Source organism: Podarcis liolepis (genome assembly GCF_965112155.1).
Source record: "Podarcis liolepis genome assembly, chromosome: Z".
Classification (NCBI taxonomy): domain Eukaryota; kingdom Metazoa; phylum Chordata; class Lepidosauria; order Squamata; family Lacertidae; genus Podarcis; species Podarcis liolepis.
Genome location: NC_139570.1, coordinates 833,559 through 904,496, shown reverse-complemented (window position 1 = coordinate 904,496; position 70,938 = coordinate 833,559). Strand labels below are relative to the sequence as shown.

The 70,938-nt window shown below is 45.1% G+C and overlaps 2 protein-coding genes and 1 long non-coding RNA gene across 8 annotated transcripts in view; 2 read left to right on the top strand and 1 right to left on the bottom strand.

The window, feature by feature from the left end:
* The window catches only part of LOC310698697, an 11,238-nt gene extending 10,836 nt beyond the window's left edge, over positions 1–402 (bottom strand). Inside the window, exon 1 of the long non-coding RNA XR_014521707.1 lies at positions 239–402. This is a non-coding gene — a long non-coding RNA (uncharacterized lncRNA). The remainder of the gene's footprint in view (positions 1–238) is intronic.
* Positions 403–23,335: 22,933 nt separating this feature from the next.
* Positions 23,336–32,852, top strand: CCDC160 (coiled-coil domain containing 160). Of its 5 annotated transcripts, none has more exons than XM_083486497.1 (2): positions 23,336–23,622; positions 31,821–32,852. In XM_083486497.1, exons 1-2 carry the CDS (start codon positions 23,537–23,539, stop codon positions 32,812–32,814), a joined length of 1,080 nt encoding a protein of 359 aa, XP_083342623.1. In that variant the 5' UTR covers positions 23,336–23,536; the 3' UTR covers positions 32,815–32,852. The 5 variants fall into 5 exon arrangements, with proteins under 5 accessions (XP_083342623.1, XP_083342625.1, XP_083342624.1 ...); XM_083486499.1 differs by having other exon boundaries at positions 23,344–23,608; positions 31,826–32,852; XM_083486498.1 differs by having other exon boundaries at positions 23,344–23,608.
* Positions 32,853–36,509: 3,657 nt separating this feature from the next.
* PHF6 (PHD finger protein 6) lies at positions 36,510–58,842 on the top strand. 2 transcript variants are annotated; one of them, XM_083486553.1, is made up of 12 exons: positions 36,712–36,862; positions 37,244–37,303; positions 46,898–47,071; positions 47,472–47,573; positions 49,833–49,966; positions 50,154–50,197; positions 51,929–52,089; positions 52,227–52,370; positions 52,919–53,023; positions 53,517–53,650; positions 56,624–56,750; positions 57,060–58,842. In XM_083486553.1, the coding sequence occupies exons 3-11, from the start codon at positions 46,934–46,936 to the stop codon at positions 56,748–56,750; spliced, it is 1,089 nt and encodes a 362-aa protein (XP_083342679.1). In that variant the 5' UTR covers positions 36,712–36,862; positions 37,244–37,303; positions 46,898–46,933; the 3' UTR covers positions 57,060–58,842. The 2 variants fall into 2 exon arrangements, with proteins under 2 accessions (XP_083342678.1, XP_083342679.1); XM_083486552.1 differs by lacking the exon at positions 37,244–37,303 and having other exon boundaries at positions 36,510–36,862.
* The last annotated feature ends 12,096 nt before the right edge of the window (positions 58,843–70,938 follow it).

Genomic DNA, 70,938 nt, shown 5'->3' with positions numbered 1-70,938 from the left:
ATGCATATGCATATACTTTTGCAAAAGTTTCCCGCCGCCGATCCCTGCCTGCCTTCCTTCCGCAGGGCTTTGCAACTCCCGCCCCTGACCCAAAGCCGGAGCGAGAGAAAGGAGGGCGCCTCCGCGGCCAGGGGCCCCTTTGTCTCCATGCCTGGGCTGCAGACGCGGGCGGCAGCGTCGGTGCGCCAGCCCAGCTCTCCTCCTCCCTCCCCCCGCCTTCCCAAAAAAGTTTGCGCACCCTTTGCGCTGTTACCCCACAGGCGAGATGCTCGGGGCGGCGGAACGACGAAGACACCGGGTGCGCGGCTGCCTCCCCTGCGTGCGCGGTGCGTGCGCGGTGGCTGCAACCTGGGATCCTCGCGTCCCGGGCGCACCGCTTCCTTCGCCTCCAGCGCGTGGTGCTGCGAGCCTACCAGGGAACTACAAGCCCCGGCATACCTCGCGGGCAAAGCACATGCGCGGCAGGGCAGACGCTCTTCTTGCTCCCCCTCCCCCCCGAGAAAGAGGGGAAACCTCCCTTCCCACCCACCCTCCGACCCCCGCCATGTGCACGAGCAACAATGCGCCTTTTAAGAGATGCAAGGAAATAACGTTTTTAAATGAATATTTTTTGTTGGGGCGGGTGGGAACCTGCAGAAGGAAGCGATGCGCCCCTCGGACGCGTGCACGCGCAAAACCAATTTAACACCCCTCACTCTCCTCCCATCTAGCCGGGCTCCTCTTTTTTTATTTTTAGGGAAGGATCCCAGGACAAAGGGAAGGATTTTGCAAAGGATGGAAGGGGCGCTGGGAGGATCTCGCGCCCTCACCCTGCGCAAAGAAAGGCAGCGCCTGCATTGTTGCTGCGCTTGCTGGAGATCCGGAGACGGCAGCCATGAGCGTCATGCGAGTTTTGCAAAAGTGGTATCTGCCGCCGCCCCCCCCCCCCCGGACCTTGGGCGGCTGCATTCGTAAGAACGGACTTTGCAAAGAAAAGCACGATCCCGCGCCCCCCAAAGTCAGCAGATCCACGCGCAAAATGTGTGCACGCGCTCACTCCCACTCCTACAGGTGGCTTTTCACACGAAAGAGGCGGCCTTTGCAAAAGGCTGGATTTTGCAGCCGCTTTTGCACAGATTTGCAGGGAGGAAGCTGCAAAGTACGTGGAAGCGCCAGAGATCAAAGGAAGGAAGGCGCTTTAAAATCAAAGGTGCGCGCGCGCTTTGCACCACCGCCCCGCTTGTTCTGCTGGAACGACCAAGAGAGGAAGATAAACACGTTACCTTTGAGTCCTGGTGCAAAAGGCTGCTATTAAAAAAAAGGAGATTTACGAAAGTGGCGCGAAGACAATGTCATGTGACCACCACCCGAGGCGTCCCCTTTTGCCAGACAGCCAAATGAAGAAGAGGGGGAGGAGCACATCCGCTCCCCACGCAATTAGCATAATTAATTGTGTCCTGCAGTTGAGCCCACTTGGCCAATAGGAGCCCAAGGAAATCCAGCCCCGTCCGCGCATCTGGGAGGAAAAACAACTTTTTTATTTGGCGGCACATCGTTCTGTGCAATGATATAAGCATTCTGCAAAGTTTTCAGCAGTTTCATTCACAACCTTGTGGCCGAAGAGAGATTTGAAACCACGTCTCCCTCGTGTATTATTATTATTATTATTATTATTATTATTATTATTATTATTATTATTATTATTATTATTACATTTTTAAAAACTTAGTTTTTGATGCTCCTTCCCAAGGTAAAAATGTAAAGCCATCTTCATTTAAAATTCTCTAACTGGATATTTTAATAAGGCTGTAATCATAAACTTACTAAGTTGTGCCAAACATTTTGTCATCTTTATGATTACAGTACAGACTTATTAAAATCTCCAGTTAGAGGATTCTAAATGAAGATAGCTTTACATTTACTGCTTAATATGTAAATGAAAATAAATGTATATACAGCATTTAAAACCAAGAATACAAAGAAATACGTCCGAAAGAACAGAACGGAACATTCCCATCAACGGAACATTCAGTTTAATATCAATAGACAATAAAACAGAAGCGTGTAGTGAACCCTGTAAGCCCGGGGATGCCTGTTTAAATAGATGGGTCTGTAGGAGTTGTTTAAAGCTTTTCAGTTTCTGCCTCGTGAACAGAGTGTGTTCCAGAAGGAGGGTGTTCCAGACTGGATGAGACCCCAGCAAAAGCTGTGCAGTGCCTCTGAATAAACACACTTGGGATTGAACTGTTAGTGCTTTTCGTTCCTTAGACGTCCCTCTCCTTTTATGCCAATATAATTTTAAAGTAGGGATTGATTGATTGATTGATTGATTGATTGATGATGATGATTACCATTTTGCAAACACCTCTCCTTGTCAGAAGGGATTGATACACATAGTGGACTGATCCACTCTGCAGCCCCAAGTCGGTCTGCATTTATTTTCTATTTCGATGTATTTATTTGGGAAGCTTTGCATATCAGATAATCAAACAGCTCTCTAAGTGGTGCACATGATAAAACTGTAGATGAGGCACAGCTAAAATCCACAGAATCAATTGCTAAAAAGCAAATATACATTAAATAATGGTCATTTAAATAGAGCTAAAATTAGTAAAACTAAATTAGTAAAACTAAATTATTATTATTATTATTATTATTATTATTATTATTATTATTATTATTATTATTAATTAGATTTATTTACTGCCCTTCATCACAACATCTCACGATATAGATAGATAAATTATATGTCCGGACAGGCTTACTGAAATAAGAAGCTTAAGCAACAGAGGGAGGGGTCTTATGCCAAGTGTCAATAGGCAGAGGGAGAATGTACATCCTCATAGCAACTTTGGGCTGCGAGAGAGTAGCTGGCGCAGGGCTCACCCAGTGAAGCTTATGTATGAGTGGGGATTTGAACCCAGATCTCCCCACCCCATGTCCAACACTTGAACCACTACCCCACAGGGACACAGGGGCTGTGCACATAACGAGGACGGCAGTAGTAGACTCTCTTACAAATTGGTTAGCCATTAAAGTGCTACAAGACTATTTGTTGTTCTTAATAAAGGAGCAATTCAATGTCACCTCCACCTCAATTGCCTGAGTCCTCAGCACCTTTCGCCACATTTCATGGAGTTTCACAAAGATCTACAGTAACCATATTCAGAATGTACACCACTGGTGTCCAGATCGATTTTTATGCTAGACACAGATTATTCTCCTTCACATGTTTTATGTTTTGTTTCATTTTTAATATACTGCATAGCACTCAGAAAATATTTGCATTTGCAGTCTGTAAATTATAATAAATACATTTGTTTTGGGTTTTTAAAATTCTCTTATTCACACTGAAATAAAAAAATTACAACATATTAAAAAAAAGGAGGATTAGATTATTTCAGGGAATGGAGATCTCTACAGAACAAAAGGTAGCCTCTCCCTCCACATTCTCTACCCTTCTCCCCCCCCCCCCAAGAACGATGTGTTCAAAACAGCTACAGCCCGAAAAAAGCACGTGATCCCCTCCTGTTCTTCTTTTTTAACCAACCCTGTGGTCAAGCTGAGGCTAAAAGCTAAGAGCTTGTGACCCCCCAGTCTCTCTCCCCTCCCTCCTCCCAGGCCACTACTGCCCTGAGCTCCAAAACGAAAGGGAAAACTTAGTGATGGTTGTCTTTTAAAAAAATTGTTAGGTGAACAATGTTTAGCTTTTGCTCTCTCCCTCTTCTGCAGTGCAATCCTATATACATGTACTCAAAAATACCGGTAACTCTCACCAAGTTCAGTGTGAATTCCTCCCAAGCTAGGGCATGGAGGAGCACAGCCTTAGACAACCGCGCACCAGAGGGAAGAAAGGGGCCTTGTTTAACCAAAATGTGGAGTCTGTGGAGTCTTTGGGGTATTGCTGGTGTTCCCCTCCAGTTTCCAGTGCTAAACTGTGTGAACATTTTCTTTCCAATCTACGTCTTTGCTTCTAATTACCCACAGTGCTTTCAATAAATGCATTTCAGGGGTTCAAATTATTTTTCTCATCTCACTGTATCAGGAACTACCTGAGAAACAGTAAATACCTAGGAAAGTGGAAGCAAGGAGGTCACAACTACCTATTCTCTTTAGATCAAAAGTTTTTTTAAAGATCCCATTCACCCTTTTTCCTGAGAGAGACTTCTAACCCTGATTCAGATCACAGGATCTGAAGAAGGAATGCCAGCTCAGTCAACAACATGAGAAGCATATTTATACAGAAATTTGTGTGCATAATTTGCAGCTGATCTTAAATGTGCATTGGCAGGCATTGAGAGAGGATTAGATGCAAGCAGTACATATATACATGGTGTATACAGTATTCTACGATTAACAAACCTCCCATTTGATTCTGAAATAAAATTAAGTGCCTCTCCTAACCTCAACTATTGGCAACTTAGATTCAAACAACAGCAAAGGGGGGGAGTCAGTCCCCATGGAAACCAGCAAGCTTTGTTTGTTACACAAGAAGAAATTAGCTTTTGTACAACTGTTATTTACTACAGTTTATTTACAGTTCACTACTGTTATTTACTACAGTTAATTTCTCTTTTTACAGTCTAGAGGGCCAACTTAATTTATATTTTAAGGGAGAGCCTTCTGCAGTTCTATTATAGTTGTTGTTTTGGCCAGAGTGCATATCTGAGATTAAGAAAACAGTCATCAAATGCAGCAGATTCCACAGATGAGGTGGGAAGAGGCTATTTTGTCACTGGATACATTTGCAAAAACGATCTGAGTCCTGAAACAATTTGAGCAGACATGTTCCTTTGTGTTGCTCAGAGTGTGGTGTTAGATTTCTCACAGCTAGATGAAATGTTTACTTGCTGCTTTATACACACACCCAAAGATCTATGTGTCCTTATTAAGTGAAGTAAATCATTTAGGGAGCCCACAGCCCCAAAATGGAGAAGAATTTTAAACACTGAAATTGAAAACTGTATTTTTTAAGTTATTTTTATTCATGGCAATTTGTCAATTTTTGAGAAAATCAGCATTGTGGAGAGCAAATGGAAACAAGCAGTGTATTTGCTACAGTGGGTGTTTTAAGAATGTGCAGTAGCAAACAGCAAACTACATTAGAAGTTAGGTGTAGTTATTTACCTGATTAAATAGTTAATTCGGTTTTTAAAAAGATAACACCCGCTAAAATATTTCTCAGAAAGATGTACATCCCAGGAAAAAAAATATTTGTCCCCTGTACAAACTATCTGAAGATATTTTAGAACAATGCTCTGCACGTTTCAAGAGATAAATTTTCTGGCTGCATTTAAATATATATTAAAACAGTTTATGCAATACAACTTAGGAATCAATTAAGCATTTGTTTATGTCAATTTAATAAAGACAGCATGTGTATTTCTGTAACTTTATCTGCTTCCCAGACCCTTTTGGCTTCTAGTTCAGCATATCATCCTTTGGGTTTGCAAATGAAATGGAACCTCAGTTTAAAAAGGTGTTTAATATAAATATAAGTTAACTTTTTTGTTTTTACCCAGTTAACAAGTTAGCAGAGAAAACCAAGTAATTTTACTAATCTATGCTAATTTTACTAATCTAATCTATGCGAAGGGTTTTTCAGAATGCATAATTTGCACTCTTTGTAACCTTTCAAAGAACCCGTAATGATATTAACACATTAAATTTTAAGAAGTTAAGGGATATATACACAATACACATACAGATTTTAAGCACCTTTTCCCTACTTATTTTCTAGTTATTCTGAGTCTCCCTTTTCAAGTTTTTAATGTGCTTTTTCCTGCTGGATTCACACTCTTTTAAGTATTGTCTTGAGTCTTCTTTTCCAGTCTCAGAATGAGAAGAATATATTGACAGTTTTTGTGCTGGGGAGAACTAGTCTCGGTGAAATCTTATTCATATTAAGGGAACAAAAGCATATAAAAAGCAGCAAAAATAAAGGCAACCTCGCCTCACTATCACAATATTGCAGGGAGGAAAGTTTTTCATATAAAAACCTATAAAGATTCCCTATTCAAAGAGGGAAGCAGAAATAACCCCCAAAGCTCTAGAACCCCGTGGGAATCTTTGCTGCCATTAAAAATAATGAGGTTCAGAATACTGTATGAAGGCAATGGATGAGCAGCTACTAGAGGGTATTCAGGATTGTGTAATGTAATTCTTAAAAAAAAAGTGAGATGTCATTTTCTTGAAGCCTTTCACATTTGATGGGGGGGGGGAGACCTTCTGGCAGCCACCTTATGTATTGCTGACTCCAGTAAAATAGCTGGTGAAATCACTTCCCCACCCCCTACCAATTAAATTAATTTATCACAGATTGCATAAACAGCATCTTCAATGTCAATAGCAGAATAGTATTCTAATGTCTTGATGACCTATACATTGTGTAAAGTTCAAAAATGCAAAATGTTAGCCATTATTTCCATAGGTTTAAATATTTATCAACACATTGTTTTTGTTAAGACTATATTTGCAACATGTAGAGTTTATTCTCCTTGTGTTTGCAACAGAGTCCTATCATTTTAATGTTTTCACTTCTGAGTCATTTTTCTTTTTTGTTTACTTATACCTCATTGTGGGAGTTTACTATAGATCCCCAAGCCAAACGGAGGACATAGATGATGCCTTCCTGGAACAGATGGCCAAGCATGCAAAAGGAAGGGAGATAGTAGTAATGGGGGACTTCAATTACCCAGATATTTGTTGGATGTCAAACTCAGCCAAGAGCATAAGGTCAAACAGATTCCTCACTGGCCTTGCAGACAACTTCATTGTCCAGAAAGTGGGAGAAGCAACAAGAGGAACAGCCATTTTAGATCCGGTCCTAACCAATGTTGATGACCTGGTTAGTGGGGTAGAAGTGGAAGGATCATTAGGCGCGAGTGATCATGCTCTTCTGAAGTTTACTATACAGCGGAAAGGAGCAGCCAAGCATACTAGGACTCAATTTCTTGACTTTAAGAAAGCCGACTTCATAAAACTTAGGGAAGTGCTGGGTGAGATCCCATGGACAGTAATACTAAAAGGAAAGGGAGTTCATGATGGCTGGGAGTTTGTTAAGAGGGAGATAGTAGAAGCACAACTTCAGGCAATACCAATGAGACAGAAACATGGAAGGTGCCTAAAGAAGCCAGGGTGGCTATCTAAAGAACTTTTAACTGAGTTAAGATTAAAAAAGGATGTGTACAAAAACTGGAAAAGGGGGGAAACCGCCAAAGAGGAATTCAAACAAATAGCCAGCACATGTAGACACAAAGTCAGAAAAGCTAAAGCACAGAATGAACTCAGGCTTGCTAGAGAGATTAAAAGCAACAAAAAAGGCATTTATGGGTATGTCCGTAGCAAAAGGAAGAACAAAGAAACAGTGGGGTCACTCAGAGGAGAAGATGGTGAAATGCAAACAGGGGACACAGAAACGGCTGAACTCCTCAATGCCTTCTTTGCCTCAGTCTTCTCCGATAAAGAAAACAATGCCCGACCTGAAGAATTTGGAGCAAATGATTCAGCAGAGGAAACACAGCCCAGAATAACTAAGGAGATAGTACAAGAATACTTGGCTAGTTTAGATGTATTCAAGTCTCCAGGGCCAGATGAACTGCATCCAAGAGTATTAAAAGGATTGGATTGGATTGATCTTTATTACGGCCATTGGCCCGTCACACGACAGTTTCCCATACCAACATAATGTACTTGAACCTCCAAATTTAAAACCGTCAAAACTTACAAAAAACAGACAAGAACCAAAGCAGAACGAAAACAAAAGACCAACATCATACATTACAATAAATTTGTAACATAACCATCACCCTCTGCTCACAAATCAATAGAAGACATCAATGGTGATTCACCTAGTTACATCCTGAAACATAGATCATGGTTTAATGGGATTTTCCGAGCCACACAGGAGTCCGTTTCTCTTCTTTAGGGATAGGACACTGATCAAGAATCTGGCAACCGTGAGTGATCTTAGGGGGTCATCATCATTTAATAGATATCTCAGTTTGGCTTCATTCGTATCATCTGCAATTCCCTTTAGATATTGGGCAAGAAACTTGCTCCTGGCCGATGAGTGAAAAGCACAGTCAAAAATTATGTGATGCAACGATTCCGGTGCCCCACAATTACAATCACATAAGAGCGATATCTGTCCATTGGAGAATCTATTTCTCAGCACATTCGATGGGAAGGTGTTGAATCTTGCCTTTACAAAGGCATATCTATGAGCCGAAGAAGTTAAGGAATTCAAATAGTTTGGGAGCCTTAAGAGGGGTAATAAACCAAGGTTTAGAGGTGAGCAGGTACCATTGCCCAAGACCATTTTCTGCTGCAAGTCCATCTCCTCTAGTTTACAGGTTACTGTTCTTTTAGCTGGAACTATGTCCTGCTCTAGTAATTTGGATGGGGAGATTCCCATTGCCGTAATTTTCAGCTGTAAATTTTTTATCCATGGGCTCTGGAAATCACCTCTCCACATACATTGTATCAAGTACAAGTTTGGGAGATTGTGCCATAGAGATAACCAGTGACAAAGTATGTGCTTCCACAGAGAGTTTTCCAAGGATACAGTATTAAGTTCCATGCGTAACGCTGTATTACTTACACAGTTGGGCAGTTTCAATATCCCTCTTAAAAACTGATTTTGAATAACCTCTAGGTGAGATAGATTGACAAAAGTCCCCCAAATTGAGATGGCATAGGCAATTGTCGGGATCACCTTGGCCTTGAAGACTTTCAACGCCGATGGGATATGAAGGGCCCCATCGGTGAAGAAGAATCGCAATATCGCCAAGGAGATAGCTTTGGCTCTATTTGTAACATAGGCTACATGGGCCTTCCATCTAAGGTTATGTTGTAACCAAACTCCCAAGTATTGGAATCTATAGACTTGTTCGATGACTCTCCCATCAATTCTGCAATTATGGAGTTTCCGGCTCTTTGAGAAAATTAGGATCTTAGATTTTCCATAATTAATTGTAAGGGAATTTGCGTTACAGTATGATCCAAAAAAATTTAAGGCCCTCCTGAGACCTACTCTAGAAAAGGAAAGGATGACTGCGTCATCCGCATATAGTAACAAGGGGCAGCGATAAAGTGCTAGGCGGGGTGCATGAATCCTTTCTTGAGCCTCTATTAGGGGAGTCCTCATATCGCTTATGAACAAGTTGAACAGGAATGGAGCCAATATACAACCCTGTTGGACACCTCTGTTAATGGGAATTGGATTGGTGAGATCGCCCTCCGGGGTGAGTCTCACTCTAGCCGCTGAGTTCTCATGGAGTTTGATTATTAGCCAGAGAAGCCTTCTGTCGATGCCCCAGCGGGAGAGTTTTTCCCAGAGGATGCTCCTGGGGATACTATCGAATGCTGCCTTTAGGTCAATGAATGCCACACAGAGTTGGCCACCCTTTTGGGGTGGAATATTTCCAGGCAAGATGCTGTAAAATTAGAATATGATTAATTGTTGACTGTTTTGGGCGGAATCCAGCTTGTTCGGGCCTCAGTCTTCTCCGATAAAGAAAACAATGCCCGACCTGAAGAATTTGGAGCAAATGATTCAGCAGAGGAAACACAGCCCAGAACAACTAAGGAGATAGTACAAGAATACTTGGCTAGTTTAGATGTATTCAAGTCTCCAGGGCCAGATGAACTGCATCCAAGAGTATTAAAAGAACTGGCAGATGTGATCTCAGAACCACTGGCAGTCATCTTTAAGAATTCCTGGAGAACAAGCGAAGTCCCGGCAGACTGGAGGAGGGCAAATGTTGTCCCTATTTTCAAAAAGGGGAAAAGAGAGGACCCAAATAATTATCGCCCAGTCAGTCTGACATCAATACCAGGGAAGATTCTGGAGCAGATCATTAAGCAAACAGTCTGTGAGCACCTAGAAAGGAATGCTGTGATCACCAATAGTCAGCATGGATTTTTGAAATATAAGTCATGTCAGACTAACCTGATCTCATTTTTTGACAGAATTACAAGCCTGGTAGATGAAGGGAACGCAGTGGATGTCGCCTACCTTGATTTCAGCAAGGCATTTGACAAGGTGCCCCATGATATTCTTGTAAAGAAGCTGGTAAAATGTGGTCTTGACTATGCTACCACTCAGTGGATTTGTAACTGGCTGACTGACCGAACCCAAAGGGTGCTCATCAATGGTTCCTCTTCATCCTGGAGAAGCGTGACTAGTGGGGTGCCACAGGGTTCTGTCTTGGGCCCGGTCTTATTCAACATCTTTATCAACGACTTGGATGATGGACTCAAGGGCATCCTGATCATTTGCAGATGACACCAAACTGGGAGGGGTGGCAAACACCCCAGAGGACAGGATCACACTTCAAAACGACCTTGACAGATTAGAGAACTGGGCCAAAACAAACAAGATGAATTTTAACAGGGAGAAATGTAAAGTATTGCACTTGGGCAAAAAAAATGAGAGGCACAAATACAAGATGGGTGACACCTGGCTTGAGAGCAGTACATGTGAAAAGGATCTAGGAGTCTTGGTTGACCACAAACTTGACATGAGCCAACAGTGTGACGCGGCAGCTAAAAAGGCCAATGCAATTCTGGGCTGCATCAATAGGAGTATAGCATCTAGATCAAGGGAAGTAATAGTGCCACTGTATTCTGCTCTGGTCAGACCTCACCTGGAGTACTGTGTCCAGTTCTAGGCACCACAGTTGAAGAAGGACACTGACAAACTGGAACGTGTCCAGAGGAGGGCAACCAAAATGGTCAAAGGTCTGGAAACGATGCCTTATGAGGAACGGCTAAGGGAGCTGGGCATGTTTAGCCTGGAGAAGAGGAGGTTAAGGGGTGATATGATAGCCATGTTCAAATATATAAAAGGATGTCATATAGAGGAGGGAGAAAGGTTGTTTTCTGCTGCTCCAGAGAAGCGGTCACGGAGCAATGGATCCAAACTACAAGAAAGAAGATTCCACCTAAACATTAGGAAGAACTTCCTGACAGTAAGAGCTGTTCGACAGTGGAATTTGCTGCCAAGGAGTGTGGTGGAGTCTCCTACTTTGGAGGTCTTTAAGCAGAGGCTTGACAACCATATGTCAGGAGTGCTCTGATGGTGTTTCCTGCTTGGCAGGGGGTTGGACTCAATGGCCCTTGTGGTCTCTTCCAACTCTATGATTCTATGATTCCTTCATTAATCCCTCTAGAGACTGAAACGGAAATGTTTTCAGTGGCGTAGCGTGGGTTCTCAGCACCCGGGGCAAGGCAAGTAATTTGCGCCCCCTAACCCGTGGATTTTAGCACTAGAGTCTCTTCCGCGCCCCCCAGATGTTGCACCAGGTGCAGCAGGCCCCCCTGCACCCCCCACGCTACGCCACTGCTCCCACCACAAGTCTTCAGGACAGCCATCCGAAGGCTGGCACGGGGAGAAGGTCTCTCCGCCCCACCGCCAGGCTTCGGAGCAGCCTTCCAAAGGCTGGTGCGGGGAGAAGGGCTCTCCGCCCCACCACCAGGCTTCGGAGCATCCTTCCGAAGGCTGGCGCGGGGAGAAGGTCTCTCTGCCCCACCGCCAGGCTTCGGAGCAGCCTTCCGAAGGCTGGCGCGGGGAGAAGGTCTCTCCGCCCCACCGCCAGGCTTCGGAGCATCCTTCCGAAGGCTGGCGCGGGGAGAAGGTCTCTCCGCCCCAACGCCAGGCTTCGGAGCAGCCTTCTGAAGGCTGGAGCGGGGAGAAGGTCTCTCCGCCCCACCGCCAGGCTTCGGAGCAGCCATCTGAAGGCTGGCGCGGGGAGGTCTCTCCGCCCCACCGCCAGGCTTCGGAGCATCCTTCCGAAGGCTGGCGCGGGGAGAAGGTCTCTCCGCCCCACCGCCAGGCTTCGGTGCAGCCTTCCGAAGGCTGGCGCGGGGAGAAGGTCTCTCCGCCCCACCGCCAGGCTTCGGAGCAGCCTTCCGAAGGCTGGCGCGGGGAGAAGGTCTCTCCGCCCCACCGCCAGGCTTCGGAGCAGCCATTCGTAGGCTGGCGCGGGGAGAAGGTCTCTCCGCCCCACCGCCAGGCTTCGGAGGAGCCTTCCGAAGGCTGGCGGTGGGGCGGAGAGCCCTCCTCCCGCCGCCAGCCTTCGGAGCAGCCTTCCGAAGCCTGGCGGCGGGAGGAGGTCTCTCCGCCCCACCGCCAGGCTTCGGAGCAGGCCTTCCGAAGGCTGGCGCGGGGAGAAGGTCTCTCCGCCCCACCACCAGGCTTCAGAGCATCCTTCCGAAGGCTGGCGTGGGGAGAAGGTCTCTCCGCCCCATCCCCAGGCTTCGGAGCAGCCTTCCGAAGGCTGGCGCGGGGAGAAGGTCTCTCCGCCCCACCGCCAGGCTTCGGAGGAGCCTTCCGAAGGCTGGCGCGGGGAGAAGGTCTCTCCGCCCCACCGCCAGGCTTCGGAGCAGCCTTCCGAAGGCTGGCGCGGGGAGAAGGTCTCTCCGCCCCACCGCCAGGCTTCGGAGCAGCCATCCGTAGGCTGGCGCGGGGAGAAGGTCTCTCCGCCCCACCGCCAGGCTTCGGAGGAGCCTTCCGAAGGCTGGCGGTGGGGCGGAGAGCCCTCCTCCCGCCGCCAGCCTTCGGAGCAGCCTTCCGAAGCCTGGCGGTGGGAGGAGGTCTCTCCGCCCCACCGCCAGGCTTCGGAGCAGGCCTTCCGAAGGCTGGCGCGGGGAGAAGGTCTCTCCGCCCCACCACCAGGCTTCAGAGCATCCTTCCGAAGGCTGGCGTGGGGAGAAGGTCTCTCCGCCCCATCCCCAGGCTTCGGAGCAGCCTTCCGAAGGCTGGCGCGGGGAGAAGGTCTCTCCGCCCCACCGCCAGGCTTCGGAGGAGCCTTCCGAAGCCTGGCGGTGGGGCGGAGAGACCTCCTCCCGCCGCCAGGCTTCGGAGCAGCCTTCCGAAGGCTGGCGGCGGGAGGAGGTCTCTCCGCCCCACCGCCAGGCTTCGGAGCAGCCTTCCGAAGGCTGGCGCGGGGAGAAGGTCTCTCCGCCCCACCGCCAGGCTTCGGAGCAGCCTTCCGAAGGCTGGCGCGGGGAGAAGGTCTCTCCGCCCCAACGCCAGGCTTCGGAGCAGCCTTCTGAAGGCTGGAGCGGGGAGAAGGTCTCTCTGCCCCACCGCCAGGCTTCGGAGCAGCCATCCGAAGGCTGGCGCGGGGAGGTCTCTCCGCCCCACCGCCAGGCTTCGGAGCATCCTTCCGAAGGCTGGCGCGGGGAGAAGGTCTCTCCGCCCCACCGCCAGGCTTCGGTGCAGCCTTCCGAAGGCTGGCGCGGGGAGAAGGTCTCTCCGCCCCACCGCCAGGCTTTGGAGCAGCCTTCCGAAGGCTGGCGCGGGGAGAAGGTCTCTCCGCCCCACCGCCAGGCTTCGGAGCAGCCATCCGTAGGCTGGCGCGGGGAGAAGGTCTCTCCGCCCCACCGCCAGGCTTCGGAGCAGCCATCCGAAGGCTGGCGCGGGGAGGTCTCTCCGCCCCACCGCCAGGCTTCGGAGCATCCTTCCGAAGGCTGGCGCGGGGAGAAGGTCTCTCCGCCCCACCGCCTGGCTTCGGAGCAGCCTTCCGAAGGCTGGTGCGGGGAGAAGGTCTCTCCGCCCCACCGCCAGGCTTCGGAGCAGCCTTCCGTAGGCTGGCGCGGGGAGAAGGTCTCTCCGCCCCACCGCCAGGCTTCGGAGGAGCCTTCCGAAGGCTGGCGGTGGGGCGGAGAGCCCTCCTCCCGCCGCCAGCCTTCGGAGCAGCCTTCCGAAGCCTGGCGGCGGGAGGAGGTCTCTCCGCCCCACCGCCAGGCTTCGGAGCAGGCCTTCCGAAGGCTGGCGCGGGGAGAAGGTCTCTCCGCCCCACCGCCAGGCTTCAGAGCATCCTTCCGAAGGCTGGCGTGGGGAGAAGGTCTCTCCGCCCCACCGCCAGGCTTCGGAGCAGCCTTCCGAAGGCTGGCGCGGGGAGAAGGTCTCTCCGCCCCACCGCCAGGCTTCGGAGCAGCCTTCCAAAGGCTGGCGGCGGTAGGAGGTCTCTCCGCCCCACCGCCAGCCTTCGGAGGAGGTCCGAGGACAGTGGGGTTCCTGCTTCCTTGAGGAGGGCCGGCCAAACGCGCCCCCCCAAATGTTGCGCCCGGTGCGGCCGGCACCCCTGGCACCCCCCACGCTACGCCACTGAATGTTTTGAAGAGCAAGAGGTTATAAAATAGTAATTCTGTTTTAATGACAGTTGTTATTTTCATAACTGGTTTTTATATTTTATAAACTGCTTTGAGCACTCTCTTTTTGGAGGGGACAAGCAGGGTATAAATATGTCATAAACAAGCTGCCTTATACTGACTCACAGCCTAGGTCTCTCTGCCGCTGCATTGTATTCCCTGACGGGCAGCCACTCTCCAGGGTCTCAGGGGGCGGGTCTTTCTTATAACCTGCAACCTACATACACACAGCTTTTTTAAAAATACCGTTGTAAAAATTTATAAGATAAATAAAAGGAGAATAAAAGCACAACTTGTTTACAACATTTTCAATATTAAGAAATAAACATGGAATGATTGGTCAGGGTTTAAATCACTCTGAAATAATTCACTCTGAAATAAGATCAGGCACTACAGTGGTACCTCTGGTTACGTACTCAATGCGTTCTGGAGGTCCGTTCTTAACCTGAAGCTGTTCTTAACCTGAAGCACCACTTTAGCTAATGGGGCCTCCTGCTGCTGCCGCGCTGCAAGAGCACGATTTCTGTTCTCATCTTGAAGCAAAGTTCTTAACCTGAGGTACTATTTCTGGGTTAGCAGAGTATGTAACCTGAAGCGTATGTTACCTGAACCGTCTGTAACTCGAGGTACCACTGTATTAGCAAGAAAATTAATTGGCTGAGGAAGGAAGCTGTCTGCAGGAGGTCTAGGCTAGGCAAAAGGAACTCCCATGAGGGAAGACAAACGCCTCCTCCAGAGGGATGTATGAATCAATGGAGGTTTGTACAATACACTATTATTGTTTATAAAAGTTATAAACGGGAGCCACACTATGTCAAGGTGATATTGTTTAGTCATAACTTGCACAACTCTGTGATAGTGAGTCGAATGTCAATGTTGCGCCTTTCAGGTGAACTTGTGGACTTAAGCATGGGGGAGTTCCCTGGGAAGAGGGAACCAATTTAGAAATTGTAGCTCTGGAATGAGAACAGGGGCCACCTAACAACTCTCAACACTCTTAACAAACCACAGCTCCCTGAATTCTTTGCGGGCAGCCCTTACTGTTTAAACTGGCATAATAGGGCTTTAAATGGATGATGTGAACGTAGCCAGTATTAGGTGGCTTCCTATAGAATATGAGGAGACACTCCTTGTTGTACAGTAGAAGTAACTGCATGGACTTGAACCGAATCCTAAAGCCAAAAATTGTCAGCCAATGCAAAGTTGCTAGAATCTGCAAAATGCACTACATGCTGGTAACAAGCAATTTTGAAGATTTTTGCCTATGAAGCTTCAGAGCCATCTTCAAGAGTAGCCTCTATTGTAAAGCACTTTACATGGTGTAATGAATCCTTGAAGTTACCAAAGGAGGGGTGGCTATGTCAAGATCCCTCCTCTCCAGCAAATGACAACACTGAAAGGCAATTTCCAAATATCAAATACATTTTCTTAGTCCATTGCATGCTCCCCTTCTAACTAAATACAGTGGTACCTCGGGTTAAGTATTTAATTTGTTCTGGAGGTCCGTACTTAACCTGAAACTGTTCTTAACCTGAAGTACCACTTTAGCTAATGGGGCCTCCTGCTGCTGCTGCGCTGCTGCTGAGCGATTTCTGTTCTGATCCTGAAGCAAAGTTCTTAACCCAAGGTAATATTTCTAGGTTAGCGGAGTCTGTAACCTGAAGCGTATGTAACCTGAAGGGTATGTAACCCAAGGTACCACTGTATGTACATTCCAAGAGTGTGCTTCATGTCATAATTTTCTGGCTGCATTAACAATAGGATAATTTCAAAGTTGTGAGAAGAAATAATTCAATGTTATTTTGCAGACATGAAGTCCTCTTCTGGGATAGTGGCGTCACAAACTAACTCTCTTTTTCCCTATCAGCAATTTTTAGGCATCCTAAAGCACCGTGAGTCCCAGTGAAGATAGACTGTGAATGGAATACTTTGACAGATAGCTAAAGAAGAGAAATAGACTGATTCCAATGTTGCCTTTTGCATTCTAAAGAAACAAAATATCTGAAAAATGAAAGTAATTTTCTTTTGTTGGACTTACCTTTAAAAAATGGATACAAATAGAAATTGTCTCCCCTAGAGGGAGCTTGTTAAATTGTTGCTGCAGCTTACTTGAGGACTCAACAGCTGTGAGATTAAAATCGTGGGACCAGTCTTTTCTGACCTTGACTAAAGTTGAGCTGGGAGGAAGATTGGGTGCTTGCTTTATGCAAGACAAGTGCCTTGCTGGAACAGACGCACGAGAAGATGGATTTGATGAATGAGAAAATGGACTTGATGACTGTTGTGGTTAACAACTGTGGACAAATAGGGAATATTGATACAGAAACCATTCAGGGACCAACTCATGAACCTGTATTGACTGGGCAAGTGCAGAAGATAATGGAGGAGGATGCGGCTGCACCTCAAATAATACAAATGGAGAAACCCGAGGCCCTACAGGAGTATAAGCCGCTGTCATTGAAGATTGAAGTTGGAGTGGGCCAGGGGGCGTCTGGAGCTGAGGAGGGTCCTAACTTTGGAGAGACCTTGAAATATGTTTATCAATATTTTTTGGATTACATTGATGAATGTGGGGAGTGGGACTGTGGGGAATGGGAGGGTTTGATGAAGGGAGATGGAGACAATTTTGGGTTGGAACCCCCCAGAGACCTACTCCTCAATGAGAAAGGGAAGGAATCAAGAAAGAGACTAACAGATGACAAGGAAAATGGCAAGTATAAACAAGAAGAAGAAGATCTGCAGAAGGGACATGGAAGAGACTTAAGGGCCTCGGACATAAGACTTCCAGGTTGATGGACTAGATGGAATGGACTGACACGACCCGAGACCAGGAACAAGAGACGTTGGATGAAGATTGGAAGAAAATTTATAAAGAAATTTTTTTATTTGGGGAATTAGCCTAAAATCAATGAATATTAAGGAAAATGTTGGAATGAAACTATATGACTCTAGCAGAAATGATATTAGGGGTTATGTATATTTGAGTATTAAGATTCAAGCTTTAAGGTACTTTATGGTAAGATAAGGTTAAATAAATTAAGGTAATTTGAATAACAGAATATGGGGAAAGATGGAAAGGATTTGTTGAGTTAACTATTAGGTTAAAATGTTAAGATAAATTGTTTAACAAAAATTGAGAAAGATGGAAAGAATTTGCTGAAATAACTAATTAAATTAGAATACAAAAAGGGAGGTGTGAGGAGGTCAATGAAACAAGCAAATGGAAGTTAAAGATATGAAATTTGGGATTTGTGTTTTTCTTTTTTCTTTTTTTATTATTTTCTTTGTTGTATTGCTGTATTGGTTTTTATGTTTTGCACTTTTTCTTCTTTTTTAAGTATTGTAGTGTTGTTGTTTTTGTATTTTTTCTTTTTTTTTCTATTACCCTGAAACTATTAATAATTATTTTTTTAAAAAAAAAAAAAGTTTTTGAAACCAAGGCTAAACAGTTTTTGCATGTGCGGCGACCAAAATATTTTTTATGGAAACAAGTGTTTAATATAAAAAGCATTCGTCCAAAATGTTAGCATTGTTAAAATGCGCATGTCCTGGCCATCCCAATAAAAAGGAGAATGGTATGGAAACCCATTTTAAAAAGCAGCGAGAGTCAGCCACTGATAAGCATATCCAAAGGGACCTGGCACTCGGCTGCAGGTTTAGCAAGCTGCTCTGTCAAGCCTCCCCTGAAAGGGAGTGGGGCTGGGGGGCGCTGTGAGAAGAGCGGAAGGGAAGGAGGGGTGAGGGTATAGAGGGGGCTGCGATGTAAAGGGCAGGGGATGGGAGGCCTTGGTCAGGTCTGAGAGAAGGGCAGCTGGCAAAGGGGTTGGCAGGTAGAGGGGGTGGGGAGGGGGGCGGGCAGTGTGTTTGTTTTTATTCTTGCAGTAGACTCTGCAGTCAACACATTTTGAGCATGCTGCCCCCCTTGCTAAACCACAATGACAGCAAACTACTTTGCAAATGGGACTCTTTACATCCTGTGTAGATCCACAGGATCACTCCTGATCAGCAAATGCAAAAGTAATTGCACTTGGGGGGGGGGTATCTTTAGGCCTCTGGACATTGCTGCTGCTGCTCTGCCTGTGAGTATTGGGGAGGACCGCTCCTCCTTGAAGCCCGTTTTCCACCTTGGGCCTGGGAGTGGGCCCCATACTCACCACCGCAGCCTATAAGGCTCCAAGGAGGCCTCAGGTGTGTGGGGTGGGATGGATGTTTAGTCAGGTGTAGGAATTTAATTTTGGTGAGTTTGTAACTTTTACTGGTTTTGGTTTTAATTTGATTTTGTTTTATTTTGTTAGTTCATTTTTTGTATAGGTTTTAATTTGATTTTAAAGGGAGGGGTCAGGGCTGCCTGGGAGTGGGTCCCAGTCAACAAAATAGTCGAGGCATGTTCCACAGGGGGGATGCACTGGGACAACCAATTTCAGTGATCACAGGTAGGAGGAGGAGTTATGCTAAGACTAGACCATGTCATTACTGAGGAGGCAGGTTTAGTCGTTGTTTGAGGACTATCCCTGCCTCCAGGTCTGGTCTTGTCCGGACAGATACTGGAATCAGCAAGGGATACCCCCACGACCTGAAGGTGCTGCTGTGCAATGCCAGGTCAATGATCCATAAGACCACTGCCATCCATGACTTGATCATGGATGGAGGATTTGACCTGGCATGTGTGACAGAGACTTGGTTGGATGAAGCAGATGGGCCTGTCCTTGCCGCTGCTTGTCCACCAGGTTTCTCTTACATGCAGCAACCCAGGCGTAGTGTGCGGGGGGGGGGGGGTTGCAGTGATTTTTAGGAAGTAATTAGTCTGCACCAGGCGTCCTATTGGGAAGACCCACTTCTCTGAGTGCATGTTCTGGAAGCTGGGCAATAGGGGAAGTACAGGATTCCTTTTGGTGTACCGACCTCCCTGCTGCACCAAGGATTCCCTGCCTGAGCTGCTTCAGGTCGTGGCAGATGTTCTCCTGGAGACACCTAGTTTGGTTGTCCTGGGGGATTTTAACACCCATGCCGACACGACCTTACAAGGGGCCGCTCGGGACTTCGTGGAAAGCATGGCCTCCATGGGGCTGTCCCTGAATAAGTCTGACCCAACTTATAGCCGTGGACATGCCTTAGACCTGGTGTTCACCTCTATGGATGTTGGTGATCTGACACTAACTAAAAGCGAAACAAAAGCAGTGCCATGGTCAGATCACTTCCTGGTGCAACTGGACTTTCCACACCACTTCACCTCTGCGGGGATGTGGGACTGATTTGGATGGCCCGCCCCCGCCACTTAATGGAGCCATATGGTTTCCAGAGAGTGGTAGGGGATGTTTTATCCCACGTTGATGGCCTCTCAGCTGATTCCCTGGTGGCCCGCTGGAATGTGCAGTTAAACAGGACTATTGACTATTTGGCTCAGAAGCGCCCTCTCCGATTGCATGGAGCCCGACAGCCCCATGGTTTCCATGGATCTGAGGGCAATGAAACAATCACTGAGACAGCTAGAGCGCCGCCGGCAGATAACTCATTCTGAATCTGACTGGACATGGGTTAGAGCTCAATGTTGAGCCTACCAAGCGGCGATAGCGACGGCAAAGAGGACTTTCTTCACCGCCTCTATTGCATCTGCAGAAAACAGCAGCAGGAGACTTTTTCAGGTGGTTCGCAATTTAGCGGAACCACCTGCTACATCGGGGCCCAGTATGGGCCACATGATCTCCTGCAATTATTTTGCAAAGTTTTTTGCAGATAAAGTCACTCAGATTCAGGAAGAGGTAGACTCCATCATGGGAGCAGGGCCGGGGTGGGAGAGTGCTAGTCCTGTCTAGTCAAGCTGTGTGGGATCAATTCCAATCTCTTACCTCCGAGGATGTGGACAGGCTGCTTGGATGAGTAAAACAAACCACCTGTCTCCTTGATCCTTGCCCATCCCGATTTATAAAAGCTAGCCAGGAAGGGCTGGGAGACGGGCTTCGCAGGGTGGTGAATGCTTCTCTCTGTGAGGGAGCCTTCCCAGACCCGCTAAAAGAGGCGGTTATCAAACCGCTTCTTAAAAAACCATCTTTAGTTGCGGCCAATATGGCCAACTATCACCCAGTCTCAAATCTTCCATTCTTGGGCAAGGTGATTGAGTGGGTGGTTGCAGAACAACTCCAGGCACGTCTGGAGGATGCGGACCATTTGGATCCCTTCCAGTTGGGATTCAGGCCTCATCATGGGACTGAAACTGCCTTGGTCGCACTGGTCGATGATCTCTGGTGGGCTAGGGACAAAGGTGAGAGCTGTTTCCTAGTTCTGCTGGATCTCCAAGCAGCTTTTGACACCATCGGCCATAACATCCTTCTGGACCGTCTAGAGGGGCTGGGAGCTGGGGGCACTGTTATACAGTGGTTCTGCTCTTTCCTCCTGGGCCGTGTTTAGAAAGTGGTGGTGGGGGATGAGTGTTCAGACCCCTTGTGGGGTGCCTCAGGGTTCTGTCCTCCACCCCATGCATTTCAACAGCTACATGCAGCCGCTGGCAGAGATCATCAGGGGGTTTGGGCTGGGTGTCCATCAATATGCGGATGATACCCAATTCTACTTCTCTTTCAAATGAGAACCAGTGAAGGTGGTGAAGGTCCTGTATGACTGTCTGGAGGCAGTTGGAGGATGGATGGCGGCTAACAGATTGAGGTTAAATCCTGACAAGACAGAAGTAATGTTTTTGGGGGAAGGAGGCGGGCAGGTGTGGGGGACTCCCTGGTCCTGAATGGGGTAACTGTGCCCCTGAAGGACCAGGCGCGCAGCCTAGGAGTCATTCTGGACTCGCAGCTGTCCAAGGAGGCGCAGGTCAATTCTGTGTCCCTGCCCACAGACTGTCTCACCAGAGTGATGCATGCTCTGGTTATCTCTCGTTTGGCCTACTGCAATACGCTCTATGTGGGGCTACATTTGAATGGGACTCGGAAACTACAACTAATCCAGAATGCGGCAGCTAGACTGGTGACTGGGAGCGGCCGCTGAGACCACATAACACAGGTCTTGAAAGACCTACATTGGCTCCCAGTACGTTTCCGACCACAATTCAAAGTGTTGGTGCTGACTTTTAAAGCCCTTCAGGCAGCCCTGTTTAGGGAAGCTTTTAATGTTTGATGCATTACTGTATGTTAATATTTTGTTGGAAGCTGCCCAGAGCGGCTGAGAAAGCCCAGCCAGATGGGTGGGGTATAAATAATACGGTAAATGATAAATTATTATTATTATTATTATTATTATTATTATTATTAATAATAATAATAATAATAATTCAATGCTGACAAAGCCTTCATCTGCAGAGAATTTGGACCATATGACCTTTACATATGTAGAATGGACCTCTTCTCATTAGATGTTCATGAACAGTACATGAAATGTTCTGCAGATTACATATGGAAAAATTGCCATCTACAAAAGGTTATTTTATTTCCCTCTCTCCAGAAAAAAAAAACATTTCTGAATTCCTCTCAAATCTTATTGCTGACAGGAAAGTATGTGGAGGAGGCATGGTTCCACCATGATGTTCCTGGGAAACCGTAGTCATAAAATCTCTGCCTGAAGTGAGCACAGGAGATCAAAGCTCCTCAGAGGCACCACCTGCCATGCCTGTATGCTTAGTTTCTGAAGCTGCAGCGGCACCTGCAAACATTATACTTTCTTGAGGAGATTGTACGTCTTTAACTTTTGTCATAGGCGGGTGCAGCAGCAGAATCCTGATGACACAAGTCACAGGCACGAACAGCTACACAAAGACCGCTGGGTTACATTGTGAGCTTCTGGTGCTCTTTGAGGACCCTTATTGGCCTGGACAATAGCCTGCCTCCATGCCCCCACCCTTTGGGTCCCCCAATGGCCACAGAGTTCAAAGGTCAGGGAGAGTGCAACTTTTGTTGCTTTCCCTTAAGTATCCTGTATAAAAAGGCAAGCTTGAAAGGACACCAAAGGTGGGTAAGAAACAGATACCATTTTGCTCTGCAAAAGTTTGCAAGGAGAAGGACTTTTAAAGCAGTTACAAGCCATTAAATAGAAGAAGAAGAAGAAGAAGAGTTTGGATTTGATATCCCGCCTTTCACTCCCTTTAAGGAGTCTCAAAGCGGCTCACATTCTCCTTTGCCTTCCTCCCCCACAACAAACACTCTGTGAGGTGAGTGGGGCTGAGAGACTGGCCCAAGGTCACCCAGCAGCTGCAGGTGGAGGAGCGGAGACACGAACCCGGTTCCCCAGATTATGAGACTACCGCTCTTAACCACTACACCACACTGGCTCTCTATAATAATCAGTCTATATTTGCCACAAATGCAAATTTTGGCAGAAGAGTCAGGAAATGTTTGGTCCCTTCTTTTGCTGAGAAAACTAAAGCATTTAATATAAAACAAGTTTGAACTGCATTGAACAGTATGCTTTTCTCTTAAAAAACCAACACTATGTTAACTACACAGGAGAAAAAGTTATAGTAGTGCAGGTGTGCAGCTAAAAACTGCTGTCAGGTTTCTGCTCATTTCAGATGTAACAAGGGCAGGCAGCTAGCAGCGGGTTACACGTTCTGGCCTCCAAATGACCAACAGAGTGTGCCCCTCCCAACACACTGAAAAGGGACAAAAATAAGGGGCAGTGATGATGGGGTCAGGAAAGAGTAAAACGGGGACAAGTCCTGTTTGCCTTTGAGACACATTCATAGCCCTAACCCTGACTTTATGCAAAGCCTCGTTCACAACATACATTTAAAGCTTTCCACTTTCAAAAGCTGTTCAGGGGTCAGCAAACTTTTTCAGCAGGGGGCCGGTCTACCATCCCTCAGACCTTGTGAGGGGCCAGACCATATGGGGGGGGGATGAACGAATTCCTATGCCCCACAAATAACCCAGAGATGCACTTTAAATAAAAGCACACATTCTACTCAAGTAAAAACACACTGATTCCCAGACTGTCCGCAGGCTGGATTGAGAAGGCGATTGGGCCGCATCTGGGGCCCCTGGGCCTTAGTTTGCCTACCCGTGGTTTAAAGAGTCCTGAGAGCTTAAATTTGTTAAGGGTGCTAAGAGTTGTTGAGAGACACCATCCCCACCCCCAGCTTCCTGGAAATAGAGATTGACAGTTGGACGAGACCTCTGAGAATTGCCATTCTGTGAGGGAAATGGGTCTCCTAACAATTCCTGGCACCCTGAAGAGACTACAGTTCCCAGGATCCTTTGGGGGAAACCCTGACTGTCAAAAGTGGTACCATAGTGCTTTAAAACCATCCCTCTGGACCAGACATTGCAAAGCCCCAGGGGGAGGAGGAGGCTGCTTTGCAAAGGCAGGCAAGCAGGCAGCGGGGCTTCTCTTCAGAGCAGGGGGTGCTCACTCCCTGAGAGATGGGAGGCCCTTCCTCTCTCAGCACAGCCTCGGAGCTGTTGCTATGGGAGCCCTAGCAACCATTTGCAGCCTCTGGGGCAACGGTGAGAATGGAAGCCAGCTCCAGGGGCAGCAGGTGAGTCCTTTGAGGTGGGTGGGGGCAGGATGGCATTAGGGCATCTCTTTAAGTTTACGCCTTTTATTTGCCATAGCATCATGTGAACCGGGGTCCTACCATTCTTCTCATTTCATCTTTTTACTACTCCTTAGCAGCCGCAGCATTTTGGCTTGACACAATATCATCCCCTTCAGGACTCTCACCAGCGTTGTTAGCATGCCCTTTTGTTGAAATTATATATATATATATATATATATATATATATATATATATATATATATAAACAAGATGTTATGTCGCAGCCCAGCTGCAGCCATGATGGTGGTATGACATCCATGCACTTACTTGTAAAAGGATTGATATAATGTATCAGTGTGGTGGACAGAGATAAAGCATCAATTTTTTTAAAGAAAAGTGCAAGACAATCATTAAAATGGCTGGCAAATTAAAAAAGGCTTCAGGTAGCTACATAGGCCTGTAAGCTTTAGAAAATGTGTGTGTGTGTGTGTGTGTGTGTGTGTGTGTTTATCACATGCCTCCTCCATTCACAGAAAAAGCTGGATGGGTGCAGCATTATTTTAACAGTAACAGGAGCATGCGGGAAAGAGGGGCTCAATCACCCCCCGCCACTGTTTTTAAAAGCGCTACATAAGAATATATGATAAGCATAAATGTCTGTAATGAACATTAACTTACTAGGTTGCCAAATACACAAGGTGTCCCTAGTGTTTCTGCTTCTTAGCATTGCCGACTTACTAAAACGATGTTTAAAGGTACAAGATACATTTTAATTATGACACCACCCCTTAATCTCTCCTCAGTCAGGTGTAACAACCAGTCCTACTGGTTCTGAGAACCCTAATCCCTTCTCTAGCATTAAAGCAAGGGCCAAGCTAGAGAAGACATGGAGCTGCACAGTGAGATCTCTTGTGGAAAGCTGTGGGGCGAGGGAGAATGAATCAGGACTGTGACGCCGGGGAACAAGGCTAACCATCCGGCCCCCATCCCTCTATATTCGTGATGAACACCCCAATCCCCAAAGAGCCACTTCCCCCATGCACCTGAAAGTTTCCCCAGACTGGCCAAATCATAGCACTGAGGAGCGAGGGATTGGGGAGGAGTGCGAGGTGACACTCCCCAAAGTGTTGCAGCCCTGAACCAAATCACCCTGTCCTGGGGCACCATCTGGTGGGTGGGGGACCAGGGTCCACCAATATTTTCAAGGAGGGGGCCACCCTCCCCAAATTCTACAGTGATCCTCAAAAAGATGTGCCAGGGTGAAGCATCTTCATCCCAACACATCCCTTTCATGAAGGTAAGGTGGTGGGTGGGGGCCCAATTTGGCCTGGCCAGGTTGGGAGGAGGGGGTGGCACACATGTGATGTCATTCATGCATGATGTCCGGGGCAACTCAGCATGTTTGCCCCCATCTCTACTGCATATGCTAAAAAAAATTTTTTTAAGGGATCAGAGGTCTGACTTTGGCTCTCTGTCATCTCATCTAATTTGGCCCTCAAGATGCATGCACACAGCATGAATGAGGAAGACATGTGAATGACAGCTCCATCAGGCGCTGTGTGACTCTGTGTTCGTTCATTGGCTTGTAGTGGGAGAAATGCCCAGGGCCAGAGCTTGCAGCTGGCCATGCAAAGCGCTGGCTGAGGGCCTCACGGTCTCCAAAGGGTCCCTCACCAGCTCAAACCACTTAATGTGCTCATTGTTGGGCCCCAGACAACTATTTCAGCAGTGTCTCTCTGTGTGTGCTCCCATCTGGCTACTACAGTGGTACCTCGGGTTACAGATGCTTCAGGTTACAAACTCCGCTAACCAGGAAGTGGTTGCTCCAGGTTAAGAACTTTGCCCCAGGGTAAGAACAGAAATCGTGCACCAGCAGTGCAGCAGCAGCAGGAGGCCCCATTACCAAAAGCATGCCTCAGGTTAAGAACAGTTTCAGGTTAAGAACGGACCTCTGGAACGAATTAAGTCCTTAACCCAAGGTACCACTGTATTATTGTGGCAACATGCTCAGTGAAGCCATTTTGAGAGTTAAAATGTTAAGCAAGGAAGCCATTTTGTTGATCTAGGGCAGGCCCCCATATCCAGTACATACACTCAGACACCCACGACCCAGAGACACACAGAGACAGGCTGATAAGGATTACCAAGTAAGGACAGGGAAGGGTCATGTCCAACTCCTCATGCCCTGTCTCTAGCTTGAACCTAATGTATCTATCTGGAACATACTCTCCAAGCACTAGGGGCCTGGAGATGAGGGCAGTTAAGTGGTGTTGCTGCCACTGTCGTGATGGCAGCAGCTAAAGAAAATAAGGGTGGCTGGATTGGAGCGGGGTATCGGTGGCCCCATGCCAAGGGTTCTTCTAAAGGGGTTTTTTTGCAGGGCCTGCCATGTTGTTTTTCAGGCAGGACTTTTGTGCCTTTAAAAGATGCACCTTCAAAAGTTGCTCTCCAGTGCTAGAAAAACCTCCACCTGTTGAATGTGCAACTGTCAAAATTCTTCTAGGAACAGAGAAGAAGGAAGAGAAGGAGCTGTCTTAATTTTTCTGCCTTTGTTTTATCTTGTGGCTTAGAAGAGGGGGAGGGGAGCCACAGAAAATACTTTACACATAAATTTTTAGAGGTCTGTAGCAGAAAATAGGAACAACAAGGAAATAAAACAAAAGTTTACATTTAGCCACTGAAGAATCAGTCTGCGTCACTGGGAAGATTCACAAAACTCACAAGGTGAAGAGTAGACAGATACACAGAGAAAGAGAAGAGAAACTATTGCATACGGATTTTCAGTTAAAGGACCTGGTGAGAACTTCTTGCCCTCCCCTAACCAACAGAACAAGGGAATAGTTAATCCTGGGAAACCTCCCCTTCTGGAGCTGGAATTCATGCACAACACACACACACACACACACACACACACACACACACACATGGAGGGATGCCCTGCATTTTAACCCTTTGAACCTGGCAAGCCAGGTGGTGCTTGAAAATCATAACCTATAGGCATCCCATACTATATAACTCAAGGCATCATATTAATTCAAATTGCTTCCCCCCACACAGCCCCTTCCAGCTATATTAACAGCTAGAAATAAATAAATGAAGTTGTTCCTTAGACCAAGGCTCCCTGGAACATACAACTGAAATATTCCTGGCTTCCCGCAATATCTAAAGTTCAAATTTTGAGCTCCTTAATAACAGGAAAAGCACAGCTAAGCAGACAATTTTGTAAGTAAATGGCAAAGTGGCTTAATCTACAACTCTTTCCATTCCAGAGTGGAGAACGAGGGGAGCATGGGGGGTGGGGTGGGGGGTGGAGGAGGAGTTATTGTGTGCTTAATGAACACAGAGTTCTCGTCTTGCATACATAAGCCATCTCTGCCCAGTTGGGAAGCCAGTGATCAAAAGAGGATCAGAAATGGAATATGATTATTTCTGTAAATCAGGCTGGAGTACTGGCAGCATTGTGGGGAAACTCTGAATACACTGCCATTTGCTCTCACTGACTTCTACTATAAATTTTGTCTCTTTGTCCATTTGTCAGTCCGTCTGTTCTCTATGGATTTGGCTGCCTCTCAAGATATTGTTGCCAAACTCAGCACGAGAGTTCCTAAGATGGGGGAGATGATAGGGTGCTGGGTGTCATATAGATTATGATGCCAGACCGAAATGTGACGGTGCCCATTGTTTCGGCACAGGTGCAGCTGCCACTCGAGATATCACTGCCAAACATAGCATAAGGGTTCCTGGGGTGGGGGCTGGTGCTCTTTGCCTAGATACCAGGTGTCATTTTGAACTGACATGGTGGACCAAAACATGACTCTGGGGTGGCTTAGCCCAAGGCCTTGCCTGCCAATGAGAAGGACCAAGTTGGCTGGTACTGGGGAATGTGCATAGCTGTGTGGGCATTTATATCCATTTTCTTGTGTGTGTGTTTCTTTGTGGTTGATTAGCTGTTCTCCCTGTGCAAAGGTCAGAGGGGGCAGGGTTTCTGTTGAGTCAGGTGATTAGCTGTGGGAGGAGCTTATCAGAGCTTATCAGTAGCCACCCCCAACAACACGTTTTCAAGATGGAGGGTGAGGGAACAGCTGCAGTTGCCTGCGGTTCCTGCGCAATGTTTGCCATCTTGCCAAAGGTTGCAGGCAGCTTTACCTGCAGCAATTGTATGTTGATTGCCCTCTTAGAAGACAAAGTCCAGCAACTGGAGGAATGTGTAGCTAGGCTCCAAAGAATTAGAGAGCTGGAGCTCTTCTTGGAAGCAACAGAGAACACCGTCTCCACCAAGGAGGAGACAGGGGACACCCCTGAGAAGGAGGCTAGTTCACCAACACAGGTGCCAGATATATGGAGAAACGTGACTCAAAGAAGTAGGAGGCCCAGGGTTCGCTCTGATTGTTTAGAAATACACAATCGCTTTGAAGTCCTCTCCCCTAGCATGGAAGACAAAGAGCAGACTCCATTTGAGGATCTCTCCTTCATTACAGTCGATCAGGTATATGAAGACGAGCAGAAGTCAGTCCTCAGGGAATGTGCAGGCAACCTTGGAACAGACAGCTCACGGAAGAACCCCAACCAAAACTATGAGGAGACGTGTAGTGGTGATAGGGGGTTCCCTACTGAGGGGAACAGAAGCAGTGATCTGTGGGCCTGACAAGATGTCTCGGGAAGTGTGCTGTCTCCCCGGGGCTAAGATCCAAGATGTAACTGAACGACTGCAAGGAATCATAAAACCCACTGACAAATACCCCTTCCTCTTGGTTCATGTGGGAACCAATGACACTGCAAGCAATAGCCTCCAGAAGATCAAAAGAGACTACGAGGCTCTGGGCAGGAAATTGAAGCAATTAAATGCACAAATTGTCATCTCATCTGTCCTCCCAGTTGAACAACGTGGCCCAGGGAGAGAGGGAAAAATAGTGGAAGTGAACAGCTGGCTTCGCAAATGGTGTAAACAGGAACGGTTTGGATTCTTAGATTCTTAGATCACGGACTGCAGTTTCTTGAAGATGGACTTCTGGCAAGCGATGGGCTGCACCTCATAACGGTTGGGAGAAATGTTTTTGCCAAAAATCTCAGAAACCTCATCAGGAGGTCTTTAAACTGACTAATGTGGGGGAGGGAGACAGTGCTCCTGAAGGTAGGAGTCTATCAGTTGATGAAGATGATCATCCAAATGTCATAGACCAAATGGAGCAAACAGCACGCAGACCTAGTGATGGGAGGGGAAAATCCTTAAATAAGAGACACGGGGGAATGATTAATGGACTTCAATGTCTGTACACTAATGCGCAAAGCATGGGAAATAAACAAGATGAGCTTGAGCTCTTGGTACAGCAAACTAAATATGACATAATTGGCATCACTGAAACCTGGTGGGATAAGTCCCACGATTGGAATGTAATAATGGAGGGATACAATCTATTTAAGAGAAACAGACCAGACAAGAAAGGAGGAGGAGTGGCGTTATATGTCAGGGATGTGTATACCTGTGAAGAGATCCAAGATTTAGAACCTCAAAGCCAAAGTGAGAGCATTTGGGTCAAAATTAAGGGAGAGAAGAATAACAGAGACCTCATTGTGGGAGTTTACTATAGATCCCCAAGCCAAACGGAGGACATAGATGATGCCTTCCTGGAACAGATGGCCAAGCATGCAAAAGGAAGGGAGATAGTAGTAATGGGGGACTTCAATTACCCGGATATTTGTTGGATGTCAAACTCAGCCAAGAGCATAAGGTCAAACAGATTCCTCACTGGCCTTGCAGACAACTTCATTGTCCAGAAAGTGGGAGAAGCAACAAGAGGAACAGCCATTTTAGATCCGGTCCTAACCAATGTTGATGACCTGGTTAGTGGGGTAGAAGTGGAAGGATCATTAGGCACGAGTGATCATGCTCTTCTGAAGTTTACTATACAGCGGAAAGGAGCAGCCAAGCATACTAGGACTCAATTTCTTGACTTTAAGAAAGCCGACTTCATAAAACTTAGGGAAGTGCTGGGTGAGATCCCATGGACAGTAATACTAAAAGGAAAGGGAGTTCATGATGGCTGGGAGTTTGTTAAGAGGGAGATAGTAAAAGCACAACTTCAGGCAATACCAATGAGACGGAAACATGGAAGGTGCCTAAAGAAGCCAGGGTGGCTATCTAAAGAACTTTTAACTGAGTTAAGATTAAAAAAGGATGTGTACAAAAACTGGAAAAGGGGGGAAACCGCCAAAGAGGAATTCAAACAAATAGCCAGCACATGTAGACACAAAGTCAGAAAAGCTAAAGCACAGAATGAACTCAGGCTTGCTAGAGAGATTAAAAGCAACAAAAAAGGCTTTTATGGGTATGTTCGTAGCAAAAGGAAGAACAAAGCAACAGTGGGGTCACTCAGAGGAGAAGATGGTGAAATGCAAACAGGGGACACAGAAAGGGCTGAACTCCTCAATGCCTTCTTTGCCTCAGTCTTCTCCGATAAAGAAAACAATGCCCGACCTGAAGAATTTGGAGCAAATGATTCAGCAGAGGAAACACAGCCCAGAATAACTAAGAAGATACTTGGCTAGTTTAGATGTATTCAAGTCTCCAGGGCCAGATGAACTGCATCCAAGAGTATTAAAAGAACTGGCAGATGTGATCTCAGAACCACTGGCACTCATCTTTAAGAATTACTGGAGAACAGGCGAAGTCCCGGCAGACTGGAGGAGGGCAAATGTTGTCCCTATTTTCAAAAAGGGGAAAAGAGAGGACCCAAATAATTACCGCCCAGTGAGTCTGACACCAATACCAGGGAAGATTCTGGAGCAGATCATTAAGCAAACAGTCTGTGAGCACCTAGAAAGGAATGCTGTGATCACCAACAGTCAGCATGGATTTCTGAAAAATAAGTCATGTCAGACTAACCTGATCTCGTTTTTTGACAGAATTACAAGCCTGGTAGATGAAGGGAACGCAGTGGATGTAGCCTACCTTGATTTCAGCAAGGCATTTGACAAGGTGCCCCATGATATTCTTGTAAAGAAGCTGGTAAAATGCTGTCTTGACTATGCTACCACTCAGTGGATTTGTAACTGGCTGACTGACCGAACCCAAAGGGTGCTTATCAATGGTTCCTCTTCATCCTGGAGAAGCGTGACTAGTGGGGTGCCACAGGGTTCTGTCTTGGGCCCGGTCTTATTCAACATCTTTATCAACGACTTGGATGATGGACTCAAGGGCATCCTGATCAAATTTGCAGATGACACCAAACTGGGAGGGGTGGCTAACACCCCAGAGGACAGGATCACACTTCAAAACGACCTTGACAGATTAGAGAACTGGGCCAAAACAAACAAGATGAATTTTAACAGGGAGAAATGTAAAGTATTGCACTTGGGCAAAAAAAATGAGAGGCACAAATACAAGATGGGGGACACCTGGCTTGAGAGAAGTACATGTGAAAAGGATCTAGAAGTCTTGGTTGACCACAAACTTGACATGAGCCAACAGTGTGACGCGGCAGCTAAAAAAGCCAATACAATTCTCGGCTGCATCAATAAGAGTATGGCATCTAGATCAAGGGAAGTGATAGTGCCACTGTATTCTGCTCTGGTCAGACCTCACCTGGAGTACTGTGTCCAGTTCTGGGCACCACAGTTCAAGAAGGACACTGACAAACTGGAACGTGTCCAGAGGAGGGCAACCAAAATGGTCAAAGGCCTGGAAACGCTGCCTTATGAGGAACGGCTAAGGGAGCTGGGCATGTTTAGCCTGGAGAAGAGGTTAAGAGGTGATATGAGAGCCATGTTCAAATATATAAAAGGATGTCATATAGAGGAGGGAGAAAGGTTGTTTTCTGCTGCTCCAGAGAAGCGGACACGGAGCAATGGAGCCAAACTACAAGAAAGAAGATTCCACCTAAACATTAGGAAGAACTTCCTGACAGTGAGAGCTGTTTGACAGTGGAATTTGCTGCCAAGGATTGTGGTGGAGTCTCCTACTTTGGAGGTCTTTAAGCAGAGGCTTGACAACCATATGTCAGGAGTGCTCTGATGGTGTTTCCTGCTTGGCAGGGGGTTGGACTCGATGGCCCTTGTGGTCTCTTCCAACTCTATGATTCTATGATTCTCCAGACCACCTAGTTCAGTATTCCACTCACTACACCATGCAAAACATATTTTTTAAAGAATTAATTGACCCCAAAGCCTCCAATCAGTTACTGATTTAATTTTATTGCTTTTCTCTTTTATTCAGTGCAGAAGCAGCCTTTGCGATGGAGAGCTCAAACCAACTTTGGCTGGAGAGGCTGTTTCCTCCTCATTTCAGCAAGGAAGATTTCTTCAGTGGGTCCCATCAGCCAGAACCTCTGATTTGTGAAAAGTTTGCTTTGGAGAGGGCAAGAAGGACTGAGCAAATCTACAACAAAACGGCTAAGGCCAGTTTTCATGAGGATCAACAGTTCCAAAGGAAAGGATCTCCCTCCAAACTCCTTGTGAGCGAGCGGGAGTTGAACTTATGGGGAAGAAAGAGAGAAAATTCAAAGGAGTTTAAAGATGGGGATTCCACCCGCAGGGGATCTGCTAATTTAGCTGTTGAATCAGGAAAAAGGATAGCTGAAACAGGAGGTCATTGTACCTGGAATACAAAGGAACTGGCAGTTTTAAGACAAGAGGTGTGCAAGGAACACTTGGAAAATATCTCTTTAAAGCTTCAGGTGTCCCTTCTCAAGGCGGAGCTGGTGGAACTTAAAGCCAAATACAAAACATTAGCGGCAGAATCTGAACAAGTGACGCAAGAGCTGAGCGACTACAGAACAGAAGCTTGGTGTAAAACTGTCTGGCTGGAGCAGATTCAAAGGCAAAGATTCGAAAGAGATTCCAAGATTGAAGTGTTTAAACAAGGCCTACTTGAGAAATCAGACAGCATCAGAAGTTTAAAGGAGGAACTGAAACAAAGAAGAGGAGAAGTCATGCATTTAAAGTTGCAGAAGAAGGATTTACAAGAAGAGTTAAAGGAATTCAGAGAGCGGCAAGATTTTCAAAACAAGTTACTCACAGAAAACATGAAGCTCTGTCATGATATGGAAATGAGAAAAATACAAAAAGAGCTGGAGGATGCTAAAGGAGAGCTGGATGCAGAGAAAGCCTTGAATACAAAGAGTGCTAAAGATCTAGAGATGCTGAAAATACACTTTTCAGGCCAGCCATCACATGATTTACTTCAAAATTTGAGAATTTGTTTTATTTAATGCAAATCCAAATTAAAAGATTTATTTTAGTTAACTAATCTATTATGCTCCACCTTTCCTCCCCTGAGTTCTCCCCATTTCTCCCTTTTATCCTCACAACAACCCTGTTAGGTAGTTCAGGCTGAGAGAGCATGGCTGACCCAAGGCCACCCAGTGAGCTTCCTGGCTGAGCAGAGGTTTCCATTTGGGTCTCCCCAGTCCTAGTCCAACACTCTTAACCACTATGCAAACTGCTTGCAAATCCCAAGTTTAATGCCATGGACAGTCTCTCCTCTTTTCCTCTAGTCTGGGGAGCTTTTTTTAAAAGGCAGTCATCTGTGATGATAAAATAGTGTATCTTTCATTTTGGTTTGGGTTTTGAGTTTTGGTTTGGGGGAGATTCTGGTTTGATTCCATCTTGAGAGCCCATGTAAGTCTTAAAGGCACAGACCTCTGTTACGTCGGCCCTGTTTGCAATACTAGGCTATGATTTTCAACAAGAGAACAACTTTGCCAATGAACCCTCATTCTTATTGAGGGAATCATGTCTGAGATGCTGAGTTCAAATGCACCATTTTATATCTCTCATTGTCTATTATTGTGTGAATTAACAAAGGATGGATAAACTTGATTGTAACATGCTGGAATTTGCCTGTAAATTAAAGTTGCGGTAGTGGAGAAATTGCCCCAGATTAAAATGCTGCTAAATGATAATAAGGGACGCGGGTGGTGCTGTGGTCTAAACCACAGAGCCTAGGACTTGCCGATCATAAGGTCGGTGGTTCGAATCCCTGCAATGGGATGAGCTCCCGTTGCTTGGTCCCAGCTCCTGCCCACCTAGCAGTTCGAAAGCCTGCCAAAGTGCAAGTAGATAAACAGGTACCGCTCTGGCGGGAAGGTAAGCAGCGTTTCCGTGCGCTGTTCTGCTTCGCCAGAAGCGGCTTAGTCCTGCTGGCCACATGACCCAGAAGCTGTACACTGGCTCCCTCGGCCAGTAAAGCGAGATGAGTGCCACAACCCTAGAGTCGTCCACGACTGGACCTAATGGTCAGGGGTACCTTTACCTAAATGATAATAAAGCAGGACACCATTATTTCTGTAACATGATTTCAGGCCAATCTTATTTCTTTTTGCAGTTCTTAGGGTGTGTTGCTGGAGTGTGTTTGGCAGCACTACATGCAATTTTAATCCTTACCCAGTAGGGGGCAGTCCTTGCCCAGCTGTTTTTGGTTTTCATAAAGTGCTTTTAGCCTCTAGTGCAGACAAATGAAAGGAAAGCCTGTGGATACGCAAGTTTTAGACTTACACAGAACTTATCAGCCAGAAGTAAGTGGTAGGTGAAATAACTGAATCCTGTACAACTAATTCCAGTGAGCAAGTTTATTATGGCAAAATCTTTTGTAGACTTCATCATCTACATGGAGTATTACCCTTGGATGCGGGACTTGTGGGTCTGTAATTGTTGCTGGACTGCAACTCCCATCATCCTTGATTACTGGGGCCAAGTTGGCTGGGACTGATGGGAGCTGGAGTCCAACGACCCTTGGAGAGTCAGATACCGGTAAATAGTGGGATCACATAGCAACCAAAGGCAAAGTGTGCAGTTGTCTGTGACAATTCACTTATAGCTCAGATATATGCAAAGTAGGCTTAGGGAACATTTGCACTAGCAGCAGTAATGATAAACTGTGATGATAAATCAACAACAGTGGAGCAGGAATCCATTTGATCTGTTTTCTGTCTAAGGGAGCAGCTAAGACAATGCATTATCATGTCATGTGTATCTCTTCTAGAGATTTCAAGGTGGCAAGCTTGGGTTATCCCAATTTATCTTCCCAACTGCCCTGTAAGGAACACTGAAAAGGAGTGGCTGTCACAAGGCACTGAGGAAGTTTCATACACAAGTGAGGAATGTGCACCCAGACCTTTTAATCCAAATCTTCACCCACTATTATCTCCTGCAATAGAGTATTTTCACCCTCTCTTGTCTTTTCTTGTTGTTTAGCACCCAGAAACTTCATCATATTCAAGGGAGTGGGAAAACAGGTTTAATTTGCTGGCTGCATTGTCTGTGGTCAGCTTGGTTCTAATGGGAAATTGCGGGGCAGGGTGTGAGGATGTCCTTGCTTTATACAAAGACTTCTGGAGGGTGCTGGATATTCCAGCTCTCCTGTTAAGACTTGGATACAGAGCAAAAGAAAAGAAAACAACAAAACACAAAAAAGGAACAACCACCTTCCCAAACTTCTGTATTTGGTCAAATGTGTATTGTTATTTATTCTAACTTAGACTATAGAAGAATGATACGTCTAAGGAAATGGTATCCAATTTGCACTTTACATATTTTTATATTCCTGATGTCTGTGGTGAAATACAAGAAAAGAAATGAGGCAGTGGGCCATGGATGTTGTTAGGGTGTTCTCCCTTGCAGTGAAGAGCCATTTAAACTAATGGGCATGGTTTATTGATTTTCACAGGTCTGCTGTATGACATAGTTCAAAACAACCATAAATGCTTCAAGATACAAACTTATGCACTCTCACCTGGCAGCTGAGCTGGTAAACTTGAAGCTGAAGGGCACTGGGGGTGAATGGTGGTCCTTGGGCCCAAGCATTGGGAAGGTGACCGGTTTTGCTAGTGGGTCAGCATGCTCCCAGAAGGAGCAGCTGCATAGCTTGGGGAGCTCCTCAGCTTCAAACGATCACTGCAACCTTATGTAGCCTCTAATGCGAGGGTCACATTTGCCTGGCTACAGCTGATTCACCAGCTATGACTGTTTCGTAGTCCCAGCACCCCATGGTAACTTCTGGGATAGACTGCTGCAATACGTTTTCTGTTGAAGATGGCCCAGAAGCTGCAGCCCGGCAGGTGGCCCAATGAGGGTTCATGCCCGGCCAACCTTGGACGCGCTGTTCTGGCTTGCTGGTAAGTTACTGGGCCCCAATTCAAGGCCTTGCCATTAGCAGGTAAGAGCCTAAACTGTCCGGGGTTGTCTACCAAGGTATTGACCCACCTGCGCACTGCGGTCATCAGGAGCGCCTCTGCTCGCTGCCCGCCCGCCATAAGAAGCCACGAGGCGGGGAGCGCAAGAGGTGCCTTGTTCAGTGGTGGCCCCTCTCCTATGCCATCTCTCCTCTGAACATGAACCAGAAGCCTGGGAGTCGCCTTCCTTTTTTGTCCCACTGACCGGTGATAGGTAACACTTCTCCCCCCTTCCCCCCCCCGCGCCTTCAGGGGCCGTGATGCGATAGTTCACAGTCCTGGTTATTTTGTCCCTTGGAGAGTGAGGCTTTGCTTTTCTTTTCTTTTTTACAAAACTTTGGCTTGGCGTATTTTTCTGAGGGGGGGGGGGTCGCAAACACATTCCGTGCAACCAGTGCTGAAAGCACTCCCACACGCCCCTAAGCGCTGACGGGTCCAGCTGCGTTATTCCCACTAAATGTCCGGGGTGGAATTAAGCAAACACATTTATAATCGGGAGAGGGGCGCATGCTCAAAACCGCTCAACCCTTTCAAACAGCCGGACGCGCCGCCTCCTCTTTAACAAAATCAAACGAAACAAAACCTGCAGCGGCGGCGGCAGCAGCAGTAGCAGCAGCGCATGCGCGGGACTCCTCCATTGGAAACGAGCGCGCGTTAGCCACTCCGCCTCTTCCCGCTCCCTTTTCTGCGCAGGCGCGAGACTGGTTAACCCCTACTATTCCTTCCATCCCGCCACCAAAGGCGCGTGAGGGAAAGTCGAGTCCCTCGCAGTCGCCATATTAGTTGGGTTTTTAAAAAACCACCCCAATCAGGGCGCATGCGCAGTAAGCGGCCGCCGCGGCGGCCAAAAGGGCAGGCGAGCCGCTTGGTTTGGCTGAGGGCGTGGCATAAAACGCCGGTCTCGCGGGCGTCAGGCGCCGTTCGTGCGTGCGTGCTTGCGTCAAGCTTGGCGGCGGCGGCGGCGGCGGCGGCGTCTTTTTCCTCCTGCTGCTGCTGCTGCGGAGCCTCCGGAGGAAAAGGGCGGTTGACGCCGAGCGAGGAGCTGCCGGGGCGGCCGAGAGGCGCTCCTTCCTGCCCAGCCGACCGGGTGAGTCCCACGCCCCCTCCCGGAGGGCCGGGTTGCCATGGGAACCGCTCCTCGCTGCCCTGGGGTGGGGGCCGGGACACCCGCTTCCCCTGCGGTGGGGGGCCTCGGGGGGACCTGCCGCCCTCGCCGGGCTGGGAGGGTCGCCCAGGGGCCACCTAGTCCAGCCATCCCCAGAGGAGGGTGCTGCCTTTCCCTCCCTCTCTCCTTGCCCAGGAACTAAAGGGGAGGCTGCTCTTCCCTCCCCCCCCCATGGCCATTGCGTCCCGTCGCCAGCCTTTCCGGGGGCCCTGCAGCCGAGTTGCGGGTCAGCTGCTGCTGCTGCTGCTGCTGCTGCTTCGCTGGGTCGTTTGCTGAGGTTGACCGCGCACTTTTCTCTTCCAGGGGGCTCGACGCCAAGTACAAGGTTCCTCTCCCGCTCTTCGCAGGAGCCTTGTGAGATGGGTCTGTAAGGGGAAGGGGCTGCTGGGCGTGGGGCGGGGGAAGCGGTGCAAGGTCAGTCAGCTACTAAGTCCCACCTGGGCGGAGTGGGCCCACGTGTCCTAAGTCTTCGTGTCTACACCTGGGCGCTCTAGGCCTAAACTCGCGGTTTGGGGATGGGACTGACTTACAGGGAAACTGCATTGAGGTCGCTGGGGCTGACACCCAAGCAAACCTGTACTGAATTCCACCGACACATACCCATGCACAATCAGAATATCTGACTAGTAGAGCTGTTGTGTTAAGCACCTGTTCTTGGAAGGAAAGCCCATAGCATTCAGTGAGACTTATTCCTTGATACCATGCGTTGCCTTGCTGGCTTCAGAAGGATGTCATCATAAAAACAAGAGTTTATGTCTTTGTAATACAGCAATGCTTCAGAATTCCAGTAGATGGAAACCACAGGAGGTGGAGAGCGCTTTTATGCTAGAATCCTTCTTACAGGTTTCCCACAGGCATCTGGCTGGCCACCGTGAGTACAGGATGCTGGACTAGGTGAGCCTTTCGCCTGATTCATAGAATCACCAAATTGTAGAGTTGAAGGGGACTCCTGACGGTCATCTAATGCAGCCTCCTGCAACGATTCAGCAGGCTCTTATGTTCACAATAGCTTCATTGTTAGCTGCACTAAGCTAGCACATTTTCAGATGCCCAGGGTTTTGTGTGTTATTCACTTGTCCTTGCCCTGCACGGCCAGTTGGTTTCCCCCTTGTTGCAAATCTGAGTGTTAGGGCACAATGGTTTGCTTTAAGCTGCCCATCCATGTATGTTTACCTGGGAATAAGTCCTGGGATGTTCAGTGTAGTTTACTTTCTAGTAGATACTCAGGATTGCAGCTCTAATGAGTTTGTGGCTGAGGTGAGATGAATGTGGGACTTCCAGCTCTTAAAATGTGCCTGCTGTCTCTGCTGTAGAAGGGTTGGGAAGGGCTGCAGCTTTGCAGTATAGCTTCTGCTTTGTATGCAGAAAGTTCTAGGTTCAAGTCCCAACAACTCTGGGTATGATTGGGAAACATTCCATGTCTGCAGCACTGGATGGATGCTGCCAATCATTATAGACAGCACTGAGCTGCTAGATGCATCAAGGATCTAACTGTACAAAGCAGCTTTCCTATGCCTGCCATTGCAAGTTATCCTATTGCTCTCTGCCAGCCAGCCACTATAGGAATGAGTGTTTAGAAACTGGTGCCTGAGTTTTTGTTGTTATTTTCCTCTTCCCTTCCCATCCTTCTTCCCTTGTATATCGCATTTTTTAAGATTCTAAGCCTGGAACTATAGACTGCCTTGTTTTGGTTGTATGTTAGCTGCTCTTTGATTAAAGATTGGGGTACAAATTCAATAATAAATCCTCTTCTGGTTTCAGGCATAGTCTATTGGAAGTGCATTTATCTGTAAAAAAAAGGTACAGCAAGGAGTTTGGTGAGATGATGTTGCTATAGTAACATTTCTATCTGGGCACATAGTGTCCCATGTTGGCTGTGGACCAGGGGAGCTCTATGGAAATGAATTTTTCTGATCACCCTGCCTGTTTCTATTTTCATTTCAGTATTACTTTCCTGTAGCTATGGTGTGTTTGCAGAGCACTCAGGAGGAGAGAAAAGTACATTTCCTGAGATCTTGAAAAATATGTATGGATATGAATAGCTGCCCAGTAGGCAACATGAAACATACACATCCGGTTCCATATGAAACTTCTTAATGTTCTCTGTAGCCTCTTCACATTTGGGTTTTGTTTCACTGGCCTTTGGTAGAAGACAAACACCTTTGGAGAGCTTTGACCAAGTGTCACCGATTCTCTGAACATTCTGAGTCTTGAGTAATTGTCTTGCTTCATCTTGAATAACTAAAAGCTCATTCCTTATGGGACCGACAGTAGTTGTCACTTGTATTAAATTCTCGTAATGTGTAAAACTTGAAAGGGGCTTTTTATATAGAGAGATGTTTGGTTCCCAGGCCATCTCCTAAAAATCAAGCTTTTGTTATCTGCCTCCACCTCCCCAAACCTCTGGAATAAATTTCTTGGTTTGATATGCACACAGATATTGGTGAGAGCAATTAGAATGCTTGTACTATTCTGTCTTAAGTTCCGTCAGAATGTGAGTATCCCATTAGAAGATGCCTTACTCAAACTGCAAGGGTGTACTATGTTGTGCTCAGCTGATGATCTTAGCTGGGTGGATTTAGCAAACAAATAATGGAAGGTAGCAGTTCCCTAAAATATATTGTACCAACGCCATTTAGGGACTTCAAGGTTGAATTGTGCCTGACTGACAATGGAGAACAAGCACATATGTTGAAGAACTGGCACAGAGTGTGCCTGGCTAATGCCATTGTCAATTGTATGCACACAGCAGAAGTGGAAAAAGCACAGGTGCTTATTTGCCTGCTTTGGATATCTGTAGCGCTCTGGCTTGTGATTTGTGGCTCCCATTGTTGTTTCACCCAATAAATACACCCCAAGTGCTTGAGGCCCATTGCATATAATTGTTTTGGGTGTGCAGATAAAAATTCTGCACATACTTGTGAAGATATAAAAGCATGCCAGTGGGCAATGGGTGTCTGCAGGCTTGTCTATCAAAAGGATGAACATGTTAGCTGGGATTGACCGAAGTTCCCTGTTGAGTGCACTGTAACAAAACTAGGGTTTCTGTTGCACAAATATCTTTAAGTGGCAACACAGTTTTAAAGTCTGCTATTTTTACATAGGGCTGGAAGCCTAAATCAATCTGACTTCCATTTACTGCTTTGAATCTGACTATTAATCTTTTACTACAAACACACACACACAGCAGAATCCAGGTCAAGTTAAGCACTTCTATTCTCTATTTTCTAGTATTTTGTTACAGGGCTTTAAAGGGGAATGCCATAGTATTCAAAGTTGGCACCATGGATGCTAACCCCTTTCAGACACATTCTTGGAGCATTAATTTGCAGTCCCAAAAAGAATTTTGCCATTTGTTCCATAGTTACTTTGTTTACATTTCTGAAAGCCAAGCATAAAGATTTCCAGTGATCATTTTCAGAAATAATGCTAGTGCCACAATTTTTTTCAGTCCAAAAGCACCTGCTCAATTGCCTACATTCCTCTTTGTATGTTGCTACTGCATTACTTCTCAGTTGCAAGATCTCTTGCAAACCCAGGAAATCCTAAGCATGTTTTTGTTATAACGTAAATGTGAAGTATACCCAATCATACTAAAATGTTTGGTCGTTTTGAGACCTCTGAAGCCCTGTCCTTTTGGAGAAATGACAGGCTAGGACTTGACTCTAGCAGCTAAATGGAGCATGAAGACAAGCTCTTGAATTTCCCTCCTTTCCATGGCTTAGGTGACATCACTGCTGCTTTTCCTCCTGTACTTAATAAATAGCCTGCTGGTTGAAGCTTTTTTTGAGCCAGCCTTTCCCCCCATGCCTTAGAAATGAGCCATTTAGAAAAGTGCAGTGGGGCCACAAGAAGGGCTCAAGACACAATAGGCATTTATAGGGGGAAATGGTCACATTTCTGTCTTTGTACCCATAAAGCCATGCTATGGAGAAATAAATCCTTGAATATTGTTTTGAAAGGAGGTGGGGTTCCCTCCCCAGTTTTATTCTGCTAAATACATCATGGTAGTAATCAAACCTTCATAAAGAATCCACTAGAACATATTGGTGATGCTTAAGGCCCTGATTCAGTAAACATACATGTTTAACTTGATTCCTGAGTAGTCTTGCAAGTAAGAAGTTAGGATTCTGGGTTGGCGAATTAAGTATCTTTGGAATGCATTTATAGGCAGTGACAATCTTTAGTCTGAAACCATTGTGTTGCTACTGTTGATGTTTCTGGAAGAAACTGACCGAACCCAAAGGCTGCTCATCAATGGTTCCTCTTCATCCTGGAGAAGAGTGACTAGTGGGGTGCCACAGGGTTCTGTCCTGGGCCCAATCTTATTCAACATCTTTATCAACGACTTGGATGATGGACTCAAGGGCATCCTGATCAAATTTGCAGATGACACCAAACTGGGAGGGATGGCTAACACCCCAGAGGACAGGATCACACTTCAAAACGACCTTGACAGATTAAAGAACTGGGCCAAAACAAACAAGATGAACTTTAACAGGGAGAAATGTAAAGTATTGCACTTGGGCAAAAAAAAATGAGAGGCACAAATACAAGATGGGTGACACCTGGCTTGAGAGCAGTACATGTGAAAAGGATCTAGGAGTCTTGGTTGACCACAAACTTGACATGAGCCAACAGTGTGACGCGGCAGCTAAAAAAGCCAATGCAATTCTGGGCTGCATCAATAGGAGTATAGCATCTAGATCAAGGGAAGTAATAGTGCCACTGTATTCTGCTCTGGTCAGACCTCACCTGGAGTACTGTGTCCAGTTCTTTTTTTTTTTATAAAATTTTTATTGGTTTTACAACATTTTTAAGAAAAACAAACAAACACTAAAAAAGACAAACATACACGTATAATTTCAAACATATTTTCATAAACCTCTTTTCTTGGACTTCCCCATACCCCCCCTCTCTGCATCCCAATGTCCATAATTCAACTAGCAACTCCCAATTGTTACTTTCCAATCTCTATCATCTTAGTCCTCTTTTATAGTCTAACCTTATATCCCTGTACCCTTTTGCTTCTGGAAACCACAACATTTTAGCATTCATTAAGTTTATAGTAGTCCTTAAGGTAGCTTTTAAATTTTTTCCACTCCTCTTCCACCGTCTCTTTTCGTTGGTCACGGATTCTGCCTGTCATCTCGGCCAATGTCATATAGTCCATCACTTTCATCTGCCATTCTTCCACCGTGGGTAAATCTTGTGTCTTCCAATACTTTGCGATGAGTATTCTTGCTGCTGTTGTGGCATACATAAAAAAAGTTCTATCTTTCTTTGTCACCAATTGGCCGACAATGCCCAAGAGAAAGGCCTCTGGTTTTTTAGGAAAGGTACATTTAAGTACCTTTTTCATTTCATTGTAGATCATTTCCCAGAAGGCCTTAATCTTCGGGCATGTCCACCAAAGGTGATAAAAGGTACCTTCAGTCTCTTTACACTTCCAACATTTATTGTCGGGCAAATGATAGATTTTTGCCAGCTTGACTGGGGTCATGTACCACCTGTATACCATTTTCATAATGTTTTCCTTTAAGGCATTACATGCCGTAAATTTAATACCGGTGTTCCATAACCATTCCCAGTCAGCTGACATAATGTTGTGTCCAACATCCTGAGCCCACTTAATCATAGCCGATTTAACTGTTTCATCCTGTGTGTTCCATCTCAACAGCAAGTTGTACATTCTAGATAAATTCTTAGTATTGGGTTCTAACAGTTCGGTTTCTAATTTTGATTTTTCCACCTGGAAACCGATTTTCCTGTCCTGTTTAAAAAATTCCAAGGAGTACTGTGTCCAGTTCTGGGCACCACAGTTCAAGAAGGACACTGACAAACTGGAACGTGTCCAGAGGAGGGCAACCAAAATGGTCAAAGGTCTGGAAACGATGCCTTATGAGGAACGGCTAAGGGAGCTGGGCATGTTTAGCCTGGAGAAGAGGAGGTTAACGGGTGATATGAGAGCCATGTTCAAATATATAAAAGGATGTCACATAGAGGAGGGAGAAAGGTTGTTTTCTGCTGCTCCAGAGAAGCGGACACGGAGCAATGGATCCAAACTACAAGAAAGAAGATTCCACCTAAACAATTAGGAAGAACTTCCTGACAGTAAGAGCTGTTTGGCAGTGGAATTTGCTGCCAAGGAGTGTGGTGGAGTCTCCTACTTTGGAGGTCTTTAGGCAGAGGCTTGACAACCATATGTCAGGAGTGCTCTGATGGTGTTTCGTGCTTGGCAGGGGGTTGGATTCGATGGTCCTTGTGGTCTCTTTCAACTTTATGATTCTATTATTCTTAAACTTTTATGCTGTGTAAAGTGGCATGTGACTTCTGTTATTAGCTGGGAAATTGTCAGAAGAGTTTCCAGTTCAGGAATGTGTGTGCATATTCAGGTTTCTATGGTGCATTGACTTTTTAAAGTTGGTGGTTCCTGTTCAGCTGGTGGTTTTTTCAGATTATATTGCAGGAAAGCTTGAACTAAAACTGGATTTTAAAGAGAAAAACATTGTAGGCCATAAACATAGGAAACCGCCTCATACAAAGCCATACCACTGGTCTATTTAGCTCAGTACTATGTACACTGATCATAGCATCACTCCAAGACTTCAGAGAGCAACATATCCTAGTCCTACTTGAATATGCCAGGAGATTGAACCTGGGGCCTTTTTTGCATGTAAAGCTGATGCTCTGCTTCCACTGAGCTCCAGCATCTCCCCATAAATCAAGGACAGTGTTGTGAGGACAAGTAAGGCAACTATACTGCAAAGGCCAGTGAATACAGCAGCCTTCCCCAACTTGGTGTCCTCCAGATATTTGAAACTTTCTTCAGAAGGAGTGCATTGCTACTGTTGCTTTTATGCAAGGGAAGGTTGAGGAGTGCACTCTGAGGGATGGGCATGAACCAGTAGTGAGGAACCTGTGGTCCTCCAGATGTTGCTGGACCATTTCTGGCAACCCCAGTTGGCATGGTCAGTAGCCAGGGATGATGATAATGAGGAGTCCAATGATGTCTGGATGACCACAGGTCCATGCCACTGCCTAACTGTTTACTGCCGTGGTGGCACCACCCAATCAGAAATGGATCTGTGTCTATCTGCATAACTGAGGCATTTATTGATTACACTAGAGTGCAACAAGGGTTGTTCTTGAAGGTTTGAAGTGGTTTAGACTAATATTTAAGTTTTCATTTAAAAAAATCTCAAAAGAATGGAAAATTTTATTGCATTCTGAAATAGGGTGGTCAAACATCTCATTCTAGAAAGTTTTGCCTGATTTTTATAAATGTCAGACAGTGTTAGAATTATGACACTTTGAAGACTAAAGGCACTAACAAACTAAATTTTAAGTAAAAAGCACAAACTTAACAACAGTTCTGTTAGTTTCATTAGATGCCTTAGAAATTGTTATGTTGGAAGTTGAAGTATTTTATTAAATTTCTTGCCTTGCATTTTGCTGTGCTTGCATTTCTGAAGTGTGAAAATAGTATTCATTTTAAAATATGCCTAGTGGGCATGTTTTGAAAGGCCCAATATAAACCCTTCAACAATAAATAAATAAATTTTTTTGTTCTTCTGTTAGCCTATTTTTTTGGTAGTGAGCTGAGCTCCTGTTACTGGGTCAACAAATCACCACATATATTATAGAATCATAGAATCATAGAGTTGGAAGAGACCACAAGGGCCATCGAGTCCAACCCCCTGCCAAGCAGGAAACACCATCAGAGCACTCCTGACATATGGTTGTCAAGAGCACTCCTGACATATGGTTATGACGAAGAGCTGGCAAAAAAATCACTTCAGTCATTTGCCACAAAACTAGTTATCAGTCCCTAGAAATTTAACATACTTTTTCCAGCTCCAAAATGTTATTTTGTGGATATGCAGAGAGGTGGAGAAGCATGTACACCAATGGCTCCCAATTAGCTAAGTACTGTGGACCCGTTTTTCTAAAGCCAAGCTTTTGAAAAAACCCTACTTTTGAAAATTTTGATATCTCTATGGTAGTTTTTGTTATGTGAATGGTGCTATGGACCCCCTGGGTGGGTTACGGACCCCCAGTTGGGAACCACTGATGTACACCACCTGGAGGAGTTGTGGGATATAACTGAAGAAGATGGTGGTGGTAATATGTTTGAAGTCATCCCATCTCAAAAAGGATACATTAGAGCTGAGATAAGGCAACCAAAATTATTATGAAGCTAAGCCCACTCTGCTAAAAGGAAAGGTTCCAAAATCTGATGCTTTCCAGATTTGGGGGGGGGGGGCACCCTGCCATGATGCTGTGGGGAAAGTGAGTGGTTGTTGTTGTTGTTATCTGCACCTGTCATAATACTAGAATAATACTAATAATACTAGACTGGAGCATCATAATACATAATATTATAAATAATACTAGACTGGAGCATCAAAAGAAACTGATTCAGGCTAGACAAAGAAGCACCAGTTCTTAGCATCTGTCTCAAGAGACAATAAAGTGTGCCTCCAGGAGTGAAGTCAATCTGCTATGTTAGTAGCACTGAAGTGACCTTCCCAGGCACAAACCTGGGCAGTGGACATGGAGATCCTGGGCTGCCTAGGCGACAAGAGACACACACACACACACACGCCTCACTGATGTGGTCCAAAGGAAAGCAGAGCAATACATTGCACAAGCTGCCACAAGCTGTGGTGTTGATGGCCTCTAGCCTTAAAACAGGATTAGACAAAATAATGGAGCATTGTATCAAAGGCTTCTTAGCCCTGGTGGCTACAAGGAATGCCCGTGTCCATATGCAGGATGCCACTGGACCTTGTTGCAGGGGAGCAACAATGAGAGGGCAGTTGGCTTCAAGCCCCAGTTGTAGGGTTCCTGGAATGATCTGCCCAGCCATTGTGAGAAGCAGGATGTTGGATGAGGTATGCTCTTGGTATGATGCAACAAAGAAGTTACTTTATTTGGTGGGGGGAATAAAACGTGTGTGTGTGTGTATGCGCGCACACACATGCATGTGCACATACAGCTTCTGGATGCTGCTGCAAAGAATGGTTGACATTCTATGTTCTTCACATGATTACAAGTGTGATGTCAAGACCAGAACCACATGCACAGCTTCCGAAGACCAGAGTGTTACCTGCTCAGTGGCATAGCACTGTGCTGTTAGTGTTTGTGTGGTTCATTCAGTCTTCTGGCCCAAACTCCTGTAGCTCTTTGCACATACATGAGAAAGCTATGCATGCCATAGTGCTGATCTGTATCATACTGCACAAGTTTATGAGTTTGTAGCTGCATGCATGACTCTCTCAATGAGGCAATGGCAGATGTCCTGGTGACTTGGAGGCTTCTAATATTCTTATTTTAGAATGATTGGGAAATCTGGTTGGTACCAGATAGCCACATTTTAACTAATTGGATAAACATTTCTACCTGACAAGCTCAGATGTTGATGCTTTCTGTAATGTGCATACCCCATGGATGAGCAAATTAAATCATTCATCAGCAGTTTGCCACAAGATAAATTTTGATCCTCTGTTATTTACAAGCAGAGCCTGCAAATGATGCAGTGTTGAGTGCTTTCTATTACAATATTTTCTAAAAATTTGTATTAAAATACAATTGACTTTCCTAGGGCAGCTGAAAATAAATCAATAGCAAAAGCAGGGTGGGGCTCAAGACTGATTTATAGCATTCTAAGTTCAAGATGGTATGATATCCATTCTTCTCAAATGCTCTTTGTCTTTTTTCAACTTTCTTTATTTGGGCACTCTTCCTGTTGGGGTTTTTGTCAGTTTTCATTCCTTGCAGAAGGGCTGCTTTGGCAACATGCAGATTTACTTGGAAGCGCCATGGTCCACCACAAGGCGTTTTAAATCTTGAAGATGCCTTTGATAAGGAATGCTAAATAGCTGGTGAACTAGAGAGAGGCTAACATGATTGTTTGTACCCTCTTTTTTTCCTGTTCTGTGTTGCATTGGCAAGGCTTGAAGTAGCATTCTTCGAACTGCTGTAAGAATCATGTCGGCAGCAGCTGGACAGAAAAAGGGACCTGGCAGGCAGCGCAAGTGCGGCTTCTGCAGATCCAATAAAGATAACGAATGTGGGCAGCTACTGCTTTCTGAAAACCAGAAGGTGGCAGCACATCATAAGTGTATGGTAAGTGCTCCCAAACACTGCTGGAAGCTGCTCTTAGGGCAGAACACTGCTGCAGTGGGCTAAGAGGAGTTTAACAGGTGGGAGGGGGTACTTGAGTCTTCCTCCACCCTGATAATTCTCCCCTCAGTTGCCTCTCATTGTTATTTTTAGTGTGATCCCCCCCCACCCCCTCGGGAGGTGTCAACATTGTTGAATTCATAGGACTGATGTCCAAGTAAGCTTATGCATAGGATCATACTGCCCATTAAAATGCTTTAGAACAGAACATTATATATTCATAACTTCCTATAGTACTGCATGTTAAGAAACCTCTCTCTAATGTAGAAGTTCTGATATTGTCTTTAATTTAATCAGTCCTGAAGTCACAATTTGCTCGTTCTCTCTTTTGGTCTCTTTTTAGCTTTTTTCATCTGCTTTGGTATCTTCACACTCTGATAATGAGAGTCTTGGAGGCTTTTCCATTGAAGACGTTGAAAAGGAAATAAAAAGAGGTACCAAGCTGGTAAGATGGCATTTCTAGCTCTTGAAGGTGAAAAAGCTCAACTCGAAATGAAATTTTGTTCAGTAAGTTGATAAAACTGCCAGCAGAGAAGCAGCAGTGCCAGTTTCCAGCAAGGTCTCACTGAAATCTTGTGAGCTCTTCCAGAGATTGTGAGATCTCACAAGGTTTTGCTGGAAGGCGATACCACTGCCAGCACTTTGCTCCAGCATGCAATTCAGGTAAGAGAGACATGGCGCTGGCAGCAGGAAGGGGGCAGCACATTTCCATTTCATCTCCAGTTGCAAAACGGGATGCAGCAGCCCTGGGTCATTCTGCTCCATCCTGTATTTTCTGGCACAGCAAGGTCTGGGAGCTTTAAAGTGAATTGCCACTGTTCTTGAAGAAACCCCTATGTGTGTTTGTGTGTGTCTGTGTGTGTGTGTCTGTCTCTATACCACTGCACTGTAATGTATTTGTGTAGAAAGCTGCCATAGGAGAACAGCTACTGCAACAAAACAGTGTTTGGAGAAGGCAATAGGCACACTCTCTTATGCTGCTTTTGTGCTCAACAGTAGTTTTGCAGCTGTTTTCAGTAACAGAATTGTCTGCATTGCCAAACATCTGATCTTGAAAAGATTTTAATAGAAGTTGTTTTGTACACTGATAAAGACTCTCCTCCTGCAAGAGAGTGAAGTGGTTGTGGTCGGGATCCGGACTCCGTCTCAAGCAGGGGGCGTTAGCCCCCTGCCTCCCACTCACCTGGCTGGTCCCCATGCCCACAGGCAGGCACCCAACCAGGTGCCTGCGAGAGGGCGTGTTTAGCAGCCTAAATTGCTGCGGCACCAGCCTTCCGGCCTCACTTTTCGTCGTCCCGTCGCAAGTCACCCACCCTCCACTCCTTTAGAGCTCAGGGTCTCAGTTTTCTTTTGGCCTTGCTATGGACCTTAGGTTGGTCGCCCTGGTTGTCCGGGGGGCCTGGTAGGAATTTTTCCATTTGGCATTAGGCTTTTTGGTTTTTTCGCCTACCTCATAGCAATCGTCACAACTTTCGTGGTATTGGTGGGTAGGTTAGGCATTGGAATAATGTGTTGTGGTGTGTCGAAGGGCTAGGTGTGGCCATCGCCTGCGCCTTCAATTTTGGGTATTCCGTTAAAGGAATCCGGCGGTTGTGTATTCTGTCCGATGCCTGCTTGGCGGGAGGCCATGGCACGACCCCCGGTGACATCAGGGGAGAGCCTATAGTTGGATTAGCATCAACAGGCTCCACCTACTGGTGAATAAACCCCCCTGTTTTAGACTCACCCCTCTCTGAGGGGGTGGAGTCAGCTGACGTAATCCAATGCCTAAGCCAATACCTTTTCACTTGCTGTAATCTATAAAGTTGTGGCCTTTTCTTGCCCATTAACCTTATATCACGTGTCCTTGTGTTTTCATTCCACTACGCGGGGATCGGGTCCTCGAACCACAAGTTTCCTAAAGTGATTGGATTGTGTTGCAAATCATGGATTAATTCGGCAGCTACTTAAATACAGACTGTTTCACTTCTTGCCTAACATACAAAGCTAGTTGTATTTGGGGCTTCTGCATTTCCTCTTGATTTCAGTGGAGTGTCTGAAGATCATCCGTGTGCCAGATAGATACACACAGTGTAACTCAGAAGTGTAGCTTTGCTACTTATCCGAGTTAGTAGGTGATATATAAGTGTAGAATATCTCAGAGTCTAATGGCACCTTAGACCAACAATGGCATAAGCTTTCATGGACCATAGTGCTCAAAAGCTATTATACCATAATTAAAATAAAAAAATTCCTTCCAGTAGCACCTTAAAGACCAACTAAGTTAGTTCTTGGTATGAGCTTTCGTGTGTATCTGAAGAAGTGTGCATGCACACGAAAGCTCATACCAAGAACTAACTTAGTTGGTCTTTAAGGTGCTACTGGAAGGAATTTTATCATTTTGACTATGGCAGACCAACACGGCTACCTATCTGTAACTGATACCATAATTAGTTGGTTTTTAAGGTGCCTTTAACTTGTGTTTTTGCTGTAACAGACTTAACATGGAAACTGAAGTACAGTATAATCCCTTTTTATTCGGACTGAATACACATTTCCTCTGCCTTTAATTTGGTGCAGCTTCCTTTTCACATTCTAAAGTATCATGCAAAAGAAATAGCAGTACCAATTCAGTGCAGTAAGCTTCCTTTCCCTCAGTTCTGCTCTAATTGCCTTTGCTGGTAAGAAGAAAGGTTCCAAATGTGTGTCTTTTTCCTGCTTTCAGATGTGCTCCTTATGCCACTGTCCTGGAGCAACTGTTGGTTGTGATGTAAAAACCTGCCACAAGACTTATCACTACTATTGTGCGTTGCATGATAAAGCTCAGATCCGAGAGAAACCTTCTCAAGGCATTTACATGTAAGGACCACTTGCATTTCTCCACCATTAAAGGAACCAACTTTTGTACTCAAGCAGAGATTTTCTGAGGTGGATTTCTTTCAGTGCAAAGTGCCTTGAAGTCTTATTAGTGACGGTATAGTTCTAAGCAGATATAAAAGCTTTTCCTTTGTGGCTGACTTTGCTCTCTCCAATGTTCTATCCCTAGGATATTATGTCGAAAACACAAGAAAGCACCACACAACTCTGAAGGTAAAATTATTCATAGCTCATTGTTTTAAGTAGTTCCACATCAAAAAGTACACGCTTTCCAGTCAAGAGAAAATAGGATGAGGGCAGAAGCATATTAATAAGAAATAAATTACTCTTTGAGTAAACCTTCCTTGATCACAAGCATAAGCAAAGAAGAGTCCTTAAACAAGCCAAAAGCCAACTCAGCTAATCAGGGTTTGAGCCAGAATTCCTGGGTCCTATGACATGGCAAGTCACTATTCTTCTAAAGTGACTAATCTCTGCTGAAGTGGTAGAAGGAGGAGAATGGGAGGCTTGTCCACGGATCACTAAACCAGAGCTTTCCAAATTGTGTCGTGACACACTAGTGTGTCAGCAACAGTGTGTGGGTTTGTCGCATGAATGCTCCCCACACTTCTCACCAGGCTAGAAAGGGGTTAGTTTAACCTCTAGTTTGCTAGCAAAACTGAATTACTGTGTTGCAAAATGATGCATGTCCAAAAAGTGAGTCACCAACGTGAAAAGTTTGGAAAGCTCTGCACTAAACCATAGCATAGCATTGCCTCTGAAAACTGAGGTTGCACATGGGCCTATCATCCTCTCTGAATTTGTCTTTTAATGCCATTTAAGCAATCAGCACATCTTATTCTAGCAACCAGTAGCACATTGTGTGATGGTCTAGTATTATGGGAGTAGGAGGAAAAAGTTCTCTTCACACTTTCAACACTATTTGCGAGAGTTTATAAACCTTATGATGTGTTGCTTTCTTTCTGAACTAAATCCTAACACTACAGAGATGAGTTCCTCAAAGTTTATCTGCAGGTGTGGGGTGTCTAGCTTTGTTTCTGATTTGAATGCATTAATTTGCACACTAATGTAAAAAAGAAAAGAAAAAGGAATTGGCTGTGTATAACATGTTCCATAAAGCGAGATGAGCGCCGCAAGCCCAGAGTCGGTCATGACTGGACCTAATGGTCAGGGGTCCCTTCACCTTTACCTAACATGTTCCATTATCTGGCCTAAATTCCACTGTGAATTCTAACCTGTCTGCACACGTGGAATTACTTTTCCCTCAAAAATACCAAAAAGGCTGTTCCCCCAGCCTTTGGTGTGTTCCCTCACTATTGGTGTGTGGCTGAAGTTGGGCTCATTGAAAAAGTGTCCACATTTTTAATCAAAACTCCATGAGCAGAGTGTGCTTCGACCTCTAGAGAAACGGGAGCCTGCATGTTTTTTTGTCTCAAAAGACTTATTAGCAAGAACAGAACAACAATCTATTCAGTGTACAGTACATTGAACAAGCAGAATAAGCAAACCCTAATGGTTTGAGTAGACATTCTAATAACTGCACTGTTTAATTCAAGGAACACTGTAAGAAAATACTTGTTTTTGCTCTTTGGCTGCTTATTCTGGGAATCTGTTATGTATATTCAGAAGTAATGGGAGAAGTGAACATGGGAGAACTTAGCCGTATCAGTTCCTATAACTGGAAGTGAGCTTACATAAGGTATTTGGAACTTGCTTTCCCAGGTTATTGTGATTCTGGCAGTGGGGAACATGGGGGTCTCATAACACAGGTTTTCAAATAATTAAAAAGTAGCCTGGGTTTAGCGCAATAAATTGCTGCTGCCGTGTCAAAGCAAACCCTGCTTTCCTCCCCAGGCAATCTTTTGTGCCAGTGGGTGTGTACCCTACAGGAGCTTGTGAAAAACCATTCTAGCCTTTTTATGTGTGGGGGTTTTCTTCCTTCAGATTTAGGAGAAGGTTTAAATGAACTAAATGAGTTGGAAACATCCCCTCCCAAAAAGAAGGGGCGCAAAGGAAGGCCCAGAAAATTGAGTCTCAAAGGGCAGCCAGAAGATACTCGATCCACATCTTCACATGGCACAGATGATGTAGAAAGCAGTTCTTATGTAAGTGCCTTCTATGTTTGTTTATAAACCTCTCAAAGAAGTCTAGGTCTCTTTTTTATAATGAACTTACTTTGTTGCCTTGTGTTGAAACCATATTTCTTGTTCTGGCACATTTTAGAAAAGTTTTTTTCTTCCAGAGAGACAGATCGCCACACAGAAGCAGCCCCAGTGATACAAAACCTAAATGTGGATTCTGTCATGCAGGTGAAGAAGAAAATGAAGCTCGAGGGAAGCTTCATATATTCAATGCCAAAAAGGCAGCTGCACATTACAAGTGCATGGTGAGAAAAGTCATTTTGTCCTTATTCTCTGGGAGTTCAAACGTTTTCAGTGAAACTTTTCCCATGACATAGTATCATAAGCTGGATGTCCACCTCCTCAGAGCTTCACATTAATTTGAAATATAGCCGTCTACCAGCCAGGGCTTGCCCACTTCCCTATCCACTGTGATGTTGGGAGAAGACACAACCTCTTGCACACTTCACGGTGCCACCTAGTTTAATGACATAAAAAGTGCTTCAGGGTCAAACCAAAGGTTCATCTAGTCCAGCATCCTCTTTCCCATAGTTACCAGCCAGATGTTTCCAAGATGCCTTTATAAACAAGCCTTGAAGCCAAGACTTGTCCCCTCACTGTGTACTGCCTCTGAACCTATATAGCTAGCATACTTAGTAGTCATTGACTGATCTCTTTTCCCCTCAGTGAATGTGCCCATACCCCTTTTAAAGCCTCAGCACATCGCCATCGGCCTGTCACATGTCCTTTTTTGACGTCCCACACAGCCAAGGTTTCCCACATTCCTAATATTTTGCCTCTCCTTTCTTCCTAGCTGTTCTCTTCTGGCACTGTACAACTGACAACAACTTCAAGGGCAGAGTTTGGTGATTTTGATATTAAAACTGTACTTCAAGAAATCAAACGAGGGAAAAGAATGGTATGTCCTTCTTGTCTGAGCCTGACCTATCCACCCACCTGGGTTTTACCCTGCCTCTTCTCCAAAGAGCTGAGTGCTGCAGACATGATTTCTTGCACCCTTTCTTCTCAACAGCAACTGTAGACTTGAGAACAGTGACTGACCCAAAGTGACAGAATAAGCTTTGTAGTAAAGCAGATGTTTGGAGCAAGTCTCCCCTGGTCTCTCACATTAGCCACTATTGCAGATAGAAAGTAATGCATGTTGAGCGGCTGTATCTACTTTTAAAAGTTTTAATAACATGAATTCCCCAGCAAACTGCTTGCATGCTATTGAAAAATGTTACCAGAAATGAGAACTTTAAGAATATGAAATTTATTGTGAAGCAGGAAGATATAGATTAATACCTCTCTCTCTCTCCCCTGCCCCCCCTTTCTCTCTCTCTGTGTGTGTGTGTGTGTGTGTCTGTCTGTCTGTCTGTCTGTCTCCTCCCTCTAATGTCTGTGTGTAACAGAAATGCACCCTTTGTAGTCAGTCTGGTGCAACTATTGGATGCGAAATCAAAGCCTGTATCAAGACTTACCATTACCACTGTGGAGTGCAAGACAAAGCAAAATACATTGAGAACATGTCACGAGGAATTTACAAGTAAATGCCATTCTCTTTTACTTTGCCACACACTTTACTGGAGCATAGGGCAGGCTGGCCATGGGGTTATCATTTCTATGTAGTTGAACTGATGTGAATAGCATATATGTTTTGGCCAACAGGAAACTCGCATGAGGCAGTATATTTCAATTTGTTCCACTGAAGACTGTAGACTTCTTCACTATGCTTAACACAGAATAATGTTTCCAGTAAGCGCTCTGTTTTGAAATTAGCAAGGCATTCTGCCAAAGTTAAACTTGTGTGTTTTAATGTATTAAAAAGCATGCTTTTGAAACGTTGCTCTACAACCATGTTCTTTGTGTTCCTAAATGTAGTGCAGGGGTGGGGAGTCTGCAGTCCTCAGTTGTAGGTGGCTTCTAACTTCCATCAACCCTGCTGAGCATGGCCAGTGGTCAGGGGTGATGGGAGTTGTAGCCTAGCAACATCTGGAGAGCCACAGGTTCCCAACCTCTGATTTAGTGGGTCTGTATTAATAACATTGTCTGTACCTGGGATGGGGAACCTGTGACCTTCCTTGTAGCTGAACTACAACTCTCATCATCTATTGGCCACGCTGGCTTGGGCTGAATTGAGTTTACTTACATCTGGAGGGCTACAAGCTCCCCACTCCTGTTTATAATTAGCTGAATAGTTCTTATGCAGTTATTTCTTCGCCCCCCCCCCCCAAAGCAAATAGCAAATGGAAGCTGAGAAGGGATTTGCTGAAAGTGATGGCCAAAGTGAGATGACAGCATACCAGGCTGTTTGTCCAGCCCAGTGTTGTCTCTCTGGGAGCTCAGGCCATCACTTGCCTTCTGACCCTTTCTAGGTGGTTTCAACACCAACTGCAGTTTCCTATGACAGTTCTTCTTACGGATGACTGCTCTCCAGCACCCCAGGTTCACACCCAAATTGCCTAATGGCCTTATTGCCATTGTGTCTGACCCCAAAGGTTGGTTACAAAGTGGCATTTCCTGAACAGTGTGGTGAAAGTTCTGTCTCTTCAGATTTGGTGGTTTGGCTTCATGTCGCCTTATTTGTTTTTCCTTCTTTGAGTTTCTTAGCTTGATTTACCTGGAAAGTGCCTTCAGACGTCTTGAGCAGTCTTGTTGGATTGCTTTGCAGTGCAGGGAGGATAGAATGATTCTTAGTTCCGGCTTTTTGTGCTCAACTGATTCAGTTAGTTCCTCCTAAAGAATTTGCAGTATTAGGAACCTGGAAGGAAAGCCATGTCCAATGGATTGAGTTCAACAAGTGCTTTTCACACCCAAAGACAGCATCTTAACAATCAGTGGTGTGAAGCAGAAAAGCTCCCACAAAGCTTTCAGCTGCTATGTATTTTTTGTTGGGACTTGGAAAAAACATATTCCCAATATAAAATTAATTAATAACTTAATAGATTTTTAGTTGTATGCTTATTGCTATTGTTAGCCATGCTGGGAACAAGAATACGTACTGAAGCATTCATTGGGGGGATACATTATGTATGCAAATAAATATATCTGTACATGGACAGCTTGAGAATTGTAGTGAACTTTATTCAGGGGGCTGTGATATGTTTATATATGTATGTGTCTGTGTGTGTGTGCTTAGGGCTTTGTGCCATGTTAGAATTAGTACTCTAATGGTTTTCGGTGCCTTCATTCTGCCCCCCCCCCAAGCTCCTTAATTTAAGCCACATAAACTAACACATGCCATGAGTTGACATGGCTTATAATATTTACAAGTGTTTCAGTAAAATGTGTTTTATAAATAAGCTTTGAAATGGATTGAGTATAACGCAGAGTGATCATTTTTGTATCTAATTAGAAGTAAGATTCATTAGGTTGTTTCTGTACACATTTGAGGAAAAATAAGTCCCATTGAGTAAAGGAGCCGTTTACTTCTGAATAGACATGCTTGGATTGGGCTATTAGTGTAGTTCAACAGTGCTTATTTTTCTCCCTAATCAAATATTCCAGTACAAATATTTTGGCTACTGGAAAATCTGGAGAGATTTTAAATAGCATATAAAATTTAAATGCTATACTTCTTTTAGTTTTGTTGATTAAATCAGTGCTAAGTAAGTGCTAAATGAGATTCCAGTAGACATAGGGCACTGGAAATTTTTCAGGGGAAAAAAGATTTTAAATATTAATGTACATTAATTTCAGTTGGTTAACTGTGAGTAGAACTTTTCTGAATACCAAATAGATGCTAGATATTTATTGTCTCCATTTCACCCCTTATATGCTACTGAATACTGAACAGAGATGAATACTTTCCACATTCCCTTATGTAACTACTCAAATAAATGGCAGTGGTCCATTGTATTTCACAATTGCATATTAGGCTTTTAGATTAGCCTGGCTGCTCTGAAGGGGTTAGGAATTATTGTGGGATCTGCATGTGACCTTATCTGTATGTACAAGAGACCCATGAAGGACCAGCAAGAACTGGATTAGCACAGATTTGGTCAAACACTCCAAAGTCTTTTTATTCTCTGGACAGTAGTTTGGTGGAAGATATTTTGCTGCAAGGGAAGAAAGGGTTTTGGTCAAATTCAGCCTCACTACTAATACCTTCAGAGATCAGTCCCATCCTACTCTCCCCCCCCCCCCCATTAGCTTTACAGTGATTGAGGAACCTTAGCCCCATTTATAGATAGTTGGTGACAACAGCAAGGAAGCAATGCACAAGTGAGAGACACGATAGCATTGCCTATCTCAAAGTTAGAACCACTAAATTTGTTTGGCTTTCCCTAAGGCCAGAATATTTACCCATTCATTTAGGTTATTTAAAACATTTCTATCCCTGGTCTTAAATTAAACATTTTCAGGTTGGTTTTACAATAGCTCATAAAACTCAACTGGTGAAATACATTAAAAAGCAAACGTAAACATAATCACAATGGCACACACTGGACTAGATGAACACCCCGTGACATGGGTTGTTCCCCCCCCCCCCCGCCCCTACTTTGTATTGTCTTCTTAGGCTTTACTGTAAAAACCACAGTGGGAACGATGAGCGAGATGAAGAGGACGAAGAGCGAGAGAGTAAAAGCCGCGAGAGGTCAATAGCTGACCATAGTGGAGTTTCGCAGCAGCTCAATGGAAACTAGGTATGGAAGTTCTCACCTGCCAGCCCTCCAGGGGTGCCACAGTTAAAATAGTGTAGTTATTTGTGGTATATTTTAAGTTGAGCAATTGCCAATGATTAGGTTAGTTTTTGTTACTTTTAAAAAAACTGGAGCCCTGTTGCAGAAGAATCCAGGAATATTTCTCAACCTTAGCTAACTTTACGAAAAACTCTGCCTTTCTGCCAGTAAACGTAGCTGTCATGTTCAGTTAAGTAACCTGCTTTTCTCTCTTTTTTTAATTCTGTACTATTTTAAAATCTGCTCTCTCCCTCCCTGTCATCTTTTAAACAGGTTGAAGTTAAACGGAATGAATAAGACATCCATGATTACTAATTTTTGTTTTTGTTTTGTTGTTTTTAAAAAAAAGGCTTTATAAAGTCTGAAAGGGGTGGGGACCCCCCCTTTTTTCTTTTTCTTTTTTTTTACTGCCTGACTGTTAGAAATGTCATTGAGCTGCCAGAAGTGTTCATGTGTGAGCCTTCGATGAGCGGCATGTCAATATTATGTAGTTAGTTAGTCTGCAGTGTTTGGAGAGAACAACACACCTACCCTGAAACACTATACAAATGAGATGTAAATGTGTACAGTGTCAAAACAACAGCAAACATTGAAATAGTAAGCATGGTTTCTGGACTAAATGAATCTTCCAAGATGCGGAATATGTTAGGTTCAATGATTTTGTGCAGCAAGGGAAAGACAGAAGGTTTAACGTGCAAAGCAGACATGACTGTGCCATAGGAAGACTGTAAAGAAGTGCATTTTGCATTTACCTTCACTTAAGAACCATGGAGGGAAACTGTTGTCCTCTCTTTTGCAAAAGCACACAGTGCATAGGAAAAAAAGAAAAGAATCCTGCAGCTCCAAGAGCATGTGCTGAACATTTGGATCTTTATTCCTGTTAAGATGGTTTCTACTGCCTAGCATTCCTTGCTGGAGATGACTCAAGCTGCTGTTGACTATAAGCTGTGAGCTTCAGTACTCATGCCAAAGGGCTGTGGTTCATTCTTTCCCCCCTGCTCCCACCCACTCACCACCTCTTCTAGTCTCCCTGCTTTACCTGTGGCTAATGGCAACTGAAAACAGAGTCTTCACTTCTGGAGGCTGCAGGAGTGGGGGGAACACTCAACCTGTCTTAGATTTAAGAGTTCCTGCTTAACTCTCACTATGGAATTTAGCCACCTTTATTGGACATCATACCTCAATTGCTCTGTGCTGCGTGGAACACATCATGTTTTGTCCAAAAATAAAATATGTACAGATCCCGTATGCTGTAAGAAGAATGCAGAATAAGATTCTGGGTTTTGGTTTTTTTTTGTGTTCTTTTTTTAATATAGAAAGAGGTCAGTATTTATTTTGAGTCTTGTGACCACTATATGAGAATGTTCTAGTATTTGATTAAGGCTTCCTGGCATATCAGCAAGTTAAATGCTGTTAAAATCTTCCAAATGCTCTGCTGGAGCCTAATTTATGCCAAGTCTTAACATCCCAGTTATGATGTCATTGAATCTTGGTATTTCTATTCATTTCTTCTGTTGTCCTAGTAAAGCCTATTGTTTTCAACACAACCAAAAATATATATATATACTTGTTTGCAAGCTAGCAAGTTCACTCTAAATGTTGTTATCTCTTTTGAATTCGAGGCAAAACTGCAAAAGGAAATATACTGACCACTGGTCAGAAAACCAGAAAGGTTCACTAGCCATGGATGTGGCAAAAAGCACTCCATGAATATGATTTATGTTTCTGACTTCCGTTTCTGAAGCCTTTTTGAGTTTCATTTTATTTTTGATCCTTTATTGTTTTTTTAAATGCATTTAATTGATGTGTTGAGGGACTTAGCTATTGTGTATAAGAACAAATACTCCCTCAAATTGGAATACAATCCAGTTGCATTTGAAAACTTCCTGGAGGAATGCAGTCTTCGTAGAAAAGTTGTGTATAAAAGTTAACTGCTCTTATGCCATTGACCAATTTTTATTATTATTAAATTTTTTTTGTATTGTAACATTTAAGATTAAAGGCGCAACTTGTACTGAAATAGATTTCTGCCAGGCTCTGCGCTCTTTCCAAAGCATGAGTTGTGTGTGTTTGTTTATTCCTGTAATCGTTTCTAAATACACTCATAATTTATTATATTAGACTAGTGTTAGGGCTATTTTACTTCTTTTAGGAAGCAGTTTCAAAGTCTAGTGTGAGTCGTGATGCATTCAGAATGGACATGAAAAATGCCAGCAAAATTCCAAACAATTCTTTTAAAAAGCCTGCAGCCACACCACTCTGAAAGCACCCAATCCCATCTGATCTTGGAAGTTAAGCAGGGTCGGGCCTGGTTAGTACTTGGATGGGAGACAAAGAAAAACACATGCTGCTGTCAACCTCCAACCTCTGTAATGACACCCAGGAACAAAGAATGTTGACCATGTCAGAGTTCAGAGTGCCTAGGAAGGCTCATCTATAGATCATTGATAAATGGGAATAAGCTTAAGTTGATACCCATGATCATACTCAGCCTTTCTGTGAAATAAAGGGAGAAGCATCAGAAGTAAATAAGCTGTTGAAGCTTTCACTCTGCTCGGGAACAGAAGCACACTTGTTGGCAGCATCTGTTTGCTTTTCAGCCAAAACTGGCTAACAAACCAGCTTCCACTGAAGAGGTACAGCATATTTGGTGTGGGGGTAGTGGTCTCTTCTGAGCCTAAATATACCATAAAGGCACTTTCCTCTAGAGCAGGGGAAGCTGTTGTGTGGTCCCCTTGGATATTGGGACTACAGCTCCCATCATCCATTGCCATTTGCTGTGGCTGATAGGAGTTGTAGTCCAAAGCGGCTGGAGGGCCTATGTTAGCCACTCCTGCTCCTAAAGGGAAGAAACAGAAGAATTTAGGGACTGGCTGATCAAGATACCAACTGAGGAGCAACCCATTCATTGATATGGGCAGTTGCTGATACCATCCAGTTTCTAGAATGTGGGGACAGCTCTGTCTCGCTTGGGGAAGGTTTAAAGCTCACACAGGGTATGCCTGCCAGTTCACTTATTTCATCACTGCAGCTGAATTTAATAACTATAAAGTGCTTTCCCCACAGCATTAGCTACCCAAGGGCCAAGTATCTGGCTATGGACACCCAGAGACATTTTCATGGTTGTTGGAAACACGAATTGCCATGTATTAAAGGTAGCCTTAAAAAGTATTTTTGCTGGATCCTTCAGTGTGTGAGAGAGATCTGGTTCCAAGTGCTTTTTGGGAATACAGTGGTACCTCGGGTTACATATGCTTCAGGTTACAGACTCCGCTAACCCAGAAATATTACCTTGGGTTAAGAACTTTGCTTCAGGATGAGAACAGCAATCCTGCTCCAGCAGCAGTAGGAGACCCCATTAGCTAAAGTGGTGCTTCAGGTTTCAGGTTAAGAATGGCCCTCCAGAATGAATTAAGTCCTTAACCCGAGGTACCACTGTACAGACAGTATATTCACACAGCACCACCCCAAGGGTGGCAGGGATAGGGTTAATATTTAGATGTTCTTGAGCAGAGTTTGTCTCATATCCAAAAAGCAGATCCATTTCATTAAAAGTATGTGTGGCTTTAGGGCTGCCTGTATATTGTAACTCTACCCCTTGGGCTACAGCTCTCTCTCTCTGCCTCCTTTAACAAGCACGCCACACAGTTTAGCTTTAAAAACACAGCACCTAACAATTTAGCACAATGTTATGTGGGGTGAAATAGGCTGTTGTCATTGTAGAACTTTCATTTACGTCTATAATTCAGTAACTCCTTTATGCACAAGCTATAGGCCAAGGGTGAGAAACCAGGTGTCCCATGTGTGGACTCTCATTTCCACAAGCACTCCAAGGTAATGGGAGCTGGAACTGCAGGGGTGTAGGTTCCCTGTCTCTAGTCAGGACCAGGAGAGCACTGACTATACCTTTTTAAAAAATAGAGGTAGGCAATAAAGTATAGCAATCAAGATAGCAAATGAAAACCAAAGTGGGAGGCTGTATCGGTGACCTTTTAGTGGGGAGTGCAAATCAAAATAAAAATGCCGTTACTGTGCAATGTGGAGTGGAAGGCAGTGCCAAGGCCTAGGTGGTACTGTGGAGAAAGCCATTTCTCATGTCAGTGTTAACTGGTCTGTGCTTATCACTATCAAATAAGGGCTAGGAGGCAGCAGTGCTTCTGAAAAACAGTTGCTGGAAGCCTGGGGAGGGGAGGGGGCCGCTTGCTGTTTTCCCAAAGGCAACTGTCCAGCCACTCTGAGAGCAGGATGTTGGACTAGATGGCCACTGACCTCATCCAGCAAGGTTCTTCTGATTTATGTTCTTAATCCTCTGTAGATTTTAATTGGTAGGCAGTTCTTCAAGCACACTATTTTCTCAAGCCTTTAGAGCTTATAATCAGCATTTTCAGTTGGGCTTTGAAAGCAATTGAAGCCCAATTATATTCCAAGTAACTGGTACCTGATAATGCTCTCTTGCCAGCAGCGTTCTGAAAAGACATTTCAGAATCCACGTTTCCCCAGCTTGGTGTCTTCCAGATGTTTTTGCTGGAGATGATGGAAGTTCTAAAGCAGGTGGATGTCACCCAGCCAGCAAGGGTTGGTCTAAGCCAGGCTTCCTCAGCCTCCGCCCTCCAGATGTTTTGAGGCTACAATTCCCATCATCCCTGACCACTGTTCCTGCTAGCTAGCTATCATGGGAGTTGTAGGACAAAAAACATCTGGAGGGCCAAGGTTGAGGAAGCCTGGTCTAAGCTGATGAAGAAATAGATGGTGCTAGGGAGTTCAAAAGTTCATTAAAAGTTAAAATTATCAATAATGATTAATTTGGAAGTTTGGAAACTACCAGCAAATAAAAGGTGGGAACCGTTTTCTCCAAACTAGCATGCCTGGATATCAGAATATGTTCCCTATTCCCGCATAGGTGGGTTCAGAGGAGAGCTACTTCTTAGCAATTGCTCCAGGCTTTATGTGGTGTTGAGGTTTTTTACATTTTACCACATGTAATATGTAGCATGCAATATGTAACATGTAATACCACCATAATATCACAGTAAAACCATTTGTAATGGTATTTAAACTAGGATAATTGAGGTGGTTTTACTTTTTCCCTCAATCCCTACTTCTGCATTCTTCATAGTGACAAGTGATGCACTGCTGTTTTGGAAATGAGGATTGTCCAGAATTGCTGCATGTGTGCCTGTTAAGCAAAGCAGCTCAAATGCAACTGAAAGGCACTAAGGAATGATGGCTCTAGCTGTGGCTGTTATTTAGCTGAGTCAGAGCTTTCCAAACTTTTCATGTTAGCGACACACTTTTAGACATACATCATATTACAACACAGTAATTCAGTTTCACAAGCAAACCAGAGGTTAAACTAACCCCTTTCCAGCCCCAGGAGGAGCGCAGGAAGCATTTGCACAGCATACTTACACATTGCAGCCGACACACTAACATGCCGTGAGACAGAGTTTAGAAAATTATTTAAAATGTATTTATTTTCTGGATGAAAATCTCATCCTCTTGTTCACTCCAAAAAGCAGTGTGGCCTGCCTACGTGTAGATGGCCTGTGCTGTCACAGGGACATTTCTTCCTCTGCAGAGTTGTTGTTGTTTAGTCGTTTAGTCATGTCCGACTCTTCGTGACCCCCTGGACCAGAGCACGCCAGGCACTTCTGTCTTCCACTGCCTCCCGCAGTTTGGTCAAACTCATGCTGGTAGCTTCGAGAACACTATCCAACCATCTCGTCCTCTGTCGTCCCCTTCTCCTTGCGCCCTCCATCTTTCCCAACATCAGGGTCTTTTCCAGGGAGTCTTCTCTTCTCATGAGGAGGCCAAAGTATTGGAGCCTCAGTTTCATGATCTGTCCTTCCAGTGAGCACTCAGGGCTGACTTCCTTCAGAATGGATACGTTTGATTTTCTTGCAGTCCATGGGACTCTCAAGAGTCTCCTCCAGCACCATAATTCAAAAGCATCAATTCTTCGGCGATCAGCCTTCTTTATGGTCCAGCTCTCACTTCTGTACATCACTACTGGGAAAACATAGCTTTAACTATACGGACCTTTGTAGGCAAGGTGATGTCTCTGCTTTTTAAGAAGCTGTCTAGGTTTGCCATCGCCTTTCTCCCAAGGAGCAGGCGTCTTTTAATTTTGTGACTGGTGTCACCATCTGCAGTGATCATGGAGCCCAAGAAAGTAAAATCTCTCACTGCCTCCATTTCTTCCCCTTCTGTTTGCCAGGAGGTGATGGGACCACTGGCCATGATCTTCGTTTTTTTGATGTTGAGCTTCAGACCATATTTTGCACTCTCCTCTTTCACCTTCATTAAAAGGTTCTTTAAATCCTCTTCACTTTCTGCCATCAAGGTTGTGTCATCTGCATATCGGAGGTTGTTGCTATTTCTTCTGGCAATCTTAATTCTGACTTAGAATTCATCCAGCCCACCTTTCGCATGATGAATTCTGCATATAAGTTAAATAAGCAGGGAGACAATATACAGCCTTGCCGTACTCCTTTCCCAATTTTGAACCAATCAGTTGTTCCATATCCAGTTCTAACTGTACCTTCTTGTCCGAAATAGAGATTTCTCAGGAGACAGATAAGGTGACCAGGCACTCCCATTTATTTAAGAACTTGCCATATTTTGCTGTGGTTGACACAGTCAAATACTTTTGCCTAGTCAATGAAACAGAAGTAGATGTCTTTCTGGAACTCTCTAGCTTTCTCCATAATCCAGTGCATGTTTGCAATTTGGTCTCTGGTTCCTCTGCCCCTTCGAAATCCAGCTTGCACTTTTGGGAGTTCTCGGTCCACATACTGCTTAAGCCTGCCTTGTAGAATTTTAAGCATAACTTTGCTAGCGTGTGAAATGAGTGCAATTGTGCGGTAGTTGGGAGTATTCTTTGGCACTGCCCTTATTTGGGATTGGGATGTAGACTGATCTTCTCCAATCCTCTGGCCACTGCTGAGTTTTCCAAATTTGCTGGCATATTGAGTGTAGCACCTTAACAGCATCATCTTTTAAAATTTTAAATAGTCCAGCTGGAATACCATCACTTCCACTGACCATGTTATTAGCAGTGCTTTCTAAGGCCCATTTGGCTTCATTCTCCAGGATGTCTGGCTCAAGGTCAGCAACCACACTACCTGGGTTGTACAAGCCATCCATATCTTTCTGTTGTTATTCCTCTGTGTATTCTTGCCACCTCTTCTTGATGTCTTCTGCTTCTGTTAGGTCCTTACCACTTTTGTCCTTTATTATGATAATCTTTGTATGAAATGTTCCTTTCATATCTCCAATTTTCTTGAACAGATCTCTGGTTTTTCCCATTCTATTGTTTTCCTCTTTTTTTGCATTGCTTGTTTGAAAAGGCCTTCTTGTCTCTCCTTACTATTTTTTGGAAATCTGCATTAAATTTCCTGTATCTTTCACTGTCTCCCTCGCATTTTGCTTGCCTTCTCTCCCCCGCTATTTGTAAGGCCTCATTGGACAGCCACTTTGCTTTCTTGCATTTCCTTTTCATTGCGATGGTTTTCGTTGCCGCCTGTTGTATAATGTTACGAGCCTCCGTCCATAGTTCTTCAAGCACTCTGTCCACCAAATCTAAATCCTTAAACCTGTTCCTCACTGTGTGGAATTTGATTTAGATTGTATCTTACCAGCCCAGTGGTTTCTCGTACTTTCTTCGGTCTAAGCTTGAATTTTGCTATAAGAAGCTGATGATCTGAGGCACAGTCAGCTCCAGGTCTTGTTTTTGCTGACTGTATAGAGCTTCTCCATCTTTGGCTGCAGAGAATATAATCAATCTGATTTTGATGCTGCCCATCTGGTGATGTCCATGTGTAGAGTCGTCTCTTGTGTTGTTGGAAAAGCGTGTTTGTGATGACCAGCTTGTTCTCTTGACAGAACTCTATTAGCCTTTGCCCTGCTTCGTTTTGATCTCCAAGGCCAAACTTGCCAGTTGTTCCTTTTATCTCTTGATTCCCTACTTTAGCATTCCAGTAATGAGAAGAACATCCTTCTTTGGTGTCACTTCTATAAGGTGTTGTAAGTCTTCATAGAATTGGTCAATTTCAGTTTCTTCAGCACCAGTAGTTGGTGCATAAACTTGGATTACTGTGATGTTAAAAGGTCTGCCTTGGATTCGTATCAAGATCATTCTTTCATTTTTGAGATTGCATCCCAGTACAGCTTTCACCACTCTTTTGTTGACTATGAGGACCACTCCATTTCTTTTACGGGATTCTTGCCCACAGTAGTAGATATGATGGTCATCCGAACTGAATTCGCCCATTCCCATCCATTTTAGTTCACTGATGCCCAGGATGTCAACATTTGTTCTTGCCATCTCATTTTTGACCACATCCAACTTACCAAGGTTCATGGTTCTTACATTCCAGGTTCCTATGCAATATTTTTCTTTACAGCATTGGACTTTCCTTTCACTTCCAGGCATATCTGCAACTGAGCGTCCTTTCGGCTTTGGCCCAGCTGCTTCATCAGATCTGAATCTACTTGTTCTCCGCTCTTCCTCAGTAGCATGTTGGACGCCTTCCGACCTGAGGGGCTCATCTTCCAGTGTCATAACTTTTATATGCCTGTTCTCTTTGTCCATGGAGTTTTCTTGGCAGGGATACTGGAGTGGCTTGCCGGTTCCTCCTCCAGGTGGATCACATTTGGTCCAAACTCTCCACTATGACCTGTTTATCTTGGGTGCCCTCCTTGGCATAGTTCATAGCTTCTCTGAGTTATTCAAGCCCCTTCGCCTGCAAGGCAGTGATCCATGAAGGGGTCTGCAGAGTTAAGACCTTGCAACACTGAAATGGAAAGGGTAGTGGGCTGCATGGCCCAATCGGAAGGTTTCCTCGGAGGCAAGTCCCACTGTGGGCAAAATTTTTAAAAATGACATGGGGAAATGGGAAGCTGCAGCCTTTGAGGCACAGTTGGTGGGATTTGGGCCCCAAATGCACACACACCTCTGAAGCCTGCCTTTCTAGCTGTAAAAGTAAGGAGAGCTCCTGGAGGTAGAAGTGGGGCCATGGCCAAGTAGTAGCATGTACAGAACAAGGGAGGCAGGGAGCCTTTGGGCATATGGGGGTCTGGTTCCCGTGGGATGCGGTGCAAGCAAAGGCTTCCTTGTGGTCTGTAAGGAGAAGCCCAGGAGCAGGCACTGAGGCAACAGCCAAGGGGCACACCTCCTGGTCCAGAAGGAGGACACAGCATTCTTCATGGATAGGAGAGAATGTGGAAAGAAACCTGTCCCCATTTCAAGGGATACTCTAGATCCTCGCTGGATGCACCAGCTCACCAATCTGATGTGTGAACCAGGCTAAACAGAATAGTCAACAATGCTATGCCCAGCCTGCCCCCACCCAACTCTGTGGGAGAAGCCCACTGAGCATTTCCTGCTCAACAGTTTTTTGTGGGGAGAGGAGGAAAGTTCAGGATGAAGCCTATATTAGCCAGACCCAAAGAAAAGGTGAGATGAAAGGGAAGATTGCGAAGCTGATAAGGACCAAGGCCTCTTGAGAATCGCTCTGCAGGACACTGGCTCAATAGCTGCTGTTTGCAATCAAAAAACAATGGGAGAATGACATAGGCTATGAGATTAACCCCACTCAATGGACCAGAATGTGGTCTAACACCCCCCCCTTTAAAACCATATCAACGAAAAGAAAATAACTCTCTCTAAAACTCACCTACAGGTGGTACCTAACACCAAGAAAACTAGTATTAATACACCCAGGAACCTCACCAAAATGCTGAAGAGGGTGCACCTCCACAGGCACATACCTCCACATTTGGTGGGAGTGCCCCAAAATCCAACTATTCTGGACAACAACCATACAAGAAATAAAATAACCAAGCAAATATTAGAAATCACCCCAGAATTGGCCTTACTAAACATCTTCCAAGACAACAATGCCCACTTACACCACAAACTCATAACCCACCTACTTTCAGCAACCAGAAGCATCATAGCCAGACCCTGGAGAGACCTGTCAGGAGTAAGCATGGACCAATGGTACCAAATAGTATGGGAAACAGCCTTATTAGAAAAATTAACCAATAAACTGAAACTGACAGGGGGACAAACAGAAGAAGACGCCTTCACCCCGGTATGGCTCCCCTTTATCACATACACAGCCCAACAAGACAATGACAAAAACCCACCAACAGCATACAAATCAATATGGCTAACCTGATCCAAAACACCCACCCACCCCACTCACACATGAAAACAAAGACCACCACAGCCAACCCCAAATGAACAACCACATCCTAGGCCAACCCCGACCTTTCCCCCTTTTCTTCCCAATGTCTCAACAAATGAAACTGATTTGTAAAAATGTTACATGGGGGGAAAAATACGAAAGAGACATTGCAAACACTTCTGTAAAACAAGAAAATATTTAATAATATATTTTTTAAAGCTGCTGTTTGGGGCTTCTGGGTGTTGCAGCCCAGAACATCTGGAGCCAGCCCCTAGAAGACTATACTAAGGCAAACTCCCTTTGATGTTTGAGGGGGTCACTAGAACAGTGACAGAATCCTTCCCATGAGGTCCATTTTTATTTTTGATTTGCTAGAGGCATGGGCGTAGCCATGGGGGAGCGAGGGAGCAGCAGCTCCTCTAGATCAAGTAAAACAATATAAATACTAAACTAACTGACCAATCATGTCAGTTCTGTCCCCCACCTAACAAAACTCCTGCTCTCCCCCCAAACAAAAAACCTGGCTACACCATGACTAGAGGCCTTCTGCAAAGCAATCACAGTGCTACTCACAACAGAGTTAAACCCAACAGGAATGAAAACAAAAAATGCAGGAGACAAAAAACCAAGTCAAAATGCAAAACTGTCCTTTTGCTCAGAAATAAAACTCGCCACCAACTCGCCAGTTTACAAACACCGCCCCCACCACCATCCATTCAGAAAAATATAGTAGTTGGCTGGCATCCCATCAAATGCTTTTCACCAACAGGGTAATAGTGTTGTGCTTGTTGGACCTCCACGGTCAGTCTCTGGTGGGGGGGTGGAGGTCAGAGGGTCACAAACAAAAAGGTGTTTGTTGCCACCTTACAAAACTTTCTCCTGAGGGCCCTCCAGAATGTGTTTTGTTCCGTATGGAAATAGCTAATGAGAAAGGTGATAGCAATCCTAATTAGACACTGGCAATTCTGACTTCTTTTTTCAACCAGTTTGCAGAGTTTCTCTGTGACAGAAAAATAGGCAGCAGAATTAAAGAAACATCAAAGTTATGCATGCACTTAATGACTTTTACTTCAAAAAAGTTTGCAAAGAGCTTCTCTGTGATAATAGAGTTGAAGAAACATCAAAGTTATGCCTGCCCTTAATGACTTTTACTTCAAAAACTTTGGCATTTGTCAGTGAAAAGAAGAGCAACATCAAGAGGGGGAGTAGTTCAACATTTTCTGCAAGAAGCAGGTTTTGTTCTTTTGTATTAATTGTACTGGTTCCCTTGAGTATTGTTTTCAGAAGGGGGGAATGATATGCTCAGTTTCTGTATCTCTTAAAGCCACAATATTCAACAATTGATTGATGTTGTCAGCTCCCATTTTTATTAGTTTTTGAAGAAAAATACTTGTTAGAACTCTGACATTCTAGGTCCTGTGGACCCGAAGGCCTCACATCTTCACTGTAATTCAGCTTCCTGTTTAATTAGTGCTCATGTACGAGAGAAGCTGACGGCAATGGAAACAGCTTATTGTGGACTAGATTAAAAATAGGGTGATGCTATACATGCAATTTCAGTAGGAAATTATCTTCCCAGCCCCGTTTCAGCCTGCAGTAACTTTCCATCATGTGAACTTCATGAAGTCTGGTTTTCAAAAGGCCTGCTTCTGTTCTTTACCTGAAACAAACGTGCTCAATACAAAGTTTGTGAAAATCTGGGACCCTGATCCAGGAACACAACCCATAGTATGAGTTGTGGAGGTCTTCTAATAATAACAGACAGAGTGACAGGAGCAAGCCAGCAGTAAATCAAGCAAAGTAAGTGGAGTTAACTCTTTATTAGCAAAAAAGTGTTCTGAACTGGAGTGCCTGGCCAAATGAGCACAGCAGCTCATCTCCGACAGGTCTTGCCCCCATTAAGCAGTTGTTGGGACTGCCTTCCCACAACTGCCTAAGTCCCCAGGGTTTTTCCCAAGCAATCTGAGACTGTGCTTGCATGATGCTAATTTCTCCTCTGCCATAAGAGGCTTGACAACCGTATGTCAGGAGTGCTCTGATGGTGTTTCCTGCTTGGCAGGGGGTTGGACTCGATGGCCCTTGTGGTCTATTCCAACTCTAGGATTCTATGATTCTATGATATTCATGCCTCTACTGGTTCTGGGAGACCAGGCGGAGGGGAGCTTGTCACAGCAGGAGGGATAGACCCCAGGGCATCTTCACCAGCCTGACTCATCTCTGCCTCTTGGCCTTCCTCCTCCCTCTGCCCCTCTGCTTCTGGACTTTTCTCTGCTACAGGCTCCCCCTGCTCACTAAGCCCTCTAACCTCTTCAGCTTCTGAAACCTTTTCCCAGTCTTCTCCCTCTGACCACTCATTGTCATCCCACCACCAATCCCTGGGCTTCCCCAGATGGATCCTGCAGTCATTTTTATGCATCCAACAAGTCCCCGACACCCAGCAGTTTTCTTGCTTGCTTGCTTGCTTGCTGCGGATTCTTAGACAGCAGAAAAACAAGGTGGTAGGAACCTGGACTGCACTCCTTCAGACTGCAGCTGGAGCATGGATGGGGAACTTGTGACTCCCATCATCCCTGGGCATTCACTGTGCTAGCTGAGAGTGATGGGAGTTTTAGTCCAACAACATCTGGAGGGTCACCATTCTCTATTCCTCAGCTTGGTAGATACCATTTTTTTAATGCTCACCCACATTTTTTAAAAAAAGAAATCCCTGTATGCACACTCCCTGCTGTACATGTGTTCTGTTCTGCATGTGTTTCCATAGGGCATGTTTCCATAGGGCACCTTTCAAAATTGTGCTTCCTTAACTGCCCTCTGAAGTTATATGTTGAATGGATTGAAAGTGCAAGGAAGCAAATGCCAGCAACACAAAAGGAAAAGCTTCCTAAAGGTCACAGGGTCTGACAGATACAGAATGCCTTGGAGGCAGTGGGTTCTTCTTTGCTGGGTGGTGGTCTGCTGGGGATGCTGCACTGAGCAGGTGGCTGCTGCATCGGTCAAGCCTTCAAGCAACGGTAGCTGGTGCACATTAGCACTGGTCAGGCAGAAGGCAGGGAGCCCAGCACTCAGTGGAGCCAGAGCCAAAACAGGCTTAGCCAACTAGCTCTCGTTTTGTCCATCTCCTCCCTGCTGAGCTCTACAAGGGCAAAGCAGGCTGAATACTCACCAAACCACTAAATCATATATGTCCCCTCAAAGAATTATGGTCACTGTACCTTACCCCTCACAGAGTTGCAATATCCAGCAACCTTTAACACACTTCAGTAGCCCAGAATTATTTGAGGGCTATGAATATACCGTATTTTTGCTCTATAAGACTCACTTTTTCCCTCCTAAAAAGTAAGGGGAAATGTGTGTGCGTCTTATGGAGCGAATGCAGGCTGCGCAGCTATCCCAGAAGCCAGAACAGCAAGGGGGATTGCTGCTTTCACTGAGCAGTGATCCCTCTTGCTGTTCTGGCTTCTGAGATTCGGAATATTTTTATTATTATTTTCCTCCTCCAAAAACTAGGCGCATCTTGTGGTCTGGTGCGTCTTATAGAGCGAAAAATACAGTGCTTTAAAGGTACAGTGTGTACACAGTCTAAGGGGGAGGGGGGCGAAGCTGACTGCTAGGACAGTCAGGCTAGCTGACAGACAGCTGTGGCCTAGATGAGGGCAGACTGAGATTGGTGGAGCAGACTCCATTGCCTTCAGAGTCTCTTCCAGCTCTTCCATGATTCTCAATAATGATCAGGCTTCAGTTGGGAGCTGCTTTACCCTGTCAGACCAGCCAGCCATCTAGCTCAGTAGTGACTACACTCTGACAAGGCGTGCCTCGCCAGATCTTCCCTAGCCCTGCCAGGAAATGCTGGACATTCAAAATGTGTTCCACCCGCCTCAAAGTCTGCTTTTAAAAATTGTTTTATTTTTAAATGTATAGTTCTGCTGGAAGAACTATACAGGATACTCCCCCACCGCTAC

Coding starts and splice junctions, on each gene's coding strand:
- CCDC160 (XM_083486497.1), top strand. CDS start 23,537: ATGGGAGCCCTAGCAACCATTTGCAGCCTCTGGGGCAACGGTGAGAAT. Junction 23,623..31,820: donor CAGCAGGTGAGTCCTTTGAG/GTGGGTGGGGGC, acceptor TCTTTTATTCAG/TGCAGAAGCAGCCTTTGCGA.
- PHF6 (XM_083486552.1), top strand. CDS start 46,934: ATGTCGGCAGCAGCTGGACAGAAAAAGGGACCTGGCAGGCAGCGCAAG. Junction 50,198..51,928: donor AGCACCACACAACTCTGAAG/GTAAAATTATTC, acceptor TTCTTCCTTCAG/ATTTAGGAGAAGGTTTAAAT. Junction 53,651..56,623: donor ATGTCACGAGGAATTTACAA/GTAAATGCCATT, acceptor TTGTCTTCTTAG/GCTTTACTGTAAAAACCACA.